We start from the raw sequence: 60,948 nt of genomic DNA, 5'->3' as shown, positions 1-60,948 counted from the left end.
CTGACACTTTATACATGCTTAAAACTAGGCAGAAAAGCCTAGCAAACAGAGTAAAAGCATTTTTAAGAAATATAATGGTAAAAAACAGGTTTTAGATAAAAATTTTCATACACTATAAAAACTTTCTCACTGAGTTGGTGCCGATGAATAAAAACATTAAACAAAATTATGTTTACTATAGGTATTTACCTATCTCTGTAAGAATGGGCCTTTAAAACCTGAAAAAGAGACAATCTGAGATCTATAGGCTTGAAAGCAAGGGGACTGTGGAGAAGAGTCTAGCTCCCTCTTCCTCATTTTCTCCCAACAGGTACTTATACACATAACAAGATCCCCACTGAGCCTTCTCTTCTCCAGACTGAAAGTCCCAGTTCTCTCAGCCTCTCTTCATATGACATGCTCCAACCCCTTGATGAACTTTGTGGTGCTTCTATGGACTCACTCCAGGAAGTCCACATATTTCTCATACTGGAGAGCCCAGAAGTGGATATGGTACTCCAGATATGACATCACCAATGCTGAATACAGAGGAAAAGGATCATCTGCCTCAACCAGCTGGCAGTGCTCTTCCTAATGCAGCCCAGGATGCTGTTGGCTTTCTTTGCTGTGAGGGCGTTTTGCTGGCTTTTGTTCAACTTATTGTCCACCAGGACCCCAAAATCCCACTCTGCAGAGCTGCTTTCCATCCCCTTGGCCCCCAGCATGCACTGGCAGGACTTGGAACCGCCCTTGGTTGAACAGCATGAGATTCCTCTCTGCCCAGTTCACCAGCCTGTCCAGGTTCATCTGAATGGCTGCACAACCATTTGGTGTATAGTATTGTGTAGTAACTCCTCACCATTTCTGTATTGTCTGCAAATTTGCTGAGGATGCACTCTGACCCATCACCAGATTATTAACAAAGAGGTTGAACAGTACTGGCCCCAGTATCAATCCCTGGGGTACACACCAATTAGTGACTTGCCTCCAACTGAACTTTGTGCTCTAACATTATTCTTCAGCAATTAACATAAGAACTTTGGTTTGTTTGCTTCAAATCCATTATTTATATTTTTTCTTGGTTCAACAAATTCCATAAATATTAATACACATGCTATCAATTAATTAACTTGTGAGTACAATTTTTCTCTTTGACCATTTGCAGCCAAAAGAACTTTCTGCAGCAAAATGGAGATGAAATCTGAGTACTACAAAGCCTAAGAGCACATGGTTTTAAAATAGAGACTATCTAAAGCCAGGTTTAAGTCACTGTGACCTCAATCGGTGGCACTAATTTCTAAAGATGTTTTTATACTGTGTTATCTTTGTACTATTAAAAATACTATGCATATTTTATCACTATTTCCATTTTGACAGAACTAGGTCTCCATAGATGTGTACAGATCTGGAAGCAGAGTAAAAGTGTTTGAAAACAAACATCTCAAATGCTGGGCAGCATATAAAAGCTAAAACATTATAATTGTTTTTACCATTATTGGCCTTATATTATATAAGGAGGTTACGCTGGATTTTCTTTTTGATATTAGTATCACAACAGGAAGCCAAATTTGTAAGACCCTTTTCTTCTGAAAGCAAAGCTGCTGTTAAATTCTGTTATGAACCACTTTTTTTCCCTTAGAACTGCTAGTAAAGCATATGGGGAACATGCTTGAATTCTGACTCTATAAATTATAGGGCCCTTGCAATGAGACTGAAGAGTCTTACTATTCATAATCTCACATTTTAGTTCATTTAGTTCCTGCACAGTCACTGATGTATTTTTTAAGACCATTATCCAGAGGAATACTTGAAGTCATTGATATCACATCTCTGGTATCAGGAATTTCTGCAGGTAAGTTCAGGTGCTCCAACACCATCAAAGTCTACATCACTAGAGTTTTAACTCCATCAAGTGCCCTTTAGACCAAATAGATCTAAAAGTAAGCTCAATTAAAAAAAAATGACAAAACACCAGCAGTCACTGGACCTTCAGGTTGGGGATGTGAGGGAGAAATTAAGTAACAAGCTAAAAAATATCCTTATAAAAAAATATATTTTTTTTAATCCTCCATGCCTTAAGTGCTGTCAGGCAGCTCAGGAAGGACGAAACTCAGAAACTGGATTACGCTAGGTCAGCTCCTACAATACTAAGCAGAGTTCTGCTATCAAGGATGTACTACTCAAAAGGTCCTTCATCTAGCTCAAGGCATAGAGAATTTAATTTAGTTGACTCCAATGTATGCAATCAGCAGGGTAAAAGTAGTGTGTGAGCTATACTTCTGGAGCCAAGGTTGCCCAATAACTAGATTCATATTGTATAAATTGATTCCTTGCTATTTATAGATGTTAAGTGATGTGATCAATACTGTAGCATGCATTTTGCACATGTATCTAGCTGGGTGTTATTCTCTGCCCACTCAAAGTATTTATATCCATGTATGTACTAGATGGGTTGCAGTACTTCATTAAATGACTTAACACCTTAAAATGCTGTACATGCAAAAGCTGATGTTATTTTAAAGGAAATTAAATTCTCAGAAATGGCTATTCAAAACAAAGCCCACAAGAAAGTGTTTTTAAAATGTATGATGTTAGATATTTGCTTTGTAGATTATGTTCACCTTCAGTAAAACAAATATTCACTTACATTATTAAACATCAATTAAAAATTATAATGCAGTGGAATGTATTAAAACACCCAGATAGCTGCAAAATGTCTGTGGAAATTGTGACTGAAATATCTTACAATTTGAGAAGAAAAAACGAATTAAGTAACTTATGTTTTAAAAATTGTATACAAATACACAAAATACAAATTTGAGACAGATTAAAAAATAACACTGAAAAGAACATTGGTCATGTATAATACCTACTGAGATAGTTTTAAGTCTGTTTCTCTTTATTTGTAACGAAACTGTTGAAGCTCTTGCACCTAAAATTAGACTTCTTGTTTGAATCAAATCAAACCAGTTGTTTGAATTCTTGGCTGCGATGTCCTTTCAGCCTGCCCCTACACTGCACTCTTGTGAGCTAGTGTGGTAATGCAATAGCCCAACATGACTTGTTTCAATAGTGTGCGGTTTCTTCAATACAGAGATGCACAATGGGAAAGGAGTGACATAGCAGTTGCATGCATGGGAGAGAACTCCTTGGCCTTAATTTACGGCTGCTGGAGGATTCAGCAAGAAAAAATGATTTAACACACCTGCAAGCGTTCTTTTCTGAACTGGCACTGTAGATCAGGACTACTAAATATTTATTTTGCAAATAAAACTGACAGAAGAGAAAGCAGTTGGACAAGCTTTTAATATCATATTATGGTTCAATAATAATTATTCATAGAATAATCATGAAAAAAAGTATTTTCATTTTAAGTGGAAATAATCTGCTGTAACACATTATGCAATTCCATCTCTTGGCTGTAACACGAATCGAGTTATTCAACTTTTTCATTGCAACGTGTGTTTCTTGGCTTTAAGCAGATCTATGCTTATCCTGCCTATAATGACTGTGACCACATTAGTGCACTTCTGAACCAAATCTGGTGGACTGTACCAATAACCTGCTGGCCATTACCTGGATCATGCAGACATTTCCAATGTTATAATCAGTTGTGCTTATGTTTTTAAGGTAGCACCAGTAATCTTAAAATAATCTTTGAAAGCATTTAAATAATATGATATCTCTACCACTATGCCAGGAAATCAACATTTGGGAAGCCTGGGTAAGGCCATTCAGCTAGTTTTCAGTTATACAAAGTACATGCTTATTTGCATATGTGATGTTAGTAAAAACAAGTAGTGAGGAAAAGAGGAAAGGAATTGATGGAGGGTCATCTTAAACAGCTAGAACTACAATAGCAGTGATCCATAACCATATCTAACAGTGGAAACTCGAGCTGCAGTCCTTTCTGCAATGTCACTAATGGTTGCTGTGGAAATAACAATGTCATTAATCCAAAATTGAAAGCAGGGAGCATCTGGAGACTCAAAGCCCAGCCTGCAGCATCTCTAGTGTTAAGTTTCTACTGTTAAAATTTATTCACAGGATTGTATTTCTCACCCATAAATCATATTCTCTCAATCCTCTTTTCTGCCTCCCACCCAGCTGCACCTCCACCCACCCTACTTCAAGGCTATACTGTTTGTGCAAGGTAATGTTCATCGCTGCATATAGTAAAATGATTCTACCTTCTGTTACCCAACAGTGCTTCTTTTTCACTCCATATCATTAATAGTTAGTCATAGAGCTATTATTCATTCTCTGAACTCCTAAAATGAGATGTCACTGATAGATTTATATCCTTAGCAACTGCACATAATATGGAGAACTGTATTGTGCTAAGCTGTATCATCACATGTTCCCATTTCTGCTTGCAAATAGACTTTTGTTGTTGAAGAATGTGTGTCAACAACAGGCTTCAACAAGATCTTTCATACCACTTAATATTAAAAACATGTCTTTACCTCCCCAGCAATGTCACTAGTTTGAGTTACTGCAGTCTTTCAGCCCAAAAGTAGATCTCTCTCTGCCAGCTAGTACTAAGCTAGGTACCTATTAAGCCTTGGTTCTAGTATAAAAGCATACATATGCATATATATCTCTGGTTTTGTCTTAAATAATACTGCCTCTTTTTATGTAAAAGTATGGCAGATATGTTAAATTGCCTAAAATATTTAATCACATCACAGTGAAAATTATTCCTGTAAACACAAATGCTGCTTTTTATTTTAAATCTTCATATTTACCATATTTTACTCAAATTATTCACTATATTTTACTCAGTTTTACTCCACATGCACAGTAGGGAGTGCCCCAAATAGAAGAGGTAAGACTGTGAAATTCTTTATAGAAAATGAAATTGTTTCAATGGTCACAATTAAATTTTATATTTACTAGGAAAAAAGTGCAAGATATACAAGAACTTTAAAAAGTAGTGCACCTAACTTTAAATACATGCTTGCATTAGCATACTTCCGTATAATAGAGAAAGGGGTGTTGGAAGACTACCTTTGTTATACGAAGCATGAACTGGATTCAGTGAAGTCAGCTGTTCGTTCAACATAGACCCAGCCTGAACAGACCCTCTATCATCTATAATTTATCCCTTTCCTAAAAGAGTAACAATGTTCAGAAATGAGGAAAGTCATAAGGTCAGAGAATACTACAGCAGCAGGAATAAATACTTAGAAGCTGACATCTCTGTAAGTAAATTCTCCTTTCAATAAGGAAAATACATCTACTGTTCAAATCCCACGTCTTGTTTCTGGATGTTTTTTGGCCAATATTAGCAGCGGACTTCTTCCAATTCTACATTCCTTTTAGACTGACCCTGCTTTAAAGCACTACAAGGAAGCCAAAAAACCCAAACTTAATACAACTAATATCTCAGTACACAAGGGGAACTTTTGTTCATGCAGTACTATAGCAACATCTTGTTCCACACACAGACCTAGCAGGTATGACCTGCTTCCCTTTTTCATATATACAACCACGTTAAAAAAAACCCAAAAACAAAACAAAACAAAAAACCACACCTTTAAAAATCATTTATGCGGTTATTCATTACAAAATACTACCATTTTGCTCCATTTGCCCCTCTTTTTGTTATTCTTTGCCAGAACCTCACTTTCCTAAACCCTTCCAAGAGACATTCAGACCTACTGCATCTTACAGCCACAAATACTTTACCCCCAAACCAGACAGAAAGAATGATTTGAATTTTGAATAAGAGAGGTGAGAACTACAAGGACCACTGTTATTCCCTCAAGTTCCAAAGACAGCCAGAAAAGTCCATTACCCATTTTCTCCAAGGATATTATCAAGTCAGACAGCACAAGGAGGTTTTTTGTAGGTCTTGAGAAGGAAGGCAGAAATGGGGGAGCAGGTAAGGCAGTGTTTCTTGAGAAGCAGAGGGTAAAGTCAGGCTTCTGAAGGGATAGCAATAATAGCAATATGGGACTAAAATGTGTGGGAAAGTACTTAACACTTAAACCAGAGTGTGTCTGTATGTACTTTTTTTTTTAAAAACAAAAAAGATTAAATGACAGCGGGGACAAATTAAATAAATACAACTATCATTATTACATGCCACCCCTACCTCTATCAAAGAGATGTTCTCAGGTAAATTATGCACCTTCTATGCCAAGCTCTTCAAAAAGCTGCCTCTTCAATAATTGCCTAGAGAAAGTATGTTTTTGGCCTTGAGAGGGAGACAGTATTTTGCAACACCTTCAGCTGAATTTGTCTGTTGAACATAGATATATGTATATATTTCATGCATATATTCACACAGTTGCACACACACAGTTAGCAACTTTTCCTTTTCTTCCCTCCATTGAAACTGCTACTTTGAGTGTTAAAAAAGTCTCTCTTGTCAGTTATCTGTACTGAAAATAGAAAAAGATTGTTTTTATTAGCAAATACATTATTGTTATAATTGTATGCAGTTATCCATTCCTTTAGTTAGCTGTTATTGCCAATGGAGATGATTCTTAGTCTTTCCCCAGTGACGTTGTATTTGTCACTATTCTGGGCATTAATCCAAGTCCAAAGATAGGAATGAAAATTATAGGCTCTTCCTACATAGCTTTCCTTTTTAGCAACTTCATGCAGGCTCCATATTAACAACTTCTAACTTCTCTCAGATTTCTTCATACATAAGTCACTCTCCAAATGGATCAAAAGTGAAATAAATTCAGCTCTCTGCTATAAAGGAATTTATTCTTTAACTTCTTACTAAAAATACACTTCTTTTTTTCAAATTCAAATAATAATATTTTTTGTGGTTGTTTTCTTGTAACATTTTCTATAGTATCTATCGCATTAATATCTGAGGAAAAATATTAATCGGATTTTCTTCACAATAGTTCTGTAAAATGGAAAATACCATCATCCTCATTTTAGCAATAGGGAACTCATGCACAGAGAAAGTGCACTGCATGTTCAACATCATAAGAGAAGATTATGCTGAAAACAGGAATACCTTTCTGAAAATACAATCATCTTCTTCATTCCTAATTCTTTCAGTGTTTTGGAAAATATTGCTATATAGTCTTACAGCTGTTCCATGATGCTTAATAAATGGAATGCTGAATGCAACTTTTTGATTTGATCTTATTCATCATGCTACCTTAATGGGTAGGAGCCCCAGTCATGGGTCAGGATTCATTCTGCCAAATGTTAACAAACTAATGAGTTGGAAATGCTAAAAACACTAAGTATTAACTAGCAACAACAAAAAAAAGATAACCAAATTTAATTCACTCATAGTCTGAATTAATTGACAGCAAGTCTATTTTGAAGCAGGAGACAGAACTAAGGTGTCACTGATACCACCTGTCATTTATGCTTTGACACAGAAGAGATATTTGTAAGGGAGATCCAGATCTTACTGTTAATGGAAAATCTCTGTATTCGATTATATGGAGTCCCTACATAGCAGTAGGGGTATATTTGACTAAACATTGCTCTCCATGTGTTAACCAAATCCCTTGGATCATACTGAGTAGATATTTTAAAAGAGATTTACTATTTCACTGAACTTTAAATGGACATACTGGCAACACATTGGAAATCTGCTAGTTGGTTTTTTTTCTTTCCTCTTGAGACCCTTCCTCTTTCTTCACTTCCCTTTATTTATAATAACGAAAAAATAAGGAAACATATTTGCATGTAGCTCTTCAACCTCACTCTAAAATAAAATCAAGAACTGTTGCCACAAACTTCTTGGCTGCCTTTCACAATGAAATGTATTCATTTAGGGTTAAAATGAGCAATCAGATATGATTACAAATTGAATGGTGATTGGGAAGCCCTTAATCACCTAAGATAAAACCTTACGAGTGGCAAGTCAGAAAATACTTCTGAAAGAAAAATCTGAGAGGCTACAAACACAACCAAAAGAGAAATGTAGCATTTGTCATTAGCAAAACAGCATTTGACAAGCCCAGTTGCCTCCTACTGATTTTTGTCCTACCATTTTAAAAACATCACTTCCCACGGTCCATTTCTAGTTTCTCCCTCTTTCCTCCTTCCCCTTGTGGCAAAACAAAAACTACCTGTTCTTCTACTCCTTCTCAAAACACATCAGTCTTCCACTTACTAAACCCCTCCCAACCTGCATTACTGTAGAACCTACTACAGGACTTTACACATACAAACAATTCTGTCAGATATACAACAAAAACACACAAGAAGCAAAACAAAATGATCCATTACATCCTACAGGTGTATGTAATTGTTAGCTCTTATGCTATATTCATACAATAACATCGAGCATTTAGGAGTTACACCATTGACTTCACTTTGTCCAAGTTTTCATCATTAATATTACATCCATAAAACAGAATTTAAAATAACAAACAAGCAAAAGCTTATGTGAAGTTCACAGTTTCCAAAAGCATAGCAAAAATGTTCAGTCACTTGGTACATCATATATAAACTATAATCTGATTATTGCCTGTAACATTTTACACTGTAAACATCTTAAATACTTACGTAGCTTGATTCAAACACCAACTTTCTTCATCGGATTTGCAACATCTTATCTCCTCACCCTCTGCATAGAAACAAAGAGAAACATGAATTTGAAAATTATCAAGATTCATAAATGGACAAACAGTTGTAAGGGATGCCAACTTACTAAGATTGTTATGAACAAGCCAACAAAAGACAGAAGGAGTTTCACTAATCTCTGACACAATTATCACTTACTGTACTTAATTTTTGTCACGTTTTTATAATATGACACTCTCTTTTGAGAAAAAGAATTGGAACAGCACCGCTTGATTTTATTTTCCATCCCTGACAAATCTTTTTGAGCATGTCAAAATGCCCACAATGGATTCTGAATTCAGGCACTGTTTTCACCATTTGTTTTCAATTGTCGTTGTGTTTGTAGAAAACTTTTCCACTAGGGCCTGTATAAGCAGTAACTGAGGTGAGAACCCTGACACCGATTTCAGTCCTTACCAGATACCACCTACATTAAGGTACACATGTCGATAGCCTATAGGGGTTCGTTAGCGCGTCGCAGTACACAACTAAAAGAAGTCAAACATTGCCCCCTAGTGCCTGCAGGACAAAGCACATCGTTTACGAACAATTTTAACTTTGTATTTTAACAATACCGAGTCTTTCAATGGGAATTTGCAGCTGAAGCAGGGAGGATTGAGCTAATGCATAATTCCAAGGCCCAACAAAAAGCTGTGCTCCTTAACCCTTGCTGGGTGAGTTCACCACAATACAGCTCAGAAATTACCTGTATGAGTATATACCTGAGTAAGAACCACTCAGTTCTGCAAACAGGAATTAGAAACACTAGCAAAGAACTTCAGGAAAGAATTAATCTTGTGTATTAGGGATACAAGGGATATGCATATCAAAATATGAGGGAAAAGGGCCTTTTTATACTCAGAGTATATTGTGTTCTTAACTAGAAGAAAAATACTTAGTAAATTGACCTTAGTTTTCCAAACGAGCCCATAGCTTATCATATTAAAGGCAACATTTTTTAAGCTTCTACAAGTATACATTCAGTTCACCACCCACCTCAGAAATCACAGAAGAGATATTCCCTAAAAAGCAAGAGAATCATGCCATTGATTAGTATTTGTCTGAAGACATTCAAGGATTAAAGCACAGAAAAGCAAGGCCAAAACAGCAAGCGCTAGGAAGAAATTAATACAGTAACACTACTTTTAATCCTTTGAAACCAGAAGCACATAAGTAGAAATCAAAGCAACTTGGTTTATTTCTGTATAGGATCTGGTAAGGCACTGGAGAAACACTGTAGTAAAAGCTCTAGGACTGCACATGGCTTCACGTCTTCAGTGAATCACGAACATCCAGCAGAATACCAGCACTTGCAGTATCACTAGCTGTTGCTACAGTTCAGAAAAAGAACTGAAGCAAATAAGCTAACCAACTGGTAACCACAATGCCATTACACTCAGCATAAATCAAAACTATGCATGTAGCAAAGAAATTCAGCACACTTCACAAAAACACCCTTTATACATAAATATATATGTCAGCCAAACATGTCTCTGTGCCCTTAACCTTTTACTTTCTGAACACTGAATGCCTTTGGGCTGGCTGCTGGCTAGCATGTTATCAGTCACTTGCACCTTACTCTCTTGCCTCCAGGTCTCCTACTTGTCTTTATTATGTCTGTATTCTTTCATCTAAAATAATTCTATAGTACTATTTTTTTATGTCTATAATCCAGTAGTCAGAAAAGAAACTTCAATAAAAAGCCTGAAGATCCCACAGTTCAACTCCTCATGACAACACCCATTTATCTGATATTGCATATTCAGTAAGCAACCTATAATATACACTGTACATTATAATTCCTTTGAGCATTATCAGGACAGCAATCTCACCATCTAGGAAAAAAATAATTCTGACATTAAGGGCTTACGGTAACATAAACATGTATGAAGAAGAACAGAGACTGTTATAAAATAGAACTGTAAGATCCAGAATAAGAGGAAAAAGTAGATACTAAAAGCCAAAGCCTCTAATTGCATAAGCAGGATGAGCCAGCCTACTTAACACAAGGCTGTAGCCAAATACCATTGTCTCCATTTAGTCAACACTGAAGGGGCACAGAGTGACATAACTGAGTAAGCTGGTTTTATTATGGTGACAGCTTCAGGCAGCAACCTAAATCGGTTCTTATATGTCTTCATGAATTAAAATTGCTTTAATATTTTTTCCTGACAACTAGTCAACTTTCCGCACCAGCTACGAGCATAAAAATTTATCTGCTGAATATGAGGCATATTGAGATAATTTGTTTATACTTTTTTGGTAAACATGGCTGAAAACACTGAAAAAAATCTTACCTTGGCTTTTGAGAGACCAAAACCATTGCAGAAGAAACTGTAAAAATCTTCTCAAGAACATTCCTTTTCTACAAACCTGGCTGTTTGTGGAAAACAATGCCTGTTACCATTTACTTCCAGCTCCAGATAAACCCGATAATTTTGGCATGAAATAGCAAAGTAAAATGGGAGGAAAAAATTCTAAACTGACTGACACTTTACCTCACCAGTTTGTCTTTTCAGAATGTAACTCTTCAATCCCAACACTCTTCCAAATGGTTCCCAACTTCATTCCAACTTATCAAATCCTCAAGGATACAGACAGACCCCATTTCTCTCTTATGCCTTACTCACTGCTACCCAACCATGCAGTTTGTTCTTCTACATTCCTGGCACCAGGCTCAGTGAAAGCTGCCACACTTGCTCTGGGGGATAGAAGGGGAGGGGAAGATTTTTTTCCTACTTTCTCTTTCCCCAGATATTTTCTGCATGCCTGTAAGCAAAACGTGACAGGTTTTAGGCATTTGTTGAAAAGTTCTCTTTGTGAAAATTTCACAATTGAGTCACAGTTCAAAGTACCCTTTTTTAGGGTGGGTTTTTTCCCCCAATTTCAGATTTTATATTAAGTTCTGTATTAGAACTGTAGAAATTTCAAACTTTCCTATAATCTAACAGCCCTAGTAAAAAACGTTTGCAAACTTTGTACTGTTAAATCACTGCTCTGAATGCCCTCCTTCCTATGTTCAGGATCATAGTCTAGGGGTATGGAAAACAAGTTTCTTGTAGACCAGGCAATATCTTTAATCTTTCTCAAAATTTACAGATATCTGTGTACCCAACACTCAGATGGAGAGGCAATTAGTCAGGTGCAACGATCCCTGAGAAAGATTTACACCTACATTAATAACATAATTTTGATAACCATACTATATTGTGTCTTTATGTAGGCAACAAGTTTGAGACACATGGCATAACAAGTCACCACTATTGTTATGATTTGTAAGAAAGTCAGATCTATTCAGACTGAGGATGAAAGATTTTTTTCATGTGGCAAAGGGCCACACTTGGCCTGCTTTCTCCTACCCTTTCAAATCTGGTCAGGCAGCACAAAAGGAGATATCCAGACCTGCTACAGCAATACTTCAAGCAAATCCCAATTCTTAAAACTTCTCCTCACTCAAATTCTAACTCATAGTCAGGTAAACAATCAAGCAGACACAACTGCCTTCTGTTTTCAGCTTTGCTTTTTTCCCCAGTGTAGGTGGTCCAGCAGGTAAAAGTGTGATACTAACTTCAATCCTAAACACTTAGCTAAGTACAAGCACAGCCAGCTGCACTCACATGCTTTTCACTTAGAGTCATCTGAATATGAAGCAACCATTTATTCTCTTATTTATTTTCTCAATTATCGTAAATAATCGACAGTAGAGCTACTGGGAATCGAAAGCACGCAAAAGGGGAAAAAAGTCCAAGTTCCAAGAAGGGTGAATGAAACATTTAAGTAAGCAGATAACTAGTTCTTTCTGAGCTCATACAGTTTAGCTGTAAAGTTGTAGGGTGTAACACAGCAAGGCAGTTCCCAAGTCACAGCTTAGTACAGCTCTCTCACACCAGCATGCCTGCCCTCTGGGCTTCACTGGGGCTATTTTGAACCAGAAGAATTTTGGTTTTGATTTTCCCAGCTACAGAACCCATGAGTTAATGAGTTGGAGACAAATTATGAGTTTACATTTCAAACTTGCCATAAGAAAAATTCACTGAATCACAGAATCATTAAGGTTGGAAAAGACCTGTAAGATCATCAAGTCCAACCATCAACCCAACACCACCATGCCTGCTAAACCATGTCCTGCAGTTGCACATCAACACATCCCTTGAACACCTCCAGTGATGGTGATTCCACCACCTCTCTGGGCAGCCTGTTCCAGTGCTTCACCACTCTCTCAGTAAAGACGTTTTTCCTAATACACAGCCTAAACCGCCCCTGGTGCAACTCGAGGCCATTTCCTTTTGTCCTGTCGCTAGTCACCTGGGAGAAGAGACCAACACCCACCTCTCTGCAACCCCCTTTCAGGTAATTCATATGCAAAGCTTCAAATTCTCTTATTTAGCTGGGTTTGTGTGATTTAAATTGAATAAATAGTATATTTGTCACAACCAACTAGTAAGACAGATCCAGTTTGAGATTTTTTTTTCCCTCCAGATGCTTCTTTTGACTGCAACTGTGCAGGACTTGTTACACACTAAGCAGAAAATTTTCATTATCACGAAAGACTGAAGACCCAGGATCCACAATGAGAACCATCAGCAACAGGTTACCAACACTGCCTACGCAACAGTTATCACCTATATGTTTAAAGACTGTACGTTTCTCCAAAACTGATTATGGTAGCTAGAACTCATAGGAGAGGAAAACCTGTAATGGTAACTTCCAGCTCAATTGTTTAGCATTTGTCCACTAACTTCACAAAGACTGCAGGCCAGGTTAGAAGTCTTAGAGTGTAAACAAACATTTTCCTCAGATCATAATTCTTAAAAGTAGTTTCTCTAATGCTCTATATACTCCTCATGGAGACCAGGTGCTTGGTATTTATTAAGCTTGTCAACTAAGCAGACTGCTTACAGCTGTAATATTAGGAGGTTGCATCCCCCTGTAGTCCTGACCATCCTTGCAGGTATGGCTGATTAAGCTGGGCAGTTTTCATTCCATCTTGCTCAGACACATCACAAAGGCTCATTTCTCAGCGAAATCTTTTTTAAAAGTGGTCCATAATCACTCTTACCAGCAGACTATTAGGTATCTTACAGATAAATTACTTTACTGTTGAAAACAGGAGTTCTTTTTTAATATGTTTGCTTCATGGACAAAGACACTATTAAAAAGTAAAAGGTTACTGACCTTTTCAGGAAGGATTAACAAGTCTGACATTAAAGTATCATGCGATTATAACAATTATACCCTACAAAAAATGCTCTTTTTTTTGTTTGTTTGTTTTATTCATTTGTTTATAGAAAGAGATAAAAGGAAATGAAATCTCTCTTATGTTTGTCAATTCGCATCACATGGCTTTTCTTTTTCTAGGCCTGCTTTGAGTCTAATCTTTCTTACGTCTTGGATCTCATATGTTTTCAGATGATCTAGACCACATCCTTGGAGTATACAAAGAGCTAATAGTATTGAGTTTTCTCTGGGTTTTTTTAATGCCTTGTTTGCTTTAGTGTATCTAGTGTTTGTGAAAGATGACAGTGTTTTTATTGGCATTTAGAAATTTAGTTCTCAAGCAGTAACACTAGCAAAGCAAAAGCTGTAACAGTGCAGGCTTTTCCACAAAGCTTTGCCAACACAGCTCAGTGCCATCTCATCCTATTATTTATTATAGTTTCTACTACCTTGCCCAGTGGAGATGTCAAGCATACTGGTAGATAGTTTCCTGGATAATTCCAGGAGTCCTTTTAGGCAGTCATATTTCTGTAAGTCACCATTTTCCAATACCACTTAGTACCACTGATACTAAGCAAAAAATTAGCATTCCCCTTTCCCCAGCTACAAATTTATTTAGGATTCCAAGACGAATACATCTGATCATCCCAAATGATTATTGCTTATCTTTTCCGTTCACTCTATTGATAATTGAGTTTAAGGTATATTCTGTGTCTGGTTCTCCATATATGGGAAGAGGTCTGCTGTGGAATTCTTCCCAAGATACTCTCCAGTGAACAAAAAAACCTCCTTACTTTCTCTGTTCTGGTTTTATCATTATTGTTCTTCCCACCCAGCCTTGATTCTCTGTGGATCTTCAGGATTCTCTTGCAGGATTTCTACTCATGAATACTAAAGTTACTAATATCAACTCCTTTTTGCTGGTTGTTGCTCTAACTCATTTTAGCCTGCCTTAATGTGTTTCCATATTTCACGAAGATTTATGATCTTTTCTGTTTCCTTTTTTGGACACAACTTCCTTTGTGTCCTTCTTTTTGGAAGATAACTTCTTTTTTTTGTAATTGCCCCACCCCTGTGGTTTACGTGTGTTGGCATCCTTCAGAGCTTGGCCCTCCACCACAACCACAGGAGTAAACAATTGTACAAACTATCCTGCAGCAAACTGCCAAAGAACATAATGCAAACACTGGATTATGGACTTTCAGTGCACCCTGTAATTTTATTCACAATGTACCACTAGTCTCATTGCTAAGATTAAAACCAGTATTAAGCTTTCATACAATAACCACATCCCAAAGCACAGCAAGGAACACAGAGCAATCCAAGTGATGGAAGACTACTCTCATAGTACAGGAAAAAAAGCCTTTACACAATCTTTTGGGAAGTGCCAATTCCTTTCCTAATTCACTCCTAATACACTGAATTAAAGCTCTTAAGTTTACAAACATTGCTCAGAATTGTGCCAGTATGACTGATACAAGTAAAATTCTAGGACTCTTAAACGTTCAGGCACCGGCCCCATCACATATTAAGAGCTGCATAGTGGGAGCTTGACGTAATTTGTGTCAAATAAACACCTGAAGAATGTGTCTGATTAATAACAAGGACATACAGGAGAATGAGGTAACAAATACACACTCCAAACTGGAATTAAAACAAAATCGTAGAACTCAGAGGGACTATTGTAGAGCATGCGGGTGTTAGATAAAAAGGCTTTGTGAGGAAGTTGCTACAGTACTTAAACATAGAAAGTCTGGTATAATACTGTCATGAAAAGCTACTATACACTTTATTACACTCTGCTTTAAAACAGCTTAATTCCCGTTTTTTACACAGAATTCTTTGTACAGTCCAATAAAAAAAAAAATAATGTTGCCACTAAATCACAGGAACTTTCTTTTCACCTTAGGTCTCTGAAATTTTCTCTGCTGAGTCATGTCATCTGGCTGGCCACACAAGAATACATGTCAGCTTGTAGCTTGTCATGGAGTTGATTACAGATTTTTTTTGAAGGAGCTGAGGCTAATGTGCTTAAGCTATTGAGCAAAAATGTCATATATGCTCTTTATGTGCACTTTGTTCTCCATATTAAATCATATGCATCATAGATCTTTAAGGACAAAATTACTGATGCATGGCATATGCACTCCTTTAACCACTGCAGTGTACCCTAGCAAAGTATTATCAAATGTAAGAATTCTTAAGACTATAGAAAGGAAATGAGCGTGCTCTATTTTCTTCTGCTATTTAGTTGTCATCTCTCAGTGTTTTTTTCCCATAATGATCTAATCTTGTTGAAAATTTTGGGTCCACATTCTGTTGATGGGGCCCTCCAGTAACTGGAGTAAGTTCCCAAAGTTATTTGACTCTTGTAGACCCTAAATTTTACCTCCAGTAATACTTCAAAAAAATAATGACTCTCTCCAATTTTTTACATATTTTTAAGATGTGCATTTCTTTGTGTGGCTTGTTCTATGTTTTCAAAGCGTGTTTCTGCTGGAGACTGCCTGGTCTCAGCTCAAGATAATTGAGGTATCTACAGACTCCAAACTCGCAGCACTGTAATTTTGCAATTTTTAATTAGCTTGGCCTCTTCTTGTACTGTCACTGTAACCCCAGTATGTTCTTTATCAGACTTATTCCCGTTTTGCTGACTTAGCACTCCCTACAGTAGCTTGCCCTCCCTGAGGAGAAAAAACGCTGACTGCAGTAGCGAGGCCTCGTAAATGACATCGATACTGAAAAGCAACAATAAGCAACTGTGACACTGGAGCGGGTTTTTGCCACACACCCTGCAGAGAAAGTTCTCCTCCTGCATTCAGGATAAACAAGTATTTTGTAAATTCGGGGGTCTCATAAATACACGCCAGAAGTGCTTACTTTGTGGAAAGTTTCAAATAGAAGGCCGGCCGGAGGCGGGGCCGCCGCCCCCCTCACGCCCCGAGGCAGCGCCCGCCCGCGCGAGCAAGGCCCGGGCACTCCTCCCAGCACCTGACCCCGATTCAGCAGGTCTCTGTGCAGACACGGTGCCAGGCAGGGCGCGGGCCAGGCAGGCTCGTAAGCTCACGCCTTTCCAAAACCCGCGGAGCTGCCGCGGGACCCTTTCGAGCCCGCCTGAGAGGAAGCCGCGCTGCTGCCCGCCTGCCACCGCTCCCCGCCCCGCCCGGGAGGGGCAGCAGTGCCTGCCCGCCCGCCGCGCCTCTCTGCTGCCTCCCCTGCCTCTCCCGGAGCCCACAGGGCTGAGGCAGCCCGCAGCAGCTCAGCGGCGCTGTGAGGGGAGCGCCGCGCCTGCCCCGCGGCAGCCGGCTATGGAGCGCGGCGCGCCCGAGCCACTGCCGGCCGCTGCTCACCAGGTACCGGGGCTGAGATCAGCGGCGGCAGGGATGGGTGAGGTGGGACCCTCTCCGCGGCTCAGCGAGCCCGCCGGCATTCACCTGACTCCTCTTTACTTTCCTTGGCCCGTCATGGCGGGACGTTGAGAGAGGATGGGGGGTGTGAGCGTTTGAGGGGCGCTGCGGCCGGTTTTGGCGGGCTTCATAGCGACTAGCTGGGTGAAGCGTCCCGGGCGGGTCGGCGCTTCAGCCCGGCTCCCCGGCTGTGCTGACAGCAGCTACGGCCTTTTCCATCTCTGTTCAATTTCCCCCTAATTCGGGTGAGGAAGAAAGACTCATAGGTACCACGCAGGGCAAAAAATGCAACCTGAGGAGCTCCCCGGCTGTGCTGACAGCAACTACGGCTTTTTCCACCTCTGTTCAATTTCCCCCTAATTCGGGTGAGGGAGAAAGACTCATAGGTACCATGCAGGGAAGAAAATGCAACCTGAGGGGCTTTATTCTTGTGAGGTAGGGGAACTCTGGCGGCACTGCACAGCTAAAATTCAGTCCCGCTTGAGGACCAGAACTTGAGTGCCCTACCTCCTGGTGGGCCCACCGCTGTCAATACGACAGTGGGTGGCCCTGGCTGTCTCGTGGCCTGCAGCGGGTCCCTAGGAGAGGACACTACGAGAGGCAAACACATCCCATTCACCTTTTCTGCAGCCTTCCATGTTACATAGCTCGCTAGCATGCCTCCGAACAGGCATTCTCTCCCGTCTGTAGTCCAAGGGCACGTTCAAGAGCGCTAGTCTTCACACAGGAGCCATTTCACCCGTGTCACAATTTCTGTTGCCCTTTCTTGTCCTTTTTGCCCAATTCAAATGTGTGTCTTTCAAGTGAGGAAGGGACCAGGGTTCATGACAAGATTCTGAGCTGTACGATGCACATTGTGTTCATTTTCTTGTAACAACTGAAAAGAGGGAACTGGACTGTTGTAGTTCAGTGCAAATTCACATGTACTGTGCTGTAAGTAGCAGAGAGCATTAAAAATTCAGGAGAGGATGACAGTGATGCTTCTGCTGCTCAAATCAGTGGTGAAATAAAATGTAGCACCTGTAAGTCTAGATGAGAAACAGCTAAGGGAGAACGTTACCTATAAAAATGCACGTGATATGGAGAAGGTGTACTGAACAATGGTTGGTTGGTCTGTGATGATACAAAAATTTTTGAGACACCAAGTGGAAATATTTAATGGTAGATTCAGAACAAAGAAGAGTACCTGTCTCTTCATATGATGTATAATTAAGATGTGGCATTCATTGCCACATGACATTGCAGGTGCTGAAAGATATACATGGCCTCAAAAAAGGGCGAATTCAAGGAGCAATCCATTAAGGGATGTGATGCTCCAAGAACATATCTGCTTCGGGAAGTCGGGGCTATGCAAACTGATGAAAGCTGGGAAAGGAAAGTTATTTGCTATTTTTGCTATTTTTCATGTTCTTATTCTCTTCCCTAAGCACATTCCATGGCCACTCTCAGAAATGGGGTACCAGGTTATACTGGCCTTTGATCTGAGCCAGTATTACTCTTCTTATGTTAGTACTGCTTAAGGATTAAGGGTTCCACTCAAATATGTAGCCCTCCTTGAGGCACTCTTACACTTGTCAGCTTATACCACTATTTATAAATGACTTAGATTTATCTAAGATTATTAATAATTTAATTTTTTTCCAGAAGTATTAGTGACAAGCATCTGCTATCAGTACTATCTGCTGTATATGTTAAATAAGCTCCTGCATCCATGAAATAATGGGTTTATTTTCATTTTAAGTACACAATGTTTTGCTTTTGTAGCACACAGGCAGGCCTTTTCTTCATTAAATGCATGTTCCTCTTTTGAATTACATGACTTCATTTAAAATACTGGCCTTCTAATGAATGATTCTAAAATGTTCTCAAACAGCAGAGTGGTGAGCTGAGGAGAGGATCACTGCATGCTTATGAGGAAATGCTTTTTGAAGATAAGAACTTCAATTTTTGAAGCTACTGCCTACAAATTCTGCTTTGAACTTCGGTTTGTACCAGACCTTCCCACAGAAACTGTCTGGGACTGGCCAATTTTATAGTGTTGTTAACTGTTCGTAATGAACTAAACCATTGGATGACACAGAAATATTTAAAATGCTGGATAAAACCTTGAATTAGAACATCTTCAGATGTTGGCATACTTTACCAGAAACTCTCGAGATTTATTTCAATCCCCTGATTCAGGAGCATATTTTTACTGACCAGTTGTAGTAGCCAAAATATTTTCAAAAATACTTGATTCACATTTCTGCCTTTGGAACATGACTAAAAAGCTCTTTGTTTAACAGCCTACCTCTGACTTTATATACATTTCTGTCCTTCCACTTTTGGTTTTTTTTTTTCAGAGAAGAATTAATTACAGAAGATTATGGGTCAGACTTATACAGGAATTAGATGCCTAAAACCCCTTTGATTTCTCACTGAAAAAAATGGGATTTAGTTATCAAAATACCTCTACAAATCTGAGTCTATGACAGGTTTTTTTGGCCTTGAATAGACTATGTGTAAAATCCTTGTTCTCGCCTATTTTTCTCCTGTATAATTTTATCGTCTTCCTGAAATAGGTAGAAACAAATGACCAAACAGCCCTTGTTAGTAAGCCCAGGAATAAAGGAGGAAACAGTGATCTCGCATCAGCTGGATTTAACATTATCAACTCTATCATAGGATCAGGCATTATAGGTAAGTACACTTTTCTTCACTAACCTGTGTTCTGCATTGTTTATACATGCATGACTACCCAATTTGGAGAATAACACTGTCATCTTACTTGCTGCTGCTGTTCCTAAAGATTTTCTTCTCTATTTTTATTTGCTTACTATGCATAAATGCAGAGGTGTCAGCTGAGATCACGTCTCTCAGTGATAAATATCCTACAGCCTTTTTGCAATAATGATCAGAGAGAACCAGTTGGGCAGGTGCTGATGGAACTTCACACCTAGGCAACACTTTGTCCACTAAAAATGATCTTTCTGAGGTTATTAAGCATGCTGGTCCAATTTGAGAGATTGATAGCATTTTTTTAAATCTGAATTTTTCTTTATTTTGCTTGTCACAAATAAGTAGTTGGAAAGGTTCTTCTATAATCTCTCCTTTGCTTATTTACAGGATTGCCATATTCAATGAAGGAAGCTGGTTTTCCACTAGGAGTACTGCTTTTATTTGGGGTTGCCTATATCACAGGTACTCTAAAAGCAGTTTCTGTTGTAAAGTGAAAATTAGTCTTGCAATGTTTAGCTGGTCTTGAGCTTAATGAAACCTTAAACAAGTATATCTATGACAATAAAAATGACAAATTTTTTCCTTAGCTCACTAATCCCTTGAGCAGATTAGTAAAAGTAGAGAATTATACTGTACAACATATAAAGCTGCTTTTTGTGTGCATTTTATTTTCTTAAAGCCTAGTTTCTTACACTAGGTCAAGTTGACATTTGGAAGAATAGTTCTTATTTGTGCCTCATAATCACCTGTTTTAGTCCACTTTTTTTACCCTAATTAAGAGACTGATCCTTGAGTGGGTTGTATATCACTTTTTTAAATATACCACAGAATGAAAAACTTTGGTTGTACTATGATTTTGAATATTTTGTTTAATTATCATTCATCAAAAAAATAATGGGTTTACCTTCAAAAGTTTTGAAAGTTTTGGACAAGTTTTGAAATCACATGGTAAATAAACTTGAACATAAGTAAATACATTGGCATCAAAAGGAGAATTTTTGTAAAGACTCTGTGGATTCAAGTCTTGACAAACCAAGTCAACATGAGCGGCACAAATTTTGTTACCTGTATGCTGAGCAGCAGTTGATGCTTTTCATTGCTTAAAATACCTTTTTTTTTATTGCTTAAAATATCTTTTAAGGGTCTGCATAAATAATTGAGGTTTGACTGGAGAGCAATATAACATAACGAACATGTGCCTTATGAATGGAAAATATTCTCTATGGCTGATGGCCAAATACATTAATGAAATCATATCATAAACATAGCTGAGAAATTTCAGTTACTTTTTTGTAGGAAATCTGATTTGTCCTTTGCATTTCTAAGTATTTAAAGACTTTATAGCCACATTAAAGACTTTATATTCACAGAACCTGTGAATTAAACTCACCATTTTATTATGTTAAAGATATGGCTCAATATATCTTGCACAAGAAAATTATAACTATGTTTACAACTTGTTGACTTGTAGCGTTTAACGTCCAGGCTAAGTATGTAACATTAGCATTTATTTTCCATAATTTTTAATGAATAATTGGTGAATAGCTGTTATTTAGCAATTCTCACTGTATTTCATTTTGGGGGATGTTTTTGAATTATACTGGTTGTAGTCCTAGATTGACAGCCAAATACAATTTTAGGTCATTTAATGATAAATCTTTTTCAAGTTTTGTGGGTCTAAGATCCCTTGCTACAAAGACTTAGTATTTCTTGTACAAGATTAGCTCAGTATGCAACATAATTAATACTGAACACTTTTTGGTATCTCTGCTTTTGTCTGCTCCCAATTATAGCGTAAGTCAGTATATATTGTGTAAGAATTGCATAAGATCATGGGAATCTCTGGATTGGCTTTCACACTAACAAACGGTAGAAATCTCCTTTGTAAAGACTGTGAAAATTTCATCATTTTAGTCATTCCCAGAAGATAATAAAACACTGATACAGTTCGCAGAAAGGAACTGTTCCTATCTCAGCGTAGATTACAACCTAAGTGAAAGCCAGATGACGGATAGATGTGATCTAGCTACTATTTGTCAAGACATCTGCACTAAGGTAATACATTCTGTGCTGTAACTAATCTGGACTGGAAAATCCCATGGTGCTCAAATTAACATTAAAGATTAGCTTGACATAACAGCAATATTTCAAACGGTTCTTCATTAAAAAGTTGAGGTTCAATCTGGGAGTAATTCCACCTGTAACATCAGCTCTGCCTCAAGGCACATTGCTTCATGGTTTTCCAGATAAATCACTTCATGTGTGTTTTATTTTAAAAGTATCCAATAAAAATGTTTATAATATTTTTATTGTAAACAATGGAGAAGACACAAAATACTATGCGGCTTTATCTTTCACAAACTTAGATAAATAGCTGAGTAAAGTGATTGAGAGTTCTAGCACCATGATACAGGCAGTCCTCTCATTTTACCCCCTTTCAGGATATAATCAAATGCTCGATCCATTCAGGAGCCCTCTGCATTAATAATTGAATTTTCCTTTTTTTTGGTGCCTGTGACAGGTCTTGTTCCCTTTGACCATGCTGAAAACCAATGAAAATTAGTCTGTTTCTGCTGTCCCTAATTGGGAAAGCTAGAATTTCTTTCCAATATGAGCCTATAACTCCTGGTTTTGGTGGACTGAGATCCTTCGTGAGATTTTTCATCCCTGCTCTTCCCAGTGCCACTGTTTTCCTTTTTACAGACTTTTTTTTTAAGGAGTGAAAAAGATGAGCAGTAACCAACCACAAGTTGGTTCATACTGTCTTTAACAGTAATTTTATATTTTAACAGATTATTCCATTATATTACTGATCAAAGGAGGAAACCTCTGCAGTACCAACACCTATCAAGAGCTGGTCAGAAAAACATATGGTCTTGTAGGTTATCTAGTTCTTTCAACTCTTCAATTTTTATATCCATTTATTGGTAAGATCACATAAAAAATAAATGTTTAAGTTTTATAAATAACAAGCTTTTTCACATTATCTCATTCTTTCACTGGTTAAATATTAAGAACTCTGTAAAGAATATACTTATTTATATATACATATGTATGTTTACATATATACATATGCCTCTTTCCTATTAAAAAAAAAAATTAATATTACTTTGTGTGTTCTGAAGAATGACTGAGGAAGAATTCAATGCATTGGAGGACCAGAACAATAGAAATTAACTGAAATGTAATAGCAGAGAAATTCATGATCACGCACTTAAAAATTAATAACAAAAGTAGCTATGAGAAATAGCAAAGAAAAGATTCTGTTCTAGAATGAGTAACAGAGCACAGATTTTTCAAGAAGAAATAGTAAAAGAACAAACGGATATAATCTGGGCAGGAATTAAATAGACTGGAATTTTAAAATAAAGTAATATTCTGAATCTGTCCCCTACAGTAGTAATATAATTAAATCGAATCTTAAATAAGTTTGGTATTTTTACACATGGGGCTGCAAGAGGCGGTGACTTGAGATACCAAGAGTCTGGATTCGGTGACCACAGAGTCCCAGATCAAAATTCCTGCTTTGGGAATAATCAGTCTGAATTTATTACAGGTAGCTGAGATTTTTAAGACAGTCAAGTTACTGTTACTGCAGGCAAAAATTTTATACATGTTGACTTAAAAAAGAGTATAATAACTATTTCATAAAGAATATGGAAAAGAATTGTAAAGATTTCAGTCCCAGTGGAACTAGTTATGCATATATATGTGCTTGGATTTATTTCTATAAGTAGTGTTAATGACTTACAATTTCGCAACAGTGAATATTTATGCATTAGTTAAGGTCAATACCTATATGTATGCTGTCTGAATGGTGAAGACCACATGAGTATATAAATATGTTTTGTGTGTATGTATACACACACATGCACACATATACACACTTCCAGTGTAGCATAAGATAAGAATGAAATATGAATGCTAAGGCCACAGTTCTTGTTAATGAGAGGAAGGAATGGAAGTCCATATCTGATATCTTCATCTATTTTCTCCTCCTTTCTTCTGGTTTAAAGATCTTGCTAACTTTTTACATGAGCTAGGAAGTCCTGTGCATTTGATTGCAGGACTGATTATTAGACTAACACAGGAACTTTACGAAATAGAAACAAGAATTTGAAAATAAACTGACAAAGAATTGCTGTTAGAAACAAACAACTTTAAAAAGCCTTTTTTTCCTCTTCTGAAGTAAGTTGATATGGCAAGTCAGCACAACAGCCTTGCTTATCAGACTGGATTCTTGCTTAGGTTGTACCTGTTTAAAAAAAGAATAAATTATAAAGGGGCGCTTTAAAGAATTTTTTTAAATTTTGTTTTATACCTGAAACTTAGAAGTTGTTGGTGCTAACCAGAATTCATACAAAAGGGATAGTGCAATATAATCCTGAAGTCTACAAAATATGTATATTAAACATTTGTCAAATATTTCATATTTGACTTGTACTAACAAAAAATATTATTTTCTTTAAGCTATGATCAGTTACAACATAATAACAGGAGACACTTTAACTAAAGTTTTTCAGAGAATTCCTGGAGGTAAGATGCATTTAAAAAATTCAGAACGGGGAAAATGTATTGGATAGGAATATAGCAGAAGTATTAGGGATTAGCATCCTGTGTCAGTCTGAAGTCCTACCTGTTACTTTGCTTCTAAATTACTCTTAAATATAGTTCAAATTAAGAATTTCTGTATGCATATTTGTATGAGTGGTTTTTTGTGGTTTGTTTTTTTTTTAATAAGTCTTTCTCAAATGAAAACTATGAATCCTAGTCCTTGGTTGTCATTGGAGTCATTGTCAATGAAGAGACCACATGCTTCAATGAAATACTAAGCAAATAGGAGGAATCTTCCACAGTGGTATATTTACCTGGTCATCGTATTCTGTAATCTTTTTTAGATAATTCCTATAATAATCATTTGAATACTGAAACTGCACTTTATCTAGTGAAAAATTCAGGATGACTTGCAAATAATATAATGGATTTAATGCTTACTTAAGTGTATCTGTAATAGTTGGTCATGAACTGCATATGTAACTTTCCGTTCTCTTAAATATTCACTGTAAAACCAGATGTGGCATTTTGAGCTTTCTGACTCATGCAATTATTAACCTTCCTGTGCTGTAAGTTTTCACAGCAGAATCAGTGGAGCAATTTGTGTGCATGTTTGCCATCTACTTTAGCACAAAGCCAGCTAAGTTAAAACATTCTTCACTGGCAAATTAAACTAAAAAGAACATGTCTGCAATGAAGTGGAAATTAGTATTTGTATGAACTGTTTGATTTCTACAGGAGGACTATAATTTTCAGCAGGTGAAGCCTGCAAGGTGTGGATGCAGTTTTAACTGTCACACTCTTGTTCTGTGAATACCTGATCAGACTTATAGTGACAGTGAATATCTAATAATTGATATACAATATGACTTTTGTAATAGGAGGAATCCCCAGTATGGCACATCGTTTCACCTAGCTGGTAGAATGCCTGCCTGGAAAGAGGTGGGAAAGCATTATAATCTCCCAAAGAATAGGGGGAACTGAACACAGACTTTCCATGTCAATTGCCAGTCACTTTCCAGCCATAATTATTCAGCAAGCTTTCATTCAAGCCCATAATTCATGGTAGCCTGACTGAAATTGAGATATGTTTCATTTTAAGTTGTCATTGGCTTGAAAAAAACACCAGTTGTACAAATAAATCCCACTGAATATCCAGGGAATATTAGAACATTATTGTTGCTTTCACATGATAATCTGTATTTTGCAAGTGGAAGCCAGCTGACAGCAAGAAAGGAGGTGCTCAAAAGAAACCTCAAAATTAACTTATTTTAGGATCATCCTTTAAGAATTTCCTTATCTTCAACAGCACAGTAATTGATGGCAACAGGCAGTGTGAAAAAATCTTGAAAAGTAAATGGCAGAAAGAAGTAGTAGAATGTTTTACTTGCAGTCTGCCAGCATTGGCCTAGGCATGATGGAAGAAATTAATACTAATCTATAAATGCCAGACTTCCAAAGTTTGTTATAATATATCCCATATGTTATGCATTTGGTTTGAATTGGCAGAATTTTTGTGATTATGCACATGCTGTGTATGGCTTCCTCAAGGTTAGTTAATGCATAATCTTTATTTCAGTGTTACTTAGTTTGAATAAAGGGGATAAAAGCCTGGTGAATATCAGAGTTTGTTATTGATAGCCTTTCAAATGTAACTGATCTGTTCCTCATGTCAGTCTGTCAGAGGAATAAATTATTTTCTTTTTTGCTTTAGTTGGACCAGATAACGTGCTTACTGACCGTCACTTCATAATTCTTATTACCACCATCATCTTTACCTTGCCTATATCTTTATATCGAGACATAGCAAAACTGGGAAAGGTAAATCATAGTAGCAGTTGATTTTGGTTTACTTTTCTGTATGCCATTAGAAAATAAGTGCCAGTCATAACTTAATGTATTTGAACTCAACTACATCTGGCTAGAGCATGCTAAATATTTTAGAAGTTCAGACGGTCTTCTGTCCCAAGAAATATTGGAAAACTTGGAATAGTTTAAGCAAAACTTTGGTCTCCATATGAATCACTGGAATTTTTCCATCTACTGCTAGTAGAACTCAAATCTTGTAAAGCACTGGGTGATATAGGCCTGATCTTGAAATGCTGAGGACCGTTGATTAGAAATGTTTAAATGGGTATATCACTTAAAATTAGAAAAATAGTTGCAATTGGCTAGTTACTCAAAAAGAATAACAAATTAAAAGATGATGCTCTAGGACAAGCTTTCTAATTATAAATATTTGACATGTGATATTTAGAACTTTACTTGGTTGCTAATTACTCTTTTAAAAAGTACATTATGGTGCTAAGAGGACAATCTTTCAGCAGCTTAGTGACTGAATTAATGTTTTTACCTTTACAGGTATCTCTTGTTTCTCTGATTTTAACCATTGTCATCCTGATTATTGTGATGGTGAGAACAGTAACATTCAGTCCACAAGTGTGAGTATTCTTTACACTTGCCACAAAGTGAATTATTGATCATATGTAATCTGTTATTTCACTGTTATATATATCTGCATCGTTTTGGAACATGGCTGTTTTGGGAGAGACAGATAATTGAAAAAAATAAATCTGTATTAACAGTAATACGAAATGAACTGCTAAAACATACTTTATCCTCTTTTTTTTTTCCTCTGTTGCACATAAGCAAATTCAGAAAAAGTCTCAGAAAACCTACAGATTAATTGGAAATTGCGGGTGATAGTATTAATAGCAGGTGGCTTCTGAGTGGCCATGTGAGGTTGTCTGTCATTTGAGAAATCTTTAATTTTGTCCATTATTGTCAGGTGGCCTATATTTACAATCTTAAAATAGATAGTATCTTAGAAATATTTCTTTTTCTGTTAATATAATGATTTCATAATAAAAATTGAATTCAAATAATGAAAAGAAAAAAGAAAACACAATAATAAAAACTATCCTGTCATTTGAGAAAACAGCAATAAAAGCATGAAAAACTGTTTTCCAGCACTCATACTCTGAAAGTTGTATTTAACATTGGACATTGGGGCATTCTAGACAGTTTAGTATACATGAATATGTATTGTGGCAATATTTTTAGAATTATATTGCAAGAAAGTGTTATGAATCTGTTATCTTTCCTTTATGGCCTAGAAGGTCTGCCTTTTTCCTTATCCTTTAAATGTGAAGATATATTAATAAAGACAACAAACTCTGTTTCTGAATGTGCTGTTTTATTTATTGGAATAGTTTTAGATAGTATTTCTAATGTTTCTGTAAGAAGTGGATTCTTCCACCATGATTGTTTCAGCAGTGTTACGCATAATTGTTCATTTGTCTTACTACTGTGATACGTGGGTTAATTGCAGGGCATTCATGTTTAATGCTAGGAAGATGCCTAGAATAACAGTTGTACCAGATGGTGTTGTCTATCATCCATAAAATGCTGCACTCAGAACAGTGTGGGACCTCCCCCCCCCCCCAGTCTTTCTGAAGCAACATGTTTTTCATACTGTGTGTTAAAGGGGTATTTGGAAGGGTAATCTCAAAATCCCCTGTCAAAAAAGCAAGAAGCGATATATAATGGTTACTGATGACCTTGTTACTATGGCAACATTTCTTCTCAACAGTTGTGATGCAGTGAAAATTATGGAATGCATGGCTTTATTTTTTCTTACAATAAGTAATGTTGGGTTTTGAGTGATTCTTGAAGTTTTACTTTTTAATTCATTAGAGACTTCCATTTTTGCCTTTACACTTCTTGTTTTCAAAAATGCATCTGGCCAGTTGATAAACTATTAATCAGAATTTTTTGCCTCACGAACATTCTACCAATGTCTATTTTTACTATTTGTATTTTTCAGTTAGAAATAGACATATACTTTAGTTATTAAAACCCTCTCCTAATATTTTGTTAATGGTATAATGGTATGCCATCTCTTTTTTTTGCAATGAGAATAAAAAACACTAATATATTTTCATATGGGTCCCACCATAGTATTATAAGAAGTGAAACAAGTAAATAACACATTTACTGTGGATCCTTATTAAAATAAAATAGGAGTTGAAGTTTTCAAAGAGATTTTAAAAAATCACGATTATGAAATGCTGTCCTCATGTATGTCATATAGGAAAAGAATTTGTACAATCCTAGATAAAGGCTTGATGGGGCTAAGAGAGAATATTTAATCCCTACCATTGTTACATGGCAGAACTTGTCACTGATGACAGGTGATTGTCTAGTTTGTTCTTGGCAATTCCATGATTTCCCATTCCAGTTCTTAACTAGCCTTTTCTTATGAATTCTTCCTAAATGTGTATCGTATATCTCTTTTACTGCATTTCATGTTGATTGGTTCTTGGCCTAACCACAGTGGATATGGACAGCAAACTGTTCATTCTTTTTCAATGCTTAAAAAACACCTGTAAAGAGCTGTAACTTGTCCCCCTTTGGTGATCTTTTCTATAAACTAAACAAACACAGTTCCTTTAATGTTTCTCTTCTTGTCATTTCCTGTGCTACTGATCATTCTCAATGGCTGCCTTCAGTTCTCTGTAAATGAAAGTGATATTGTGGTGCCCCAACTGCCTGTGGTATTCCCATTGAGGAGCAGAGAAGAAAGACTGAAGAAGAAGAAGACTTACCTACAAAGTGTCTTGAGGTCCCTTTCAACTGTATCTTCTGGGGATTGCCATGCTCCTCTTTATGTAACCTAGTTTGATGTTTGCCTCTTTGGAAAATAGCATGACATTGTGGACATGCTTGGAGTTTGCAGTCTAACAGAAGCACCAAGCCCTTCTCTGCAGAACTGTGAGCTGGTGATTTTTCCTTTCTTTTACTCTGTTCTCATGAAGTTTGGGGTTTTTCTGATTGTTCCCCCCACCCTCTTCTCGTGAAGCCTTTTTTCCCCCTGCATAACTGTAGAATTTGTCATTACAGAATTGAATACTGCTTTATCAGATGATTTCTCCATTTATCAACATATTAATGATTCTTCTTTTTTCACCCTATTCTCTAGCATGCTTGTGTTAACTGCGCATTTCATGCTTTCTGTTAAGGATGCTTCTTACTTTTTGTTCCATTATTCAAGTTACTGTTGTATGCATTCAAAAGTGCTGGACTTAGGTCAGGTTCCACTGGAATCCTGTTTGGATATCTTCCCACTTCGATAATTACTCTCTGAGTAGTAATCAGTTCTCACTTACCTTTAGATTTTTCAAAGTGAAGATTGCTTCCCTCTGAGAGGTACAAGAAGATTATCTGGGGATGATAAAACTGTCTTTTTGCTTAAATGCAATCCATGTTCTAGTTGAAAATTATATCTATTATTTGGACAAAAGGGAATATTATCTTTCCTAGAAACTTTCTGCAATGTGTGAGACCATCAGTGAAACGACGTTATTACTGTTTTTAATGATTTGCTGTACTTGAAACTGTAGGCTGAAAAACAGCACTTGTAAGTCTTTGGAGTGTTGCATTTTTATTTTATTTTTTTTAGTTGCTTTGGGAGTAGAGTGGGTTGTTCAGGGACGTTATAGGAATGTTATTTTCTTGTTAGTTCTCAGGAAAAAAAAAGTATTTATGATGAGGGATTATTTAGTTTAATTTATTTCCTTTTATGACAAATATGAAACTGAGGTACTTTTTTTCAGTTTGGTTTTTCATTAATATCATCCATATGATTATTGTTGCCTGAAGCACATAATGAACCTGTGGATAAAATCCAGTGTCCTGGACCTAGAGTTTACTCTCAGTAGTTTAAGATGTTGGATAAAAATACATTTTGATGATCTGTTCTTTACTTTATTTCCACCTGCTTATAGCTGGGTATTTTTCTACTGTGATCAAAAACAAAAGGTTAGAATTATCTCAAACTGTAAATGTGCTGTATGTTAATGCTGCATAAAATAACTTCATGCTTCAAAGCTGAAACTAACGTTCATTGCTGTAAAAAGAAATATTTTATGTAGCTTATAAAGATGGATCATTTTAATGTGGTGTTCTTTTGGAAAGAATGTCATGATGTCAGTGTCTGCATAATACATAAATCCCTAGGAAAAATTTCAAGAGCATCTGCTACACATAAATAGGATGTGAGAATTACTCAACTGGCAGCTGATCACAGGGATGAAACACCAAGTGTTCAGGAAAATAACTTGAAAGTAGAAAGCTGAATCTTTCCTTCATATAAATAATACAATAGTAAGCAAAAATAAACTTTAATGTGTGATAAAATTAAAAAAATAAAACTAAGCTACTGTATATTTACAGAACTGCTAAGTAGTTCATTAAGGAAGATAGAGGAGTTAAAGCAGCTGTAACTAAGTGGGACTGACATATACCTTTGCCTCGTCTGTGTTCTTTAACAATGAAGATTACTTTGATTAATATAAAATTCAAGGAAGATGTGAGCATTACTAGTTTTCTTTCCATTATATTGATTGAAGTTATATTCACCATCTATAAACTTTTTCAGATTCTTTAAATTTCTAAAGTTTAAAAAAAAAAAACTAAAAAGGTATTTTACCTTAGAATAGAATTGAATTGAAATTTTACAATTAATTTCCTAAATGTCTAAATCATTGAAATAAACCTGAATTAATCTGCCATGTGTTCCTGAATTATTTTGATAACTGCCAGTTTGCACCTAGACTTGGCAGTTTGTCATGTATCTTCAATCCGAAACAATGGAAATATTTTGCTCATTCCAACATGTAGCTCCCCTGTCAAACATATGATTTTGCTTCCTCTCTGGAAGTTAACTTTGTTTTCAGTCAGTATTTCATACCTGCAAGCTGGGTTGAGATCAGGGATGTATGTTACTCTTGTCCTACTTAAAGATATTTTGCTTCTGATGCACTCTGTTGCTGTATTATATTTGGCAGCATTTCTACATAAATGACAGAAAACATTTTTGCATAGCATGGATCTTAAGATGGAGAATATTATACAGAAAATGTTTTACAAGAAATAGAAGTTATGCGGTTTTAGACTGCCAAACAAATTTGCCCAACTCTTGCTCATGATCTGGATGTGAAGTGCCTTTTACCCCATTAGGAGGTCTTAACCTTTGCCTGGTTCATTTGTTCTTTTCATTTTCCCCTGTTCTTATGTAGATAGACACAAATATTTTCAAAACCTTTTTAAACTCACTAGCATGTTTATTATGCTATACTGTCCCTTAAGTATACTGAAGACTGAGTAGAGTTTTATTTTCTTAACATCTAGGCTTTCATTGCTAGGTTTCACTACCTTGCTATGGGCAGTTCTTGTTAGTCTGTCTTGCTGTTATCTTTCTTTCAGCTGAGACTTTCTCCTGTCTGGCATCTCTCTTGGAACGTCTTTTCGTTCGATCTTTTATTATTTTTGTTCTAAGAATCGCAGTTATATTACATCTCAGCTTTTACTTTGTGTTACAACTTCTACTATATATGATAGCCAGTACAGCTCTCAACAAATGCATTTAGTTTCACAGATGTATTTCTTCTGTTAACTTTCATTGTGTTTCATCTGACTACTTCTCCTTCTCCAGCATGAAAAAAACTTTGTGTTCATGCAGGCATAGCCTGTGTTTTTATACACTGAGTGAGGAGCAGTAAGCTATCTGTTTTTGTCATTCATGGATATTCGCAGCTACTGCTATTCTTGTATGAGCAGCAGTTAAAATCTTCCGCTAACAATTCCTAACAAGAATGTAGGTCAAACTGGTCAGAACCAAGGTCCTTCTCAAAAAAAAAAAAAACCCAAAAAAACCCAAAACCCATCTTGAACAGTAGCAGCAGGATTGAAAAAGCAGAACAGGTACAGTGTTAGCTGGGATTCTTGTCATAAACTCTTTCAGCCTATGTATGCATCTGCCTACACAGACGCACGTATTTATATGAATATATGTATGTTTACCTTGACACTTGATATTTCCATTAGGTGCCCTTTGTCTTGTGAGTCATTTTAAGTGATTATTCACTGTATGGCTCTTCTGTAAATAACAGCTACTGTTTCCTGACACAATTTTCTTTTCCAGTCTGAAGTCTTATTTTATATAGACACTTTCATGCCACCTGCACCCTCTTCCAGGATTTTTGCATAAGTCTGTATGTCCTGCAGACTGGACTTGGGGGTGATCTGTTGTTGATATGGTCAGAACTCTAGAGCTATTGACTCTTAGTTCTAAACGTTCAGAAATGAAATTTCTTACTGGGTTGCTTTCACTTCTTAGTTTACATATCACATCTGTGTGACACCCCTCTATTCCCAAGGTATGAAAATGTTTTTCAAAACACATGCAGCAGTATATGACTTACTGTAAGAAAAAGTCATATACTGTTGCATATGTCATATGTACCAATGTGCATTGTATGACATTGCAATCTGCTGGTAGTGTTCAAATCATGGATCTGAAATTCTTCCTGCATTCCACAAGTAGAATGGAAGGAATTTATCTTCTTATGCTGCTAAATAAGCAGGATTTTGTTATTTTGGATTTTTTTTCCCCCAAATAATACTCCTAATCTGATTTGTCATTCATCCATAAAGCAAAGCTATATTTTGGTCTGTTGCATATTGTTAGTGCATAAGCTAACACTATGCAGCGGGAAGACTAGCTCCTGTGTTGCTTTTTTCTTTAATTGATTATTTGGCCACTTTATTCAAACTGTTTCAACTGAAATTCACATGCTTTCTACATTCCATTTTTTTAATCCCTATTTGTAGGAGCTTATAATACAGCTGTACTGTTGCACAGGATGTAGCATTTTCACAGAAATTAGATGTGTTTCAGACAAAAGCATTCTTTATTTCTGTGCATTTAAAAATATTTTGGTTTATAGGGTATTAGATAATCTAAGTGTTAATTTATTAATAGAAAAGAGGGTAAGGAGACATTCACAAATTCTGTTGTCAAAGGATAATATAAACCAAATTTTCATTCTGTGTGTTTGATATCAAAGCTAACCTCTAGTGGTTACATAATGGAACAGTTGTAATGTTAGCTTTCTAATTTCTATTTTTATTTTGGAATATTATTGATTTTTCTTTCCAATCAGATATTAATGTTTTCCTGAAAAATAATACATTCAAAATTATTAATATGAATTGTCCACAAACATCTCTAGAAATTTGATATCAGTGGCATGAAGTTAAGGGAAGCTACTCTATAAGGAACTACAGCAGCTCTAGCAGGTCGGAACTCCTATTTCACAAGACAAATGCCAGATATCTCTATTTCATCCACAGTATTTGTTACATCTACATGCTGAGTCTGAGAATATTTTAGGAGGGCCATATTCAGCTGCTTAAGACTAGAAGCAGTATGTTACAGTAGTCAAGAAAATATGCTGCATCTAAGGACAAAAAACTGAACTTGATTTTGATGCTCAGGTTCTGTTCACTTCAAAGTTAAGCTTGGCAACCACAGCTTAAGAGCTGAAAAGGTTCTCTAAGTCTGAACTGAATGTGCATTAGATGCTGTAAATATGTTTTTTTAATATAGAAAAGGAAGGACTGACTATTTGAGCTCTCAAGAAATAGTAAGATACGAGTTCTAAAAGGGGAAACAGCAACATCTTTTTTGTCTTTTTTTTCTTTTTAGGGGGTGGGAGTGGAGTTTAAACATTTGAAAGCAATGAAGCCTAGCACAGCATATGCCACTATGGCTGTCAAAACTAGCTAGTTGTCACCAGATAGAGGGAGAGACAAAGCTGCCATTGTTACCTTCATAGAGCTGGTGTGAGTGCCATACTGCTTTCTAGGGCAGTAGGAAAATAGCAGCTAAGGCCTCAGGTGGCAGCAGTTTTTTCTCTAAATAAAAACAGAGCAATCAAAGTTAGCAGCAGCCAACTTTTTAAGGGCAAGCTTCTTTATACTGTTCCTTTGTCTGTGCTTTAATACTACAACTATAATGTTCAACTGGCTTGTGAATGTCATTTGATATTTTTAGCAAATTGTAGTTCTGGAAAAGGATGTTTCATGTCCTTCTCCTTTCCTTCATTTTGGCTCTTTATTCAGAGAGGAAGTTCATGTATCAAATGGATTTTCATAAAGCTTGCTGATCGTTTTCTGTGGTGCTCCTCTAAGAATTACAATTACCACAAGTCCAAAATTGTGGGCATATCTTAGAGGAGCAGATGTGGGGGATATTACATTATTGCCTGATTATAAAAATCTCCATATACTCTCTTACACTTTGTTTTATCACTCCTTTGGGAACTAGCAGAATCCCTTTACTATGAGGAACAGCTGGAACAGGTGTAAAGAAAGGCAAACTGCCTCACTTGATGTGTAGCCTAGGAATAAAGTATCTCTAGAATGCATGTATTACATGTGCAAATTCAAAGGAAGAAATTGCCTCTAAATAGTCAGAAGAGATTTTGGGTTGAGATAACCTTAGTCAGAATCAGTAACAGCTTTTACTTTCCCTATTGCTGTTTCTTGGTATATGATGACTTGAAGAGTTTATTTACAAGACTGGTCACTGAAACAGGCTGACATTTTTGGCTGTAAAAAAAAAAATGGTTACAGAAATACTTTAGTCAAAACAAGGGAGGTGAGAATGGTATCTCCCTAGTTTCAACTTACTGTTGATGAACACTGTGGTCTACCTCAGAGAGTTCTGGAGGTCTGACTAGCAGTTCTGTATTACAGCAGAGTATTTTATATTACTTTTAATAACTGATAGGTGAAAAGAGGATAATCTAGTAAAACAAATATCTGTTTTAGACCTAAATCAGAAAATGCATGGATATTTGCAAAATCAAATGCAGTACAAGCCGTTGGGGTGATGTCATTTGGTAAGTAATTTTTTTTTGTATTTTCAATATTCAGATCAACTGTAATAAATTAATTTATTTAATATTTTGGACCTAGAAATTGCATATTTTTAATTGTATTTTTTTATATTCATATTAAACTGGTTTAGAAAAAAATGAAGTTGACTTTGAGTCATCCATAGGTGAATTTGGTTGTTACAGTTTAAGACATTATCCCCATCCATTGCCCACCTGGCCGTAGAGGCTATTGCCACTGTAGCAGAGACAGTGGTATGGCATGTGAATCCAGCTCAGTTGTCCAGGTCATCTTAAAACACTTGCACTGATAGGGTTAGTCTAATTGATAAACTGAGGAAGCTGTGATCATTCTGCATTCTCTTGGATAACCTCTAACAGAAAAATTTTAGACTGCAGCGTATACGTTTGCAGAGAGTGCCTGTTGCTTCCCATTTCTCACAATGAACGATTCAGGTGAGTCTCAACTTGTCTCTGTTATCCTCATTCTAAAATCTCTTTCTGCCTGGAGGATCTGGTATATTACTTCTTGTTTACACTGTGATAATCTGAGGCCTCCCAAATGCTTGCTGCAGCCTAAAATGGATGTCATAGGAAGTCTGAAGGTAGCAAATGGCTCTGCAGATTTAAAAAAAAAAAATCTCAAAACTGCTATTGGGTTCTTAAGCAAAAGAAGAGCAGGAAGAGGAAATAGAGGTGGAATGGAGGTGGGGAGGGTGGGAAATGGTGTGGCATTTCAGGGTAATGTAATCAGAATCATCTCAGGATGAATATAAACCTTCATCAAATCAAATAAGTAAGTAAAAGTTCAAGCCATTTATCTTTGCCACTTGTTGCAGGATTAATGTTTGTATTTAATAATGAATAGATTCAAACTGTGCTGTGTCTCCTACCTTGGAATATATACTCCGTAAATTTATTTTATATGCATATATGCATGAATTCATACATTTGCTTCAACTGTTATGTGTGTTTCAGCATTCATCTGCAACCATAACAGCTTTTTAATATATGGGTCTCTGGAAGAACCCACATTAAAGAAGTGGTCTCGAGTCACACATGTTTCTGTCTCACTCGCTGTTGTTATCAGTGTAGTGTTTGCTGCATGTGGATATATGACTTTTACAGGATACACAGAAGGTAAACTACTCGATGCCTCAATTTTGGTGCTTGCTGTAATCCTTACATTTCCGCCTTTGTGTCTAACTTTTGCTGTTAATATCTTCATTATTATAAAAATGCCAAAATCATACTATGTTTGGACAGAAATAGTTAGGACATTCCTTGTAGTTACCCAACAACCAAAACAGGATACAAAGATATCAGCTACATGCTAACAGGTGTCAGATTCCCAAGGATAAGCCTCACTGGTGAAAGTTCCCTTTGAATACTTCCATAATCAAAATACTTCTGAATTCTAAACATCTATAATTTAGCCACATGGTCCATTAGCAGAGAGCAGTAAGAACAAAAATTGCCTTGATTTTCCTACAGGGTGCTTGGCATATATTTCTGTACGTTCTCCTGTACCTTTTCCTGTCTGTGCATCGCAGCTCTGACTTAGAAATCTATTTCCTATCTTTACAACAGCTGTTCTGCTGTAACTAATCCTACTGTCACCTCTGTGTGTATATGAATATACATATATGTATAAATACATATAATCAATGCTACATCATACTATTTAACATCATTTTGTTGAAGTGGAAAAGGCGCTTTCAGAAGAGCAAGCCATAAATTTGAGTGCATTAGCTTCTTCAGGAAAAATACTCATTTCATAAGCAAGCAGCAGATTTTCTGTTATTTAATAGTGCTGTTCCAAATCGTAGGAGAAGGCTTCCAAGCTTTTGCCTTTCCTGATGAGCAGCAGCATGTAGTTGAGAAGAGAACTGTAAGATGAGGTTTACTGGTTGATCTGTCCTCCCTTTTTCCTGCCCCCAGTGCTGTTTATGTGGAATAACTTACTGTGCTAGATGCAACTGTAGCTAGACTAAGTGCAAACTGGCTGAGGTACAGAAAGCTCTGACTGCAGCTATCCCTCAGCATACGACTCTACTGAAGCAGGTTCCATCTTACCTTCTGTCTCCCCTGTTGAATACTTTTGGCTGTTTTGTCTAAAGTACACCTCATTGCTTCTTCAGTGCCATTGTGATCCTAAAAGTAGTAAATCATATGACAGTAGAGTAATTGGGTAACAAGACTTGGTAGATCATCTGATCACTGTCTTGCAGTGTCTCTTGTGCCTCAGAAACCATTATTACAGATTCTTTTCGGTAAATACTAAGCAAGATGATGATTTGAATTCTCTAGCAATGCTTTTGCTGTTAGATGTAAGAAGATTCACTAGGTAATAATCTATATGTTTATAATGGGCTTTCAGGATCAGAATATTTGAAATTCTTCACTACAGCTTACCAGCTATGAGTAGATACTATCAGGGAAATGCAGTTCTCCAGAGGTAACTCCCTGGTCTTCCTTGTGTAATTGTTGTTGTTCTAGGAATTACATTTTTAAAGGAAATGTATCTTTTATATACAAGCTTTCTTTTTGAATCTGTCATATATTTATTTAAACAAACACCAGCATCTCGTACAAAATCTGTGCTAAGGTGAAGATAACAGATGACAAACTCTAATGCGTATATGTTAAAAGATGTTTGAAAGTTAAATGCTACTTGAAATAAAAACACTGCTACTAGCAGGATAAGGTGAAAGTTCCTCCTGGATGTAATTTGTGACTGCAACTACAGTTTCTTGGTATGTGTCAGGAGAGGGGATCAGAACGTCTCAATTACTCCAGTAACTCCAGTAACTTACACTTCAGTTTGCAAATAGGCAAATGACATGAAGTTCAAACTAATTGATGTTTTGCTATGCCTCAGGAGATATATTTGAAAACTACTGTAGAGATGACAACCTTGCTACATTTGGAAGGTTTTGTTATGGAGTTACTGTAATTCTGACCTTCCCCCTTGAATGTTTTGTGACCAGAGAGGTAAGAATTTATTGCATTCTCCCTTTAACAATGTCGATATACATTAATAATATTCTCACATTATTAATACGTATTGTAGATGAAGTCAATGGTTGATCTGTAATAAATATTAGCATATCCTATCCTGCTGCATGCAATGAGTATGCGGTACTAGTTGTACTGTTTAGATTCTGGTAATATAATGTTGCATTACATTTATTATAGTATTATCCAACATCATACTAATAATTACTTAATAATATCAGGGCTGCTTAAAATTCCAAGTTTGGCATAAATGTCACTGTTGTTATGTTGACAATAGCTGAAAATAGCATATTTATCATGCTTACTAGTTTTGCTTTGTGGAAGTGTCTCCATCTAGGAAATCCATCTGTTCAATAAATAATTGCAAGTGGTTTTTGTTCTGTAGTGGCCAAATGAGAAGAAAGTAAATATACCCTAAATCCTGCAGATGTAACTAAGTCAGTCTTGCAAGTGTTCTGCAATTTTAGTAATGCTTGTTATGAGTTATTTCTGCAAGCGGATGAAGATGTTTTCTTGAAGCAAGATAGGTAAAGTTCAGTCAGTGTATTCTCACCCATTCTTTCAGTTTCCTAAGGGTAGAAGATTTGGAATAAACTGTTTGTTAACATAAAGAACAAAAACAAGGTTTAAAACTGTGGTTCTGTTTCAGGTGATTGCCAATGTGTTTTTCCATGGGAACCTCTCAACAGTTTTCCATATTATTGTGACAGTAGCTATCATTGCTGTGGCGACTGGTGTATCATTAGTGTATGATTGCCTTGGAATAGTTTTAGAGCTAAATGTAAGTGAACCTATATACTCTTTTATTTAATAAATCACTTTTTTATAAAACAGAACTCTGAAAAATCCATAGCTCTACTGAAAATCTTATGTAATTCAACATAGTAGTCAGTAGAAATGTTAGTAGGAAAAAAGGGAATTATTCAACTGGATAATTAAAGGAGGAAGGAAGTTCAAGAAGTAAAGTTCATATGGGTGGGGAAGGCTTTTAGAACAGTTCTGGAGATATGGCAAGTGGCTGTGACTTACCAAATGTATTTAAACTGCAGTGGAAATCACTAAAATACTCATCCTAACTGTATTGCAGGACTGAATCTAGCATTTCTTTCTCTAATCCCTGCTTCTGATGAAGTTGGCAAATTACTAAACTCTGGGGCAGATCCTAACGACTGCCTTGTGCCAAAGGGGCAAAAAGCAAAGTGGCGGGGGTGGGGTGGGGGTAAGAAAGAAAGAACTAGTAGTAGTGAGACCGCAGAGATAGTGACGGGAATTTTTCCCTGCTTTGGGCTTAACAGGGAGCAAAACTGAGTAATTTCGTAACCTGAGTGTACAGTTTTTAGGAGGAAACTGCTTTGTTTGCCAGTAAACATTCCTGTGTCTGATACACCTCGTAGAAGAGATGAGGCTTGCCAGGCAGGCCACACAAGGCACTTACTGACTTGAACCAGTTTTAACACGTTTATGTAACCTTTTTGGTTGGCTGGAACTGCCATGTAGTCTACTGGAGTCCTAGACTTACTAGTTAGCATAGTAGACTTACCAGATTAAATCAGTCTGTTTTGGCACAGAATGTACATTTAATCAAAGGAAATCTTAAAAAAATAAAAAATAAAAAAATTCCAATCTACATTTATGGTAAACATTGTTTGTCCTAACAGTTTACCTTCAGTTTCAGGTCAGCTACTTTTAATAAATCAAATGTGGAAATATGCTTCAGGATATAAAAGTTAGAAGGTAGAGAAAACATTTTAAAGGCAGCCTTTGCTTCTATAAAGAAGTATTTTAGAATTGCCTCCTTATGTCCCTGTCCATGCATTCATTGACAATTTCAAGCCATATATTGCATGCTTATCTAAAACCGATGGAACAAAATGGAGGGAGTTGTTCTTTATGCTACGTGATACATGTACTTATACATACGTTATAATACATGTGCACTGTTCTGATCCACAGTGTAGTTTATCTGCTAACCGAGCAGTAATGAGTGATTTTGTAGCAGTGGTTTAGCAGGTCATGCTTGCACTAATTATATAACAGGTCTGCATATTCAGATAAGCTATCCAATTACCCTCTGTTTAAAATAATTACCTACATAGTTTTTTCCTCAGTTAATTCTTTCCAAATTATAACTAGCTCAAAATAAACAATATTCCTATTGGTTTGGTCAGGATGCATGTTTGGATAAAAATTTCTCATTCATGGCATCTGGTGGTAATTTCTTTTCCATCTTTTTTCACCTCTATTTTTACATTACAAGTGCAGAAAATTCACCTCTGTGTGTGTGTATATACACACCAATAAAAGTATTTAAATGTGTGCGTGCATACACACATGCCTATTCTGGCCAAATACCCGAATACTGCTACAATGAACCTAATTAACTATGTGTGCCCATATATGTCTATATATGTAAATGTGTTCTACATTTATTATATGCTATAATATGTTAAGAATACATTTACACCAGAGAACTGCCAGTGAGTCTTTCTAGCATGAGTAAATATGTGTGATTCCTATTTGGAATTGTTTTAAAATAATCACTCAAAAGCAAACATTCCATCAATGCAATATCTTTACCTAGAGAGGCCTAAGCAATTACTCAATAGTCAGGCTGATAGCTTGGTTCAGTTACAAACAGAAGTTGAGAACCAGGCATTTGAGTGGGTAGCTCATCGCTTGTGGGGTTTGTTTTCCTTTTTAAGAGAGAATTTGACAATACCACTGTACGTATTTATTGGATGTAATTGTTGTGCTTAGAAAGATTGTTCAGTCTTGATTTCCACCGGTAGATAAAAATGAATAGGCAGAGTCTCTACATCTGAAAGAAAGATGATCAATCTTCTCAGCAGGCTTTCTGTCCGGCAGAAGACCTGTCATTTGGCTCTTCACCTCAGATGGCATTTGCTACTGTTTCTCTGACTCTGCTTACTTTTTCCCTGCTTTCTGGTTTTAAAACAAAACACAAGCCATGGTGTTTGCCCTGTGGTAATTCCCCAGGGAAACCATTCAGTCATATGGAAGTCAAGAGTCGTGGGATTCTGCTGTGCTATTCTTTTACTGGGATGCTGATTTGTGTTGCTTCACATACTTAAGAGTCTCTGTTTTTATGAAGAAGATACTTTGTGTGTGTACCTATTTTTGATGTCTGTACTGATCATTGTTAACAGGTTCTACCATAAAAACATACATAAGTTTAAACAAACAATGATGCAAAGATACTCAGTAGGCTGTATTACTACCTCACCATAATTAAGTTGAAACACAGTGTTTATTAAGTATGTGACTAAATGTTCAAAACTTCTGCATAAAAATGCTCTCTTTTGGCATGTAACTCATATGTTAATCTGCAGTGGCTTTCCTATAAAAAGCATTTAAGCAGGCGTTTTTTATCTGTCCCTATCTAAGAGAGTATTTGAAGAGGAGCTGAATTTTTAATAATGGGGGGGGAGGTTCTACTCTCTGCTTTCATCGGGAAGTCAACCTAAATCAGGTCATAAATGATGTAGAATTTGATCAGAATTCTTTAAACTGCTACATGATGTTTGCACTTGTTTTTTCTTTAAGGCAGTATTATATCTAGACTCCTACATGGAATGATCTTAAATATTTTCAGTCAGTTACAGTATTGCAGAACTATTATGTTTGGACTTTCACTGTACTTCTGAAGCTGAGAAACTTCTGCTAATCAGATTTAATAGTACTTGCAACATAAAATATTACTCTGTATCGGCAAAGCAAAAGCATTTAAATAAATCTGAATTATTTCAAGTAGTTCTACAGAAATTTTTGCAAGTAATTTGTGATTTTGAAAAGAAATTTTTCCATATAGCAACACTGGAAAAGGCCTCTATTCTCTGGCTTTACTGTTGCATCAATCTAATCACAACCATTTAAAAATTTAGGTTTTTGTTCTTCACATCTAAATATATGTGCTTATGAGGGTTTTTTCTATTGTTGTTTCCCACACACAGGGAGTTCTGAGTGCTACCCCACTTGTTTTTATCATCCCAACAGCGTGTTATCTAAGGCTGTCCAAAGAGCGATGGAACCATTCAGATAACCTCATATCCTGCCTGATTCTTGCTGTCGGTGTGCTAGTGATGACAGTTGGGTTTGTTTTGACTATCTTGCATCCCCAGGAATGCAGCCATGGAAAAGAAATGTTCTACTGCTTCCCTAGTAATGTTTCTTTTCACAACAGTACACTTCCACCATAGGTAGCACGCCAGTCTCCAGACTAGATCAGGTACATCTTGCAGCAAGCCATACGTGCCAGTTTAAAGGATAGTGGAACAAAGAGCTTTTGTGTTTTAATATGCACTAAGAATTTTAAACTGTGTAACTGTATTTACGTACTTGGTTTTATGCTGCCATCTTTTTCCAGATAAGACTTAAGTTTTAGCTGTTGAAACAAATTCTCAGAGGTGCCTTTCAGTAGGCATTGCTTGAATAACTTGCAAACCTATCAAAAAAGGCTGCATTTTTTTAACTTAGTCTTCAATGCTGTTTAAAAGCTATAAATGAAATGTTTAGGAATGTAAACATCTCCTGTGTTTCATTGCTGTCATTCAGTTTTTATTTATTTTATAATCTTTTAACGTATATTTATTAGCACACTATAGTATCGGGATTTGTTCGAAGTCCTGGGAAAAAAGTATGTCTGGGTTTCTCTCTGTGTATTAAACTTCTGATGTTAAATTGAAAGACCCCTATTAATTCTGTCTTTGATTTTGCAATAACTGTCCTTTAGTGCTGAAAGCATCCCTTGTACTGGCTGTTGAGTCAAGGGCAATTTTGTATTCTGACTGAACTGTAACTGATACAATTCAACTGTAACTGTTACAATTTATGGTCTGCTAATTAAAAGACTTTGCATGAATAAATCCACATAGGGGAATTTAAAAAGATTCAAGCAGACAGTCTTCGTAAAAAAATTTCAGGATTGACAGAGAAGAAAATGACACGCACAACAAACACATCTTACACTTATAAACCTATTTATTATTTCTGAAACTGGATTGAAACATCGCTATATGCCAGGCATGTACAGCTTGAGCAAGTTCTGTAAGAAAACATTCTAAACTTGGTTATCATTCTAGTCCTCTGATTCTTTTCAATATATGGCTATTGATTTTGTCATGGTTAGTTAAATTTTGGTGATTTGTTATGTTCTCTAAAATTCATCTAACATTAAGATTCATATATACATCTATGTATATATATGTACATATATGCATATATAAAAATACATACACACACATATGCCTGTAGAGTATGAGTAATTTGAAGTTGAGAATGAGCAATATGAGTATCCTCTGTATCAGTGCTGGGATTTTCAAAATGTTTTGTTATCAAATTAAACTGTGTACTTCGAGTTAGTTTTTGCATTATTGTAATCATTGTAGTTCCTTTTGCAAACAATTTCTTGACAACTAGATGTATAATGCTACTCTATTTTTATGCTGCTAAATGAGGTGTTGATGGTTTTTGTCTTCAGTTCATCCTGCATGAGAAAGCGATTTCATTCAAGACTTCTAGTTAAATAGATCTTCAAAAAAGGGTCACTTGATGATGATAATACTCATAACACACTTAAAAGCAGTACTTTCATAATAAATGTTTTAAGTATTGTTGGGGTTTTGCGGGTGGTGGTGGGTTTTTATTTGTTTCTTTTTAAGTTGTAAAGCTATTGGAGAGAACTGGGAGTGTTATTCTGCTTCAATTTCCCTACACAGTGTCAACTTCGCGCGTGATAGTTTATCTGCTGTCCAGGTACCTGGAGAATAATTTTTAACCAGTTTAGATCCAGCAATAGCTGATTTCGTCTTAGCTGTGACACTGGATGTATTCCCTTTCTTCTATGCCAAATGGAGTTAAATAATATTTCCTCGTGACAGCTGATGAGATCTTTCTGATGAATCAGAAATCTCTCATGAGCTTTTCGGTTCTTTTTTTTCTGATTTTTTTTTAATGTCTTTTGTTGAAGTATGTTACCCTGTTTCAAGTATTAATTATAAGCTACCCTTGCTTTAGAGGATCAATGGAATGGTTTATAGGATGTATTGTAGTATTGCCTGTTCAACTTGAAGATTCTACTGAGGCTATGTCAATATTAAATCATGTTTATGTGTCCTTTATGAAGGACATGTCTTTCTGTGCCTTTCTACTTTATAAATGCAGATTTAAAGAAAATTTGTTTCTTGATGCTTTGTGATTTGAAAAGTGTAAAATCTGAGGTAGTAAAGGTTAGTTAAATGTTTTCATTGCTGATAAAGCTTCTTTTGCTCTTAAAAGTTTCTTTTGCTAAAACTAATTGCATTCATGTAATCATATGCTCAGTGGTTCTCATTCATGGATTTGCCAGGTGGCGATGGGGCCATAAGTATACTGAAAAAGGAAAGTCAGACATCATGGATGCCAGAATTTAAAGTTAACTGCTATTTGGCTAATGGCTCTATACAAGCTATGTTTCCTTCCTTTCCAGTATTACATAGTGTAACTTACTTTCATTGAAATGGAAAATAATAATAACCTGCTATATGCTTTCTTAAGACCTAGGAGGTCTGAATACAGAAAGAAGCACCTTTTCATTTCATAATAAAAATTGTGATAGTCAGTGTTTTTTGGAAACAGTTAAAATAGAGTTGTAGCTATCATGAGAAGCGATACAGAAAGGATTTAAGCATATAAAACTAAGACTGTTATAAATATGACAGTAGGTAAGTCTTGATGCAATAGAAAAGAAAGATACGTAAACTTAAAAGGAAACATTACCATAAAGAACGTAGAGCCACACTAAAGTATTATGAGCAAATATACTTAATTTAAGCTTCAGACAGAGGTGTCTTTCTGTGACTAAAAAAATAAGGCAAAAGCAGCAATTTATAATCTGGTAGTTTTAACAGAGCTCACTGAGAATGAATGAAAACTAGTGACTACCTGTGTTACAGAATCACAGAATGGCCCAGATGGAGAACTGTTGTGTGCTCATGAGAGAGCAAATGCTTTCAAAGGCATCACTATTGGACAACTTTTGCACTGAAGAGTATACTTCAGATTTGTAGTTATAAAGCAGGTTTTGTTGGTAAGCTAGAGGTATTTAGCATTGCTTAACTACTGAACAAATCACAACCTCTGGCTCTTTATATTTCAGCATGATAAAGTTTTCTTTTTCATCTCAGTGTCTTTTCAGATTTTTAACTTGACCTGTTAACAGTGCAGACTGGGTTTTGTTCTAGCTTTGTAAAATCCATCGGGATGCTCTCATTGTCCTCAGCATGTGCAGGATCTCACCACTACCATAGTACTTCAAGCAGACGTGCACTGCGCACAGAAGTGGAAGGAATGCTGGAACTCCAAAAGTTCTGTGATAACAGGACTTCACTGAGTCCAGGCGGAGGGAGAACAGCAATGTTCCACAAGCACTTGCTGGCAGGGTTTTCACATCGAAAGCTGGTAGTGTGACTCACTATTTCTTCCAAGTTCCTCTCTTCAGCTGAGAAGGTATTTCAGGATACCAGATGTACAATCACCATTCTTACAGGAGCTAAGCAGACAATGTCTACCTTTCTAAAGCAGTGTGCTTCTTATCAATCACAGACTTCCACACATTCACAAAGTATTTTTTCTCTGAAAGCTTGTCAGATGAACAAACCCCATGTACTATGGTGGACTCCCTAGCGAATTTTCCTTCCTCCTCAAGTTTCTCTGTGGAGGGGGGGCCAGAATGGGTCAGGTTTGCTAAATGGACATAATTCTATATATTTTTCACACACAAAATTTTTATCTCTCATATCACACACATTATCTGGATCTGATACGGGAAGGATATCTATCTATTTAGTAGAGAAACTATTTAGTATTTGTGACTCAGGAGCAAACAAAACTTAAATGTAGTGTGAGGATTTATTTGGACTCCATCTGGTGTGAACACTGAATAGAAGTTAGGGAGAAAGACAAAAACGTGGCAGACTAAGCAAATGTATTGTGAGTGCAAAACATGAGATTGAACACATCCCCACAGCAGGAAGGAGGGAGAAATCAAAAAACAAACATAATGCACAGAAGGTTTATATTTTTATAGTAGTTCTGTTACATGGCGATCTAATTTTAAAAAGCAATTCTTGAGTTTCCGCCTAGAAACTGTGTTGCAGTTTTTTTTTTAGAATTGGCATAAATTTTTTTTAGAATTGGCATAAATTCTACAAAGTAAGGGATTTGAATTCAGGCCAGCGAAGGAAATAAGTAGAAGCTTTCCAGTTTCTGTCATTCAGTGGTATTGCAGAAGATAAGATTCAGGTATATACTTAGTACAAATTCAACATTTGACTCAAAACTCTTCATAGAGAGAAATTAGATTATTCCTCTTTCTGCTTATTTTTCTGTTCCCTCCTAGCTAAATGTTGATTCTAGGTGCTTCATAAGACAATACCATATGGAAAAACTATAGTTGCTGTGTAGAATTCCAAAATCACATGCAGCAGGGATTCAAGGAAAACTTCAGGAAGGTCTGAATTTTCACATGTTGTCTCCTAAAGGAGACAGTGGCCACTAAACACTGGAAATTCCCAATAAAATTCATGGACTTACTGAATTCATACAAGTACTGCAGTAATGAGCTGAAGACAAAAAGAAAGTTAGAAACTAAATGAAAATGACTGTTAGACACTCTAGGAATAAATTACAGATGTCATGCTGTAAAACCTGCGTTAGGTGGGATCATGCAAATCCGCTTTCAATGGGAAGCTTATGTCTGCCACAAAATGTACACTTGGCAGACTCAGCTGTAGCAAGTAGAAAGCTCTATACTGAAATAATTCCACACAGCCTGCTCCAGTTACCTCCTATTTTCCTTTGACTGTTCAGTGGTGTCCTTTGTCTTGATGGCAGCGGAAAAACTGAGGGTGATACTGCTGTCTTGCCAAGGTGGTATGTTGTGCGTATCTCTCACAACTTTTGTTTCTAGAGGCAGGGGCTATCTTATTTTTTTCTGTATTCATATACTGCTTAGTGCAGTGGCTTCTGATTGATGACAGGGCCTCCTGGGTGCTGTAGTAACATAAGCAGTAATTATACTTTGGCCATATTGTGCTGTTTCTCTATCAATATATTTTGTCCCTATCATGAATGAGTAACATATATATGTCAGTGGGTGACAGAGGGTCCCTTTGCTTTTATTTTTGGTTCAAATATTTTTTGGGGAAAAAAGGCTTAGAAGATGTCTCCATACTTGGTTCACTGCATTTTGTGGCTCTTCTGAAAAGGACACAGGTGTCAAATACCTTATTTATGTAGCCAAAGTGGTTAGTAGTTATTCTAGTTTTTGTAGTGCTGCATGAGAACTCTTGTGACAAAGCAGTACCCTGCCTATTATACAGAATATGTTCAAATGCAGGGCAGTCCTAGCCATCTTGGAACACTAGTTAGCTCATCGAAAGAGGCATGGCTGGGGTCATGTGATATTTGATGAATTGACAGCTTTCCAATTTTGGCCTTCTTTCATATCAACTCATTTGAAAAGATAATTTTGAGGGCAAAAGACAAGTATTTTCTACTAAAGCCAAAACTGACTGCTGGGATAAAATTTAAATGATTAAGATAGACTCTACAGGGCAAAAAAGTTACATGATTACAGGGGCTTACATTTAAAACTCCCTTATACTGAGCACTAGCTTTTTCCTTTCATCCTACCTTTGTATATCATAGAAAAGAAATGTTTCTAATGAACTTCAGCAAGTTTCAGGCTCTTTTGTATCATATTGCAAGAGATGTGTTAGCTGAGAAGAGGCAAATATATGTATCTTCCTATGCTGTTTGACTGAAGAAGTCACGTGACTAGGCACTGACCAAAAAAACCCCAAACCCACAAACGGAAAAGAGGTGATAAAACGTGACCATATTTAAACAATGTTCAGGTCACATAAATTCACTTCTGCTCATTTGCTCCTTTTCTTTCCATGTCTTCTCTGTTTTATTTTTTCACAGAAAGTATTGTCTGTCTTTTGAATCAGGACCTTTTATATCCCAGCTCAGTCCTCTGATGTGTGAAGCACAGTCTTTTCTCTTCCATCTATTTTTCTTTACATTAAAATTCTTGGCATTGGCCTACTACAGAATAATAGATGTCTTAAAATAACATGAGTTTTAACAGAAGGATTATTACCTTCCCAGGACTATGTAGCTAGCTGTCTTCTGGAGAAGAGATAAATCCCTAAAATTAAATTTTGAAGGAGGTAAGATATAAGACAATACCATAACACAGAGTTTTGCAGCATTTTAAATTAGCGGTATGCTGACACCAAACATTTGTAACAGTGCTAGTCTGTGTGCAGTATGAGACAAATGATGCTCTTAGACTCCATTCATATATTTAACAGTATATATTAAATCTGTTCCCATCCAATGACTGGGCAGTGGGATGAAAAACAAGATTGTTTCTTCTAAGACAGTAATTTTTAAACTATACAAAAAGATTATGGTATAGTCCATTTTGTGCAGAAATCTGATTATGAAAGAACAGTTTATAGCGTGCTGGTCCTTCCAGAGACTTCATAAACCATCATGAAGCCTGCTTGGAGAGGTGGGACAAGTTTGAAGTTACCCAGTTATCATAGGATAATTGACATTTTCAATCTTTCAGAAATCAGGTGTAATTTAATCATAGGATGACTGACATTTTCAGTTTTTCAGAAATTAGATGTAATTTAATCCAGGTTTTATAAAAGAAGGGTAGGCCTCAATGGTGACATGCAAATATATAATTGGTGGCATATCAAATCATTGCTGGTAGGCTCTGTTGGACTTGTCTCAGCTGTGGGAAAAGCATGTGGACGCAGCAGCCTTAACCCAGCATGTTGGAGAGAGGAAGGGGAGCTAGACTCTAGAGGTGTGAAGCACCGCCAGCTTTCTTAATTTACGTTCAGCTACAAAAGCAGTAGGAATTGTAATTCCTCCCTTTAGGCCTGTGTTTCAATTCTGTTGCATTAAGTGGTTTACGGGGCGCTGTGATAGGAAAAGACTATGAGAGTGAGTGAGCTGGGTCAGTATTCTAACTTTATAGGTAGACAAAGGAGAATGTGAGAAGCTTTGACAGAGGGAATGGTGTAGCTGTCGATCCTGTGGATGCTGCAGGTGCACTGGAGACCCATGCCATTATACTTCAAGGAGAAGTTGCTCATTGTGCGACTGGACAAGAGACCCTATTTCATTTCTTCCACATGCAAAATACAGATAGCGTGGCACAGGAAGCTTGTTACTTTAAGGACTGATACTTTTATCTGCTTTCTGGATATATCCAATCTTGTATTGCCTAAGAATACCAAGGGTAAAGATACTAACAATTCTGCTTGCTGTAAAATAAATTCTAGCTTTTGGAAGTGATTTAATCACCTCTGTCTACTCTGAAGTCCACTACAACTATTGACTAAAAAGTCAGAGAAATGCAGAAAGATGCAAGGAAACTTGAAACTAGTCTTTCACTTTGGTAGCATCTGCTGTTATTAAATGTCAGCTGAACCAGGAAATCAATACAGGCATTTAAAATGCAAGTAATCTTTAATAGATAGGAATACTGTTTCCTCTAATACACAGGTAACTCAATCTGTAACAGCGAAGAACTGTGGACTTCTTGGAGCAGAATTAGCTCTAGAAGATTCTCCAAGCTCTATTGCATGCTACTTGGTATTATTAATTGCTGGTAGTCTGTTCCCACCTTTTATTAGGATGCAGTTCTTCCTTAGATGGACATTCTATTGTAATTTTTTTTCTTGTAAGACTGTGAAACTTGTAGGGGGCTTCCAGGAGGGCTTGTATCTCGCAACTAAAGCAGGATGCAACAAGAAAAACATCCTGAAACTTTAGTAGGGCATCAAAAGAGGAGCCTCCTGGAACTGAGGAAGGAACTTTGTTGAAAATTTGCAAATACTCCCAACTGATGGTTAATGCTTCCAAAACTAGAGCCAAAAAATCCCCGACACGGTGCTTGTTGTGCTATAGTTAGATACAAGGTGGCAACTCACTCGGAACTCGTTTGTAATGTCAGTATTTTAACAATGTAAACTACATTTCATTGGAGTGTATTTTTAAATTGTTGAGATAAGAATGTTTTACAAGTAATTATTATTTATGATGAGATTTAGTAACTTGTGCAACAGCTTCTAGCCATTTCCTATAATAAGTGGGATGGTGCCAGTGTAGAATTACAAAATAACAGATCCCATGCATGTTACTAGGCGCTAGACAGAGTATCATGGGACTGGTACAAGTTTATGAATAATACCACTGTAACCCAAGAGAAAGAAGTTGTTAGTGTGAAAAGATGAAGAGAACTAGATACAACCAGGCAACTAGATAAACTATTATGTTAAAATTTTTAGTTAACTTTCCTTCTCTATAGAACAATGATAAATAGTTTGTAGTATACCTACCCCTTGTAGAAAAAAGAACAGAGCACTAGGCAAACCATTAAACTGCTGTTTTGCAAATGCAAAAATAATGTCTTAATTGGACTATTAAAGGAATTGCAGAAACATTTCTATTTGTTATACCAGGATCTTCAATTTTGGACTAACTCTACTATCAGTATTCTTGTAAGTGAAACTCTGCCCTTGGGATTCCTGCAAATTACATCTTGATCCAGACGAACAGTTGGATTTTTTTCTCCTATATGAGCTGTTCCTTCAAGTATTAAGCATATTTCAATTCTGAAAATACTCCATTCATGAACAGTAGCCTTCTGCATGCGCTTTTGCTTGGATTTAAATTTTTGTGAGCCTCCACCAGGCTCTAGAGTCTCAGTCCTGAACATATATGGTTAATTAAAAATGCAGAAGCAGTCCTATTTACTTCAACATGAAAAAGAAAAAGGGTTTAATTGTTTGTTGGAATATTGTAGGAATCAAGATTTTACTCTGACAACAGTCTAATGTGAAATATTGACCATTGCACAGAATATACCCAGATTGACTACAATATTCTGGGCAGTAGACAAAGCAATTGTGGAATATTAATAAATTAATAATGTTAGTGACTATTCAATAATTAAGTACTCAATTTAATTAAATAACTGTTCAGCATATCAATGGACCAGCATTTTATATCTAGGCCTTGAAGACTGTACCTTCAGTTTGATGCTGAAACTAATTTTTATTTAAATTAATTGATATTTTAAAAAATGCCTTAGTTCATTATATGTGTGTGTGGTATTTATATTTGACAGAAGCGTGGGAAGAAAGTGGCAAGATTCAAATGCGCTCTTCTAAACGGAACATTACATACAAGGCAATTCAAACTGGAAATAAATTTAGTATCTTTAACAGAAAGCAAGTACAGATTTCTTACGTTACAGAATATTTTGGTAAGTGCAAATTAAGCAAATACTTACTTAGTCTTCTAGGGAGAAGGAGAAAAGAATAAGACTCCAGATTTGCTGATAGTTAACCCTGTCAGAATCCAGGCTCCTAACACGGGGCCTTGTCATCTTGTCCTAGGGGAAATGTTAGGTCTTTCTCTTTCTGGAATGGAGTAAGGAGAAGACAAGAAAAGCAGATGGCACTGTATTGCTAGGAGCAAGAGGCAAGCAAAAAGTAATCATGATGATATATTTGAGGGTGAGGTTCTGTCTTTGTAGGTTTCTCTACAACTCTTCCCAGTAGTATCTGAGAAGCTGCAAAAAATAAAAGATGGCAGTGATATCTCTTCCTTCCTTGCTGACAGGAGTTGTGGTATTGGTGGCATATGGTGCATGAAGATGAAAACAGTGGCCAAGTTGCTTTCATTTTCAGTGTACTTTACAAACCTTTTCAGCTTAAAAACATCACTGTGACAGGCTTATCTCAGCCTATGTCAAGTGCAGAGCAGCTATTTTAACCTTTCCAACATGTCTCCTCTATAGCCGTCCATTATTACATGAAGTCTGTTGTTTCCTCTAGGATGATGAGAATGCATGACTCGTGGGAACTTTTAATAAATATGTAACAAAATTAGTGATAAGTCAATACAGACCTGATATGTAGCTGGATGTTACCAGCAGTTGAGAAATTTAGTTGTTGTTTTAGAAGCAGACCAGCAGATGGTGCTCAAAAGTTAATCGCAGCATAACTGAGTTGCAATGGTGCATTTTCAATTCATTTATTTTTCTTTTTTGTTCTTTATAGAATGGCTATTACACACATTTCTTAATTAAATGGAAATGTGAATAAGGATAGAAGAAAAGAATGCACAACACTTCTTGGAAATCAATCTCTGACCTTACTAGTTTTCTTCTAGCAATAATTGTTTGGTTTAATTTCATCATTATATTACTTAATTTCAGTTCAATGTTAACAGTTTCATCCTAAAACTTTAGCTTTTCTCCTAATCAGACTGAGATGGTTTGCCTTGTATTTCTAAGAATAATTATAATGATATTTGGAGGGGTGATGGAAGCTGCAGATGATAGTTATTAAATTTAAAAAAAAGGAAGTCCCTGCTTGAACTGAAGCTAAGGTGCAAAGATATACCAGTAATCTTAAGAGCCTTGGGAATTTTATACACAATATATTAACCATAAAACCTTCTGCAAATCAGAAAATTAAATGTTAATTTCATATTCACAAAGCAAGCATTAGCCTGTGTTAAAATGCAGTAAACTTAACATGCTCTGCCATCCTGTCAAGTCCCAGTCTATGTCTGTGACAACCTGTTGACACGCTATATTCTAGATGCTGCAAATGATATGCCCAGGTACTTTGAAAGCTGGCAGCTTTACAGTCCCTGCTTTCTTGGATATTTCACTTGCAGACACCTTGATAAATACCCACTGCAGTTTATTTAACAGAGTGTGAAGAGCAACCTAGCTTGGGAGCTTTGGTAAACCCCACCCAAGTTGTATAGTCTGTTTTTGATTAAATGTATTGGCAAGTTAATGAAGCTGTTTTGTTTGAATAGTAAAAGCTTAACATCGGCAGTAACTGCCTTGAGGTAGCTGTACTGAAAAGAAGAGAGAGATTTGACAAAGAATCAAAAATGGGACAAATGGTATACTGGTGGTGGCATTTTGTGAAGGAAGGATGAATTAGACTGGTCTTTGGTAGGGCAGGGATGTATACAGTGCTAGCTTGCATATCAGTGGAGACAGCTACAGAACTCACAATTAGTGTAAGAAGTATATGGCAAGTAACAAATTTTGGGTTATGTAAATTCCAGGAAAATGCAAGTAGAGTATGCACTACGGTGGAGTTTAGGAAGTAGAAATTATATGTGTGCGCGCACACACACACACAAAAACCAAAACCAAACCCACCCATACATTATTTGGAAAGGAGAAAATGCAATTTAGAAACAGGAAAAACTTGCAAAACAGATAATTTACCCAGCATGCGAATAAAACAAGGTACTGGTCTTTGTCTTTTGCTGCTAAGCTCATTGTTATAGACTTACTCTTAAACTTTCCATTAGTATTTCAACAGATGCATCAGGGGAAAAAAGTAAAGATTTATCTGCTCTCTGTTAGGTTGCACATAAAAGGAGACCCATTAATATGGGACCTTCAAAAAAACATTTTCAAATAATCAAAGCTTTTAAAGTTGCTCTGTATAATCCCCAGTGCTTGGCACTTGCAGCATCCATGAGAAGCATGTCTCTGTGTTAGGTTTTCTTCTGTAAGCTACTGAGATTGCTGCATTTCCAGCAGAAAAAAATTAAATTACTAAAATGTAAATTAGGATTCAATTTAAAACTGTGTAAGCATACATACAATGTGATTTTCAAGGACCTTAAATATGACTTAAGGTCTTTGACAGACCAAGAATGAATCAGACTACCCAGCAAGTCCAAAGCCATGTATATGGACACTGACTGACTTTCAAGTATGCTGTAGGCATGAACAGAAAAAGAAAGGTATTTTTGTAACTGCCTGTGTCACAATAATCCAGTTTGGAAGTTACATATGCTGTGACATGTCTTTGAACTCAAAGCTGATCAAACAGTTTTCTGCTCCTCAGTTCTTACTCTGATGGCAGCTTAGGCTCCTGTATGTAGAACACTTCTCTTTGCTTTCTCAAATATAGGAATGAAGTCATTTGTTCATGTTTTTAGTGAACAGACAAGTGTTGTAATGGTGTATATTGATTTTGTGGACTGTATGCATTACCTGAACTTCTATGGCAGAGTTAGGTACAAATACAAGCAAGTCATTTATCTATACAGCTAGAGTCTTTGAATGCAGCTATTACTCTGTACTGCATGTGAAGTTAGAACTGCAGCTCACGTGCAGCTTGAAATCAAGGCCATTCGTTAGAGTGAATCTACCCTGAAGCAAGATGGGGTTTTTTTGGGCGTGTTCTCATGGAAGTGGTCAGGTCCTCCTTTGGAAATAACAAGGATGATAGTGACTATTAAAATTAAGCATGGCCATAGATTTTTCTTTGTCACACTGCCATCCTTTCTTGGGTTTGATTTTTAGTACTTTTGCTTTGTTACTCTTGTTGTGTATGACATTTACAGCCCTCCACATGGTGTCTATCAGTCCTCTTATTCCAGTAAAGACTGTGTTGAAAAGCCTTGTTTCCTTCTCTGAATTCATAATAGTCTTCGAACAGTTTTATTCACATTTATCTTTGGCTAGGGGATGAGATCATTCTTCTCTTAAACTGAGTGCATATATTTATATTTTTGTTGATCTCATCCACAGTAGACTTGGCCAATCGGAAAACCAGCATGCATATGCTGAGATGGAGGTCATGGGGCTGAATGTCACAGAGTTCAGGCACACAACAGCTGCTGACTGCTGTTTTTCTGTGGAGAATAGGAGATTGCTGTGACAGAGGCTCTGAAACCTCTGGCAACATGTAGTGGACAGAGACAGCAGTAGGCTCAGAGCAGGCCTATATAAGCCTGGTTTAGTGTCTGTTTTGATCATAGCTTCAGCAGGAAGCTATTTTTACCTGATGCTTGTGGGCTACGTAACATACGGTGTCCCCCACACTAAACTTGCCCTTCAGGAAAATGCAGTATTGATTAACTCAAAACCTGGCTCTTGCAGTAGGTTACTGAGGCTTTAGAGAGAGGGGACTGGTCTCTAGATCAGAAGCCAAATGGCACAAAACTGGTTATATACAAAATACATATCAGTTGTCCCTTGATGTCCCCTGGACAAAATAGAGTACTGCTATGGCTCTAAACATAATTTGTGTGTGCATGCACGTGTGTGTGTGAGAGAGAGAGATATTTTTTTTCAGCTCAAAATGTTTAAAATTATGTGAAGGATGTGCAGCAGTTCATGGGACTGGTAAAACACTCATATTTAATGTTATACAGAGGGTATGGGAAAGAATGCTGGCTGGTACAGTCAAACCATGCCAGGAATGTTGTAATAATTAAGCAGCATTGATGAACAAGGGTGCAGGGTTCAATCTTGTTCCATGTTCCTATGTGATTTAGCAGTATAGACACAGCCTGCCTTTATGACTGGTGAAAACTCTGTGATAGATTATCAACTGTCTATCAACGATATCAGGGAGATACCACTGTACCATTTATGATTTTCAGACAATGTCAATACAGGCTAATAAGGACTAATATAGACTTGTTTATTTAGTACCTACTTAATAAATAGACAAACTGAAATCAATCCCAGAATTGTAGTGGTTTCTCGTTCTACCTGCAGAGGGCATTCATACTATTCAGTATATCATTCCAGTTGACAGTGAATCCAAGGGTTTATTTATGGTTATCTCAGTTAAGGGTGCATGAATCATGAGCTTTGTGATACTTGGTTTACCGAGCATATCTGCCTTCTGTAAAGACTCTGAGAACCTATAGCTGGGTATATATGAAACAGCTGAAAAATGTGGTTGTGAGAAGAGTTGTAAGAAACGGTCAGAAATTTTCCTAAGCAAAAATACCATTTTGGTTGCTGAACTACTTTTTTTTAGTTATAAAGTTTTTTAAATCATTGTTATTACTAATTCCTAACCCTTTGCATTTTAATAAATTTTTACACTTAGTTTGTGCACTGCGCTAAACTCTTAAAATCCTTTTCAAAAAAGCTACTCCACAGAGCCTGCAGTAGACTTGCAAAGAGCAGCAAAAGTTGCAAATATGAAAATTTTGGAAAAGACATAATGAAATCAAGAGAGTAGGAAGATGGTATTTTATTTTCTTGGAACCAAGAAGCATAAGAGGAAAAATATCATTATATCAGGGCTATTAATCAAGATATTTTTCAAAGCATTTGTTTCAGTTTTAAATTTATTATGCAAGTGATTATTGTTTTCTTGAAGAGAGAGCATGCCCCTTTGGGAGGCTCAGGAAATATCTTCATAAAGGATCTCCCCATCCTGGAAGTGGAGAGGGCAAGGAATGTAGACTAGCTGGAAGAACAAGTCTGATAAATGGCAACCCAGGCCCATTGTATCAGACAATGGCAACTGCTGAACAAACACTGGCAGGGCAGACTGGTATTAGTCTGCACAAGAAACAAGCTGAAGCACAGAACACTTGAGATCCTATTCATGAGATAGCTGTTGATCCTTAAATGCCTCTGCAAGAGAAGATGACTGTTAGAAAGTTAGCAATCTGTAACAGCTGAGAATAGAGTTTTAAGAATCAGAGAAAGAGAGGAACAAGAGGAGTTTCTGCCTCTTTTTGGGACTAGTCATTCTACTTTTGGGCATTCATTCTTGTCACAAGACATAAAAAAATATTCTGAGGAAGTCTGTATTCATTATGTCAAAGTGACTGTGAAGTATATGACTGAGAATCCAGGGCACTGAGATGAGGATAAGATGCTTGTCAGGAAGGTCATCCTTGGCAGCAGACGCACCTGTACTGCAAAACACAGTATCACTTAGAACTGCAGTTTCCTTTCATGTAATAATCCAGTGGGTATTCATGAAACTGAGTCACTGAACGCTATATTCCAAGTGCCTGACAGCTCCCCCTTTGGATGCATACATTTCTGTAGTCTCTTTATACTGTTATAAGCTGCTTGACACACAGGTTTCTCCTCTGAACTCTCATCAGCTCTCTGACAAAGCTTATTGATTATTCCTTAGTGGAACTTACATAATAAATATTTGAGTGCAATCACTGCAGATGGTGTGCTAAGACTTGCTGCTCTCAATCATATTTTTAATACAGAGGCCTTTCTGCTTATTCATACTTCCAGTAAAATAGTTTATGAGCCTTAAAAATTTGAAAAGTGACTAGGGTTATAGTGATTGCCAGATGGAAGAAATTCAGGGAAGTTTTTCTTGCTGGCTGACACAGAGATCTCTTTCTGTAGAATCACCCCATCCTTACAATGGGGTCTATAAAATTCTAGTAAATTAGGCTTATGATGCCTAGTGCATGTATCTAGGTATGGGAATACAAAAAATACTCTTAGGTCTGCCAGGTCAGATGTTGCTAAAGAGATTATATTGCAACAGTTACCTGACTTTTGTATGCCTCTGAGTAGTGAAAGGGAAGACGGGAGGAGTTGTTGCAACTTGCTCTTTGTTGTAAGGTTGGCAGGGGATTCCACCCATCTTATTATTCCTCTTTTCTGTTTCATGTACTGCAGTACATGAGTACTATTCAAGCAGGATCTGCTGGTGAAGTAGATACTGAAGCAGATATGGAGCAAGATTTCTAGCAGAAGTGGGAAAAGGCATTGCCACCCTATTCCTTTACCACCAGTTCCATGGTGGCAATCATAAAAAATTTAACAGATGAGATTATAATTCCACTATTCCAAATAGTTCCCATTTTTTGTCATGCCTACAATGTAAATTTGAGGCCTGACTTAAGAGGTCTTGAGCTGACTTTCACAAATCAGTAAAATTATTGTGGTTTTTATTGGACAACGTGAAACCGTTAACAATCTCTGGAAAGTATATTTGGTCTTGATGAGACTTCTCGCATAAAAATGATAAGCTGTATGCAAAAGCTAAAACATATACTACAATCAGGTCCTGAGGTTTTCCTGTAATTTCCAGCATGCCTTTTTTCATATCTTGCTTTTACCAGCTACTAATTTTCTCCTTCAATAAATTAAATCTTTTCTGTTAATCTGTAACTGAAGTAGACTGTTTGCAAATGAAATGCCACAGTTCTAATCAGATTGCTGTCTACTATGGCATTTTGCAATGTGTGATACTCGCTGGTATCTGGTGCAACCTGGAGAGATCTCTGGAAAGGCAGGTTTGCTGGATAACCACAAGGAGTAAGCTGCGTTGCATGGAAGGATTTAAGATATATTATTTCCCTTTCTTCTTCCCAGCATCAGGTTAAAGTTGTCACGACTTAAGCACATTAGAGATTCCTGGTGTTCTCTGTCATATGATACTGAATTTGGGTGCCTTTTCTGTGCTGTACTCTTGTTTTTTACCTGGATGATATTTGACTTGCACAGTCACCAGAGAAAGCTTCTCAATTTTAGTCTTTTCTTAAGGAACAGTATACAACTTAGATTCCTGTTTTGTAACAGTTAGCTACATGTAATTGCTACAGCTCTTAAGAGAAGCTTCTCTTCACAGTGGCTGCGATAGTGAATTCTGAACGCTGCCCTCACTATCTCCCCCATTTTCTATTTTGCTGAAGATTGCAAAGTGCTTCTTTCTTATCATAGGCCCCAGATGTCTAGGATTCTTTCACAGAAGCAACTTTCAGAATGTATCTTGTGATTTAATTTGGAGTTAAGGGAGAGACTCAGTTAAAACTAGAAAAATGGACATGTGTAAGGATAGAACTTCAATACATTACTAAATTGTTGCTCTGAAATCTGCCTCCTGGCTTTTTTTCTTCTTCAGCACTGTGGTTCAAATCTTTCTCTGAACTTAGAGAAAACTGTGGAATGTGTTAAAAAATGACATTGAAAGAGCCATCAGTTAGGGATGATCTTTTGCAATGATCAGTAATTGTCATTGGTACCCTTCCAGGCACATATATAGCACAGATGGAAATCCTGGTATAAATTCACTCAGAAGACTCGCTAGAAGTCTTCATAAAAGTATACAAGATAGTATTACGTCATGTATAAAGCAAGGTACATGTTTTCCACAATAATAAAATTTATTAGGAAAAAGAAAGAAAAAAATGGAAAAGCTTCTACATACATTTAAAATAGTTTAAGATAATTCCCCCTTCCTTATTATTCCCCATCTAAGTGATCCCTATTTAAGTCCTGTCTTTTATCCACTTTTGTGAACTAATTTAAAGAGAAATGTGGACTTAGATATCTGTGACCTTTGAAAAATTAGACTTCTTAATCTAAATGGTAGGAAGAAGGAAGACCTTGAAAACACCTATGCTTGAACCTTGAAACATCAGGTAAATTTGCACCCCTAAGAATCACAGAGATCTTGCTCTTGAAGCCAGTAGGTTGGAGTTCATCCATGGTGCCTGACTGTTCTGCATTGGTTAATCAGTAGAATAGGTTCTCTTCTTTGTACAGAGTAATTTCTGTTATGTTTTGCTGGAGAAGCAATACATATTTCTGTGACTCCTTGACTGTTAGAATACAACAGATTCACTTTTATTGTTTGCTTTGCTTTCAACAGAACATATATTTAGTCTGATTTGCAACTCACAAGCATCATATTCACTGAATAAAGACGTATTCAGGTTAACTATCAGTGGTTTAAATCTTTATGAACTGGAGTTTACTTTTTGTCAGCTACAAATTTATTCTGTAACATATAATTTTTATCATAAAAAGGATTAAAAATCTGTTATTTTATTGAAAAACATGGGCAAAAATAATTTCATTTAAAAAGGAATAGTTTATTTGCTAGAAATGATGACAAACAGTTTACAGTCTAGCCTAATAGTCACTCTGATCTAGAGAGGACAGAGTGACTTGGGGATTAACGCCTCAGTATGCAAGGTTAACCATCTGTCCAGCCCAAGAACATTATTTTTACTTGTGCCAAGAATCTGTTCCTGTACCTTCATGTTCCTTAACCATGTAGTCTTGCCTTGCTGGACATTTTTACCTCTTGGTTCTCTTCCTCTCATCTCAGTCTTCATATTTTATGCTGAAAAATGTCAGTTTCCTTTTAACGTTGATAATCACAGTCTATGTTTTAAAACAATTTCCTTCTGCCCTCATAGGAATCTATCTCCTGAGCCACCGTGCAGCTTTATCTCCCTGTACTTTTTCATTCACTTTAAATGTTTCAAAAATTTTCTGCCCTTGGGCCAAGGATTTTCTAAGATGCATCTTGAATTACTTAAAATGGGCTATGCAGCAGGGTTCTGTCTGTAAAATCAAGAGACAAGAGTTAGTTCACTTGAAAAATGGTTGTGTGACTCAACCCAAATTGATACCATGTTGACCAGAGTCTACAGCTGCTTATTTCTCAAATGCACCTTTATAAGTAGTAAAATAAAAAAGAGTACAAACCATTTAGGGTGACTATTTCCTCTTATTTTCTCCTGCTTCTGCATCTGGGCAGCTCAACACTGCTTCAATCTTTCTCTCTTTGACTGTTTGGCCTGAATAGATTCTGATGCATTTAATTAGCATATACATGTTTATCTTTATGAATCTTAGCCTGGAATGAAGCCCAAGAACTTGTACCTGACTATAATGGGCTGACTTTTAAGGTTCAACCAGATCAATAAGCATTTCATACACTGCTAGGGAGAGATAAAACATCTTGTCGCAGTGCTGTCACTTTCACACACACTGGCCTCAGAGTTGTTAGTAAGGCCATTCATCATCGCCACTTTAGGTAAAGTCAATACCCAAGCAATCCATTCAGCAGAGCTGTAATTTACCTTCTAACACCACC

The 60,948-nt window shown here is 36.6% G+C and overlaps 1 protein-coding gene across 1 annotated transcript; it reads left to right on the top strand.

The window, feature by feature from the left end:
* The first annotated feature begins 19,726 nt into the window (after positions 1–19,726).
* On the top strand, positions 19,727–42,408 carry SLC38A11 (solute carrier family 38 member 11). Its single transcript, XM_009817440.2, has 11 exons — positions 19,727–19,838; positions 20,265–20,339; positions 22,670–22,804; positions 24,348–24,413; positions 26,146–26,252; positions 26,793–26,872; positions 35,109–35,179; positions 36,152–36,313; positions 38,055–38,167; positions 38,841–38,972; positions 42,163–42,408. Exons 2-11 carry the CDS (start codon positions 20,279–20,281, stop codon positions 42,406–42,408), a joined length of 1,173 nt encoding a protein of 390 aa, XP_009815742.1. The 5' UTR covers positions 19,727–19,838; positions 20,265–20,278.
* The last annotated feature ends 18,540 nt before the right edge of the window (positions 42,409–60,948 follow it).

This window comes from Gavia stellata, chromosome 8 (assembly GCF_030936135.1).
Source record: "Gavia stellata isolate bGavSte3 chromosome 8, bGavSte3.hap2, whole genome shotgun sequence".
Taxonomy (NCBI): domain Eukaryota; kingdom Metazoa; phylum Chordata; class Aves; order Gaviiformes; family Gaviidae; genus Gavia; species Gavia stellata.
The sequence above is the reverse complement of the archived record's forward strand: the minus strand, read 5'-3'. Positions and strand labels throughout refer to the sequence as shown.

Bases quoted from the DNA above. Each gene is read 5' to 3' on its own strand.
- SLC38A11 (XM_009817440.2), top strand. From the start codon at position 20,279: ATGAAGGAAGCTGGTTTTCCACTAGGAGTACTGCTTTTATTTGGGGTT. The intron at 26,253-26,792 runs GTAAATCATAGT...TTACCTTTACAG, and splicing joins ACATAGCAAAACTGGGAAAG to GTATCTCTTGTTTCTCTGAT. The intron at 38,168-38,840 runs GTAAGAATTTAT...GTTCTGTTTCAG, and splicing joins AATGTTTTGTGACCAGAGAG to GTGATTGCCAATGTGTTTTT.